This window comes from Apteryx mantelli, chromosome 18, assembly GCF_036417845.1.
Source record: "Apteryx mantelli isolate bAptMan1 chromosome 18, bAptMan1.hap1, whole genome shotgun sequence".
Classification (NCBI taxonomy): Eukaryota; Metazoa; Chordata; class Aves; order Apterygiformes; family Apterygidae; genus Apteryx; species Apteryx mantelli.
In genome coordinates, this window is record NC_089995.1 from 19,568,797 (window position 1) to 19,632,849 (window position 64,053).

At 59.2% G+C, this 64,053-nt stretch overlaps 7 protein-coding genes and 1 long non-coding RNA gene across 15 annotated transcripts; 3 read left to right on the plus strand and 5 right to left on the minus strand.

Moving 5' to 3' along the window:
- Window positions 1–2,556: 2,556 nt before the first annotated feature.
- Window positions 2,557–6,668, minus strand: NEURL2 (neuralized E3 ubiquitin protein ligase 2). Its single transcript, XM_013958570.2, has 2 exons — window positions 5,981–6,668; window positions 2,557–3,016 (listed from the first exon to the last, which is right to left on the minus strand). The coding sequence occupies exons 1-2, from the start codon at window positions 6,666–6,668 to the stop codon at window positions 2,901–2,903; spliced, it is 804 nt and encodes a 267-aa protein (XP_013814024.2). The 3' UTR covers window positions 2,557–2,900.
- CTSA (cathepsin A) lies at window positions 4,379–12,744 on the plus strand. 2 transcript variants are annotated; one of them, XM_013958569.2, is made up of 15 exons: window positions 4,379–4,444; window positions 8,021–8,178; window positions 8,312–8,423; window positions 8,566–8,616; window positions 8,962–9,048; window positions 9,158–9,313; window positions 9,720–9,811; window positions 10,158–10,242; window positions 10,383–10,474; window positions 10,714–10,792; window positions 10,933–11,081; window positions 11,157–11,232; window positions 11,354–11,443; window positions 11,630–11,731; window positions 11,979–12,744. In XM_013958569.2, the coding sequence occupies exons 1-15, from the start codon at window positions 4,424–4,426 to the stop codon at window positions 12,060–12,062; spliced, it is 1,434 nt and encodes a 477-aa protein (XP_013814023.2). In that variant the 5' UTR covers window positions 4,379–4,423; the 3' UTR covers window positions 12,063–12,744. The 2 variants fall into 2 exon arrangements, with proteins under 2 accessions (XP_013814023.2, XP_067163879.1); XM_067307778.1 differs by lacking the exon at window positions 4,379–4,444 and adding an exon at window positions 7,581–7,655.
- A 382-nt stretch (window positions 12,745–13,126) lies between these two features.
- PLTP (phospholipid transfer protein) lies at window positions 13,127–18,087 on the minus strand. The gene is made up of 16 exons (XM_013958568.2): window positions 17,877–18,087; window positions 16,880–16,992; window positions 16,577–16,676; window positions 16,373–16,501; window positions 16,071–16,226; window positions 15,796–15,859; window positions 15,547–15,610; window positions 15,336–15,427; window positions 15,003–15,179; window positions 14,754–14,813; window positions 14,467–14,631; window positions 14,147–14,214; window positions 13,999–14,041; window positions 13,729–13,792; window positions 13,566–13,642; window positions 13,127–13,476 (listed from the first exon to the last, which is right to left on the minus strand). The coding sequence occupies exons 2-16, from the start codon at window positions 16,983–16,985 to the stop codon at window positions 13,336–13,338; spliced, it is 1,506 nt and encodes a 501-aa protein (XP_013814022.1). The 5' UTR covers window positions 16,986–16,992; window positions 17,877–18,087; the 3' UTR covers window positions 13,127–13,335.
- Window positions 18,088–20,967: 2,880 nt separating this feature from the next.
- On the plus strand, window positions 20,968–33,994 carry PCIF1 (phosphorylated CTD interacting factor 1). 2 transcript variants are annotated; one of them, XM_067307910.1, is made up of 17 exons: window positions 20,968–21,068; window positions 21,340–21,448; window positions 24,360–24,498; window positions 24,701–24,825; window positions 25,304–25,441; window positions 25,861–25,991; window positions 26,237–26,391; window positions 26,647–26,794; window positions 26,991–27,074; window positions 27,853–27,952; window positions 28,146–28,308; window positions 29,498–29,670; window positions 30,180–30,266; window positions 30,782–30,966; window positions 31,493–31,586; window positions 31,810–31,985; window positions 32,855–33,994. In XM_067307910.1, exons 3-17 carry the CDS (start codon window positions 24,375–24,377, stop codon window positions 33,108–33,110), a joined length of 2,139 nt encoding a protein of 712 aa, XP_067164011.1. In that variant the 5' UTR covers window positions 20,968–21,068; window positions 21,340–21,448; window positions 24,360–24,374; the 3' UTR covers window positions 33,111–33,994. The 2 variants fall into 2 exon arrangements, with proteins under 2 accessions (XP_067164011.1, XP_067164012.1); XM_067307911.1 differs by lacking the exon at window positions 21,340–21,448 and having other exon boundaries at window positions 20,974–21,068.
- A 1,790-nt stretch (window positions 33,995–35,784) lies between these two features.
- LOC106497574 (E3 ubiquitin-protein ligase RNF182-like) lies at window positions 35,785–39,639 on the plus strand. Its single transcript, XM_067307912.1, has 2 exons — window positions 35,785–37,827; window positions 38,356–39,639. Exons 1-2 carry the CDS (start codon window positions 37,590–37,592, stop codon window positions 39,141–39,143), a joined length of 1,026 nt encoding a protein of 341 aa, XP_067164013.1. The 5' UTR covers window positions 35,785–37,589; the 3' UTR covers window positions 39,144–39,639.
- Window positions 39,640–41,836: 2,197 nt separating this feature from the next.
- LOC136993605 (uncharacterized) lies at window positions 41,837–43,353 on the minus strand. 2 transcript variants are annotated; one of them, XR_010885988.1, is made up of 4 exons: window positions 43,224–43,353; window positions 42,672–42,744; window positions 42,405–42,497; window positions 41,837–42,182 (listed from the first exon to the last, which is right to left on the minus strand). It is a non-coding gene; the product is annotated as an uncharacterized lncRNA (long non-coding RNA). The 2 variants fall into 2 exon arrangements; XR_010885987.1 differs by lacking the exon at window positions 43,224–43,353 and having other exon boundaries at window positions 42,672–43,215.
- Window positions 43,354–45,445: 2,092 nt separating this feature from the next.
- Window positions 45,446–48,204, minus strand: LOC136993597 (microtubule cross-linking factor 1-like). 3 transcript variants are annotated; one of them, XM_067307430.1, is made up of 5 exons: window positions 47,821–47,997; window positions 46,740–46,894; window positions 46,483–46,617; window positions 45,846–45,947; window positions 45,446–45,731 (listed from the first exon to the last, which is right to left on the minus strand). In XM_067307430.1, exons 1-5 carry the CDS (start codon window positions 47,837–47,839, stop codon window positions 45,702–45,704), a joined length of 441 nt encoding a protein of 146 aa, XP_067163531.1. In that variant the 5' UTR covers window positions 47,840–47,997; the 3' UTR covers window positions 45,446–45,701. The 3 variants fall into 3 exon arrangements, 2 of the variants coding, with proteins under 2 accessions (XP_067163531.1, XP_067163530.1); XM_067307429.1 differs by having other exon boundaries at window positions 45,446–45,947; window positions 47,821–47,998; XR_010885966.1 differs by lacking the exon at window positions 47,821–47,997 and adding an exon at window positions 48,106–48,204 and having other exon boundaries at window positions 45,447–45,947.
- Window positions 48,205–49,295: 1,091 nt separating this feature from the next.
- On the minus strand, window positions 49,296–59,690 carry ZNF335 (zinc finger protein 335). 3 transcript variants are annotated; one of them, XM_067307427.1, is made up of 27 exons: window positions 59,376–59,690; window positions 58,707–58,980; window positions 58,158–58,235; window positions 57,467–57,796; window positions 57,169–57,303; window positions 56,932–57,090; window positions 56,572–56,815; window positions 56,273–56,450; window positions 56,072–56,184; window positions 55,857–55,875; window positions 55,534–55,650; window positions 55,368–55,444; window positions 55,087–55,247; window positions 54,708–54,937; window positions 54,518–54,626; window positions 54,342–54,436; window positions 53,892–54,178; window positions 53,643–53,778; window positions 53,180–53,569; window positions 52,944–53,086; window positions 52,423–52,562; window positions 51,813–51,916; window positions 51,598–51,675; window positions 51,302–51,385; window positions 51,069–51,134; window positions 50,776–50,857; window positions 49,296–50,146 (listed from the first exon to the last, which is right to left on the minus strand). In XM_067307427.1, exons 1-27 carry the CDS (start codon window positions 59,574–59,576, stop codon window positions 50,028–50,030), a joined length of 4,149 nt encoding a protein of 1,382 aa, XP_067163528.1. In that variant the 5' UTR covers window positions 59,577–59,690; the 3' UTR covers window positions 49,296–50,027. The 3 variants fall into 3 exon arrangements, with proteins under 3 accessions (XP_067163528.1, XP_067163529.1, XP_067163527.1); XM_067307428.1 differs by having other exon boundaries at window positions 54,518–54,590; window positions 56,557–56,815; XM_067307426.1 differs by having other exon boundaries at window positions 56,557–56,815.
- Window positions 59,691–64,053: the final 4,363 nt, after the last annotated feature.

Genomic DNA, 64,053 nt, shown 5'->3' on the forward strand with positions numbered 1-64,053 from the left:
TGGCCAGGCTGAGGATGCAGATGTTTGGAGGAGAGCCTGGGACCAGCACTCTCTCTTCAATATCGCTGACCTTTAAGGGCACGAGAAAAGCATCTTGTGGGGGAAATTCAAATCCGGCCAGTGAGAAATCTCTACCTGGGGTGCCCAGCTCATGAACATACGGCCCGTTCCTCATCTGGACTGTGGAGTCTCGCTTCAGAGAAGCGTTCAGATATGTGCCGGAGGGGCCGCGAGCTTGGTCTCTTATCTGTTCCTGTAGATAATGCCACAGAGAGCTGTCGGGGAGCATGTGAACGTGCTGGATGTAGTACAGCCCTCGGTAAGGCTCCGACCGGACTCCCCCACATCCCGATCTGCTGTGGATCGGGAGTCTGGGAATCTGCTGGGCACCGTGATGAGCCTGGCTGAGAATCTTCACTGGGAGCAGAGGTGCAGACGCTGCCCAGGCAGGAGCCGGCCTTGCCCGTGCTTTCCTCCGGAGCAGGCCTGAAGCCAGAGCCCCAGCAGAAGCAGCTGTTTCCCCGGACCGAGAGGCGCTCGGGCTGTCCTGTACCCCCCGGAGCTGTGTGCTGGCATCTCCTGCGGGGAGGGAGGGAAGGAGCGACTCGTGAGCGGACGGAGAGCGCCGTGGCCGATCCCTCCCTCGCGCTCGGGGTTCAGGCAGGTCTCACGCGGCCACCCTGCCTGCTGCTGCTTCAGGGGACCCGCTCTGCTTCCTGGCGGCCGTCTGCACTGCCTGGGTGCGATCAGTGGTGCGTTGCACGCAAAGCTGAGTCCGGCGTTATGGAAACCTGCGCTGCCATGTCCGGCGCTGAGTCAGGGCGGGCGTATCGGGGGTCTGTTTGTCTTGCACCGGCCTGGCCCTCTTCCTGAGGCACCCAGTGCTGGTCGCCGTTAGAGGCGAGAGGCCGGAGAGCTGGACCTCTGGCCAGGTCACCGTGACCAACTTTGTGGCCATAGGTATGTGCCTGAGGAATGGTTTCGGCCAGAGCTGATCCCTGGACGCTGGCGTGTTTTACTGTAGCATCCCTCCCTTTCACCTTTCCATTGCAAACACAGGAAATAAGTCATCCCAATTCTCGAAGTAAACATCTTTCCCAAGAGCGAAACTACACAGCTGGGATAAGGGCCCAGCTGTAATTTACATTCCTTTCGCAGCGCTCAGGAGACTTTGCCCCGCCGCGCTCCACCCTGCCCTCGGAGCGCAGAGCAGCGCGGGCTGTGGTCAGAGCTGTGTGCGAGCAGGGCAGGGGAATACCACACTGCAATCCCAGCTTCCTGGGGCTTTTTCCGAGTGCCTTGGGCCTTGTTTGTGCATGCACGCTGCTTGCCAGTCAAGGCAAGACTTGCACTTACTCAAAGTCTGCCCTTTTTCACGCTGCAGGCTCTTTATTTCCAGCTGAGGGAAAGGAATCTGGGCTGAGGCCAGCTTGTCTCACGCCTCGCCTCAGCTTCTTAAGGTGCTGAGAGCTGCTTAAAGCACCAGGAAATGCTACCTGAGCACAGAGCGTGTCAGCGGGGGCATTTCTCAAAGTGCTAAATAGGAAAGGTCCTGAAAACCTGGGTCTTTCCACCACAGGTCACCGTCCCGTGGCTCCGTGCTATCAGGAATGTTATCTTCAGGGGCAGCAGGCCAAGGCGGGCTGAGCTGCCTCCCAGCCGTGCTGACAAGTGGACTGTGCTCAGCTACGCACACTGACCGTGCTGCGACTTGCCCTGCAGCTCAGATAGTCCAAGACGTTATAACTTTGTGCCTGGGCCATGGAGAGGTCTTGAGACAAGACCGGTTTGGTGACGTGGTTATGAGGGACACCACTCTGGCTTCCCTTCCTTACTGGAAGCAGTCCTACTTGCTCCTGAGAGGAGCTGATCTCGTACAGGGGAGTCCCAGCCTCCCTGTGCTCCTAAGCCTCCTAATTGATGGGAAACTTGCCATTTTACTCAAAGGTAATTCCCTGAAGTAGCTTTCTGCAGCTCTTCTGTCTCTGTACAAAATGCCTCTGATGTGGAAGGAAAAGCAGTTACCTTGGCTAGGGACTAAAAACCCTGAAACAGCTTCTTCCTTCCCCAAATGGGACATTGTCCATGCTGGATTCGGGTAGTGCATCAGCTCCTGGTGCTGCACAGCGCTGACGTCGCCTCTTCTAGAACCGTCCCGTCGTCACAGGCCCCCGCTTGACCTCACACTGGATGAACGTCCGCGGTGCCGACCACGGCGCCGGCGGGAGCCCGGCCCAGCCCCCCGAAAGCGGGCGCGATCCTGGCCTGCAGACCGGGGTGGACGAGATCCGCAGATGTGCTGGATCTCTTTGCTACTGTGGTTCTGTAAGTCCCGCTGTGTCTAAAGGACCCGGCTCCCGGCGGCCGGTTCCTTTGGCAACGCCAAAAGCGGGGTGCGCGGAGCCTCCTGCCGCAGGAGCACCAGCGGTCAGCACAGCTCTGACGGCAGCGGGCAAGGGCGAGGGATCGGGCAGCTCATCTCGCTCCCTCGCCTGTGCTCGGTCGTGGATGCCCCAGTACTCCCACAACTTGCTCAGTTTCTGGTTGGAAGCGCTTTATTACTCTCTCTCTTCCATGATACTCTCCTGACCATGCCTGAGCCCTCCCATACCCATTTATACACAGGAAAGTCCCTCTGATGCACTACTCTTAATGTGGGTTGTTCGTGCTTTCAGGCCTCGTCTGTCAAGCAGGGCCTCCTGTGGCACGGGCTGTGGACGTGCAGACGCCCCGGAGAGGAGACGGTGTGGAGGGGAGCGCGTCTGCTCCCGGGGCCTCGCAGGGTGGTGGGTGGAAGGGCTGTCTGGGTGCGCCGGTCCTCACCTGCCAGCCTGCTTGCGATCATCCGTGGGGCGCTCGGGGCGCGGTGCCAGCCCGCGGCAGGAGGTATCCTCACCGCCTCACTCGTATTTGCAGAAATTCTTCAGCAGTGGGGGCAGGTCCAGGCCATCGATGGCCAGGCGATGGACAATGTGCTTCTGGATGACCAGCCGGCAGAGGGTCTGCAAGGAGGGAACTGAAAGAGAACACAAAGAGGAAGCTGAACTTGCTGCCTGAGTCACCAGCGAGGCTGAGCGCAGAGAATGGTGCGAAGCAGATGCGTCCCTGGGACTGAGGCTCCTTGGAGGCACCTTGTTTTCGGACAGCGGTTGGTGAGTTTGCTCTGAGGAAGGAGCAGGAATCACTCCTCCTCCCCTGCTCTACCAGCTGGCTGTGCTGGAGGGCTCTCCTGGTTGAAGAACCCGTGCCAGGGCGCTCCAGCTAGGTGTAAAGCTTGAGTGCTGAACAGTGAAGCTCTTCCCTTTGCCTGGAGGAAGGTTGGGAGAACAGTTATGTGCCTAAATAGTGCATTATCATGGCTGTTTTGCATTCATCTCTCTAGCCTGTCAAGTCCATCCCCTAGAGTCTCACATTCCCACACTGCGTTCTCCCTGCAAGACTTCGTTTTCCCTTCATACCCTGCTCCCTTGGGTGTCCTTCCACCAGCAAATATGCCAAACTGTGTGCTAGACTTCAGCAGACTGGGGCTGTGGTGCCTGGAGAGACAACTCATATGATGCTTTTAAGATAACTATCTGTTATTGTGTTCACTAGAGAGTTTGTTCCTTGCGGCCAGACTAGCTGCAAACTCTGCCCCCGTTTCCTCCTACGATACACGCACCCCTGTCAGATTCCTCTTTCGTGAGATCTTCGTAGCTCTCAGCAGCTAACAGATGTGGAGAAGCTGCAGCTAGCTGTTTTCTCAGATTTTAAATGAGAGCTGACTCGCTGCCTGTGGGTCTTGGTTCATCCGCTGCCACACAAGAGCCAAACAGGACAAGCATGTCCTGGAGTGTCCTACTAGGCCAGAGAGGAGCCGGGTGGGGATCTGCCGTTTCCTTGTTATGTGGCCGAGAAGCTTTCAGAGCTGCAGGGCCGGGGCCTCCCGGGAGCTCGGGCCAGCAGCAGGCAGGAGCAGCGCTCCGCTAAGCGCGAACGCGGGCTCTGCAGAGCCGCCTCCTGACCTCGGGACTGTGTCAGATGGCCGGAGTGGTCATCTTCGCGCTGGAGGCACAGGGCTGCGCGTGCCCCCAGCGCCCCGGGAGAGGAGAGGGGACGGATGCTCTTTGCCTCCGCAGCTTTCTGCCCTCTCCCCCGAGACTCCCTTGCGGAGTGTCACATGTCACTGGCAGCTCAGCTGCTTCCTTCTCGTTTTCACTCTGCTAGCCGGCTCCTGGCCAAAAGACCCGCACTAAAACTGATTTTTAAAGATTAAGGAAGTGTTGCAGAAACAGGAACTACTGAAGTCTTTGTCAAGGGAAGGAAGCCAGATTGTCCCTCTTGCAGCAGGCAGTGTCCGTACCAGCTGAGGACCTTGCGGCGCCTGCCCAGGCCTGTCGCTGCCCCGGGACGTCAGGGCCCTAGGAGGGGCAAGGAGCACTGGATGCAGGTCTTCCACAAACAGGTACGTTCCACCCGGAGCAGCCGTGAAAGGCTGCTGCTCCCTGCGAAGTCCCTCAGTGAACTGTTGAGGTCAGGGCCCTCGGAGGCGGTTTGATAGCTTCCCAGTGGCATGCTCCAAAGTTAGTCATCCTTAAATGCATTCCCAGGGCAGAACAGCCTGCACAGCTGGGCACATTTAATCTCACTGCTTGGATTATCACAGGATGAAACAGCTGGTGGGGAGACTCCCAGATTTCAACTTTGGGGTAGAAACAACTGAACTTCAAACCAGTGAAAGAAGTGGTGGCTTTTCCTGTGTTGAGAAGTCAGTCTGCTCTTTGCTCATGTTTTATTTAGCTCTTTGTGGTCTTGCACCTGTGATGCAGATAGTTAATGACTATTGTAATTAATGGCTATCTGGCTCATGTAAAACAAAGGTAGCATATTAGTGCGACAGATTATGGTCCCAGCCACTGTTGTCCAGGCACTAGCTCTGCTGGTTCATGTCTCATTTAATACGTAGCATCTGATGGTTTTTCCAGTATGGTGCTAATTAGCACCTTTTAGCCTGACTCCTTGCAAGAGCCAGTGACCATCACCGGATGGAGCTGGCTGGTCCCATCCCCACCCTGCCTGGGGACAGCTCCACTGGGTGCCACCAGGAACGTCGCGATATTGCCCAAGCACAGCTGGCATCGCTTGGCAGCTGTGCTTGGCACAGCTCTGCCCAGGGCCACGCAGGCTGGGGCGCGGAGAGGGGGCAAGGCAGGGAGGAGGGAGCCAAGGCAGCGGAGGTTGGGCGCAGAGGCGCGAGCCCCGGGACGGAGGGGCGGAGGGGCAGGATGGCAGGAAGGACGGCGTGCCGGGCTGCTGTGTCAGGCTGCAGCAGGATGTTTTGATGCTAAGGCAGGATGACACTTGGCTCCAAGCTGCCTCGTGCCGGTGGTGCACAGGGGCGAGGCTGGGGCATGGGCAGCGTTTGCTAGGCCCCGAGAACCGGTTCCCTGGGCCTCTGGGGAGCAGCTGGCTTTGAGCTCCGGTTAGGAGCTCTTGTCTGCCTCAGCGTGAGCAAAGTCCTGCTGGGACGCAGCTTCACAGGGACAATCCTGCAGACCCCAGTCTGGAGCAGGCCGCTGGCAGCCCAGAGTACTTGCTCCTAATTGCAGCCCTTGCAAAGGGGAACCCGGGCTGGGCTCTGCCGTGACCACCAGTGCCAGGACCTGTCTGTGAGCACCTGTGTGCGCTTGGTGCTGGGGTAGATGTGCTGGCGCCAGCTCCTGCGTCTCCAGCCCCGGATGCAGCCTGGAGAGGCAGGGCTTTTGGGAGACCCATGCCCAGGGGCCTGCGCAAGTGCTGGTCTGGGGACTCACCTGCGCTCTGCAGGCACCAGCAGCGCTCTCCCATTGCCTCTGCCCCACGTCGAGTGTGCTCTGACGCTCCTGCTGCCAGAGACCATGGGGTTAACCTCACCGGGGCTGACCCACGCACCCCCACCTGCCTCCTGTCCCAGCCTGGGCCGCCTCTGCGGGGCGGCTCCTGGGGAGAAGCAGGTACCTACAGCCATATTCCACCTGGATGACGCAGACGCTCTTGGTGGAAGCAAAGACGTCAACCACAGCATAGAGCGGGCGGGCGGTGGGGAGGCCCCTGGCGCTCGGCCCCATGTCCTCTCCATTGATAACGATGTGCATGTCCGCGGTGCCGTTGGGCTGCGGGGTGTAGAGCACGCCAATCCTGCTCCGCCGGGCGGTCGGGGGCAGCACGTTCATCTTGTACAGGTCGTCCAGGATGTGGCTGTAGCGTCCGGGCCTGCTGCGTCCCACCAGCTTGTCGCGGGGGATCCGCACCTGCTCTATGAGCAGGTAGGGCTCCGAGAGGAAGCCCTGCACGCGGGCCGGCGCCCGCGCCTCCTCCCCATCCAGGGCGACGCGGTTGTGGTTCCTGGTGATGGCGAACACCCAGGTGTCTCCCAGGTTGACCAGGTCCGGGAGCGAGTATTCGGGCACCACCTCCAGGCTCTGCGGGTCGTGGGCCGTCAGCCCGACGCGCAGGTGCCCGCACCAGCCCAGCTCCTTCTCCTCTATCTCCACCAGGAAGATCTGCCCGGGCTCCAGGGGCTCCCGGCTGAAACACAGCCCGTTGGCAAAGCTCTCCACCCGCGTGGCCTGGGTGTGCGAGGGGTCGATGCGGACGTTGGTGCCGTGGACATGGTGGAAGCGCGTGTCGGAGCGGCACCGCGCAGCCATCTCCGGCACGGCTATTTTTAAACAGCCGAGTCCGGCTCCAGGCAGCAGCTGGGGGAGGCGGTGACGCACCCTCCGAATAGGGACAGCCGGGCCCAAGGGTGGCTCTGAGGGGTCCTAGTGCCGCTGGGCCCGTGGGAGGGGTGGGAAGGGCGAAGGTGCCGGCCAGTGTGGGGCGCCCCGTGTCTAATGGGGCCTCGCGTGGCCCTGCTCTGCCCCCCGGCCCAGCCTCTCCCGGCCCGCGGGCGCTCAGCACACGGCTGCCGGCCTGGCTGGCACGGGGGGCTGGGGCCCGGGGCCTACACGGATGGGGCCGAGGGCCTGCTGCTGCCGGAGCGTGAGCACGGCGTGGGGCCAGCCCCCCCCCTGCCCCGGGACGCGGCCGTCTGGCCCGGCTCCTGCACGCCTCCCGTGCCAGCGCCCCGCCGAGCTGGGCTGGTGCCGGCCCCGAGGGCCTCTTCGGGCAGGGCTGGGCACGCGTGGCCACGGCAGGGGCCAGGCACCCGTACGTGCTTCCGTGCCAGGCCCGTGCGTGCTCCCGGGGCTGCGCCGGGCCCGGTGCAGTGCACGGTGTCGGTGCCGGGCCTGGTGCGTGGTGCACAATCCCGGTCCCGGGACTGAGCCGGGCCCAGTTTGCAGTGCTTGGTCCCGGGGCTGCGCCGGACCCGGTGCAGTGCGCGGTGTCGGTCCCGGCGCTTTCCCGGTGCCGGTTCTGGGGCTGTGCCGGGCCCGGCTCGCAGTGCCCGGTGCCGGTGCCGGCGCTGTCCCGGTGCCGGTGCAGCGCCCACGTGCGCGCGCGGCGGGAATGGGCGTGGGGGGCCCGCGCGCCTGCCTGGGGCGCTGATTGGCTCCCGCGAGGAAGCCCCGCCTCCCGCCCGAAGCCCCGCCCCACGACACGTGACCGCTCAGAGGTCATATGGGCGCGAGTCACGTGCGGCTGCTGAGAGCCGCCGCTTGCGGGAGCCGGACCGGGACCGGGACCGGACCGGGGTCAGCAGCGGGGGGCGGGGGCGGGACCGTCGGGGTCGGGGTCAGCGGAGGGCTGAGGTCGGCCGGGACCGGGCCAGAACCGGGGTCAGCAGGGGATGCTGGGACCAGGACCAGGACCAGGACCGGGGTCAGCGGGGGGGAACTGGGCCGGGCCGGATCGGGGCCCGCGCGGGTCTGGGCTGGGACCGGGACCGGGACCGGGGCAGCCAGTGGTGGAGGGGCGGGACGGGCCTGGGGGCAGCCGCGGGGCGTCAGCGGTTTTGGACCAGGGGTTTGGCGGTGCCGGAGCAGGCCGGGCTGCGGCCAGGTCGGGCCAGTACAGCGTCCCCGAGCTCTGGTCCGTCTGTCCATCCATCCCTCTGCAGATGGGGCCGGTGCTGCTGTGCGCGCTGCTACTGGGGCTGAGCCAGGCTGCCCCATCTGGCCACGAGGTCACCTACCTGCCGGGGCTCCCCAAGCAGCCCTCCTTCCGGCACTTCTCTGGCTACCTCTGCGTCGGGCCGGCCAAGCGCCTGCACTACTGGTACGTGGGGCTGCGCTGGGACCGGTGCTGTGCCGGTACCCCAGCGCTGTCCTGGAGTGTGGGGCTGAGCCCGACCCGGGCTGGGCCGGGGCCCGGCAGGGCGCTGGGTGCTCATGGCCCTGCTGCCCTGCAGGTTTGTGGAAGCCCAGAACAACCCGCAGAGCAGCCCTCTGGTGCTGTGGCTGAATGGGGGCCCTGGCTGCAGCTCCATGGAGGGTTTCCTGAAGGAGCACGGTCCCTTCCTGGTAAGCGATTGTGGCTGTCCCTGGCCTGCGGTCCGGGGCGCAGGGCCACCGAGGGCGGCAGGCTCTGCGGTGTGGGCTGTCCTGCCGGAGCTCACCGGGCTTGTGCCTGTTGCCTGTCAGTCACTGTCTTCTCCCTGCCCAGATCCAGCCAGACGGGGTCACTCTGAAGTACAACGACTATGCCTGGAACAAGGTAGGGGCACAGCTGCTGGCCAGGAGCAGCTCCTCCTGCCCAGCCTGTGTGAGCAGGTAGCAGGTCCCTCCACAGGCTGTTGGGGGAGATGGTGGCCCTGGGCCAGATCCTCCTGCCCTTTCGAGGGAGCAGAGCCTCCCACAGGCTTGTCTGCCTGACCTACCATCCTCTCGGGTCTTGTGACTGGCGTGGGAACGTGGCTGTCCAGAGCAGAGCTAGGGCAGGGCCAGGCTCCTACTGGTGCTGCCGTAGGCAATGGTCAGCAGCTCTGTGCCCCGATGGCTCTTGTGACAAGCCTGGAAGCAGGGTCTTCCTTTTCCTCCAGCTCTTTTGCTCTCCCTGCAGATCGCCAACATGCTCTACCTGGAGTCCCCCGCCGGAGTTGGCTTCTCCTACTCTGATGACAAGAAATATGCCACGAACGACACCGAGGTGAGGGACCCAGGCTGCTGGGAGTGACCTGTTCCTTGCCTCCCCTGCTCCTGCGGAGACGTAGGGGGTCCCGCTGTGCTGTCTGACCCCCATCTCCTTTTGCCTGCAGGTTGCTCACAACAACTACTTGGCACTGAAGGAGTTTCTCCGTCTCTTCCCTGAATACTCCAAGAACGAACTCTTCCTCACGGGAGAGAGCTACGGGGGCATCTACATCCCCACGCTGGCAGAGTGGGTGATGCAAGACCCCAGCCTCAACCTGAAGGTGAGCGGCTCAGCTCTGCTACCCGTCTGGCCTGGCCTGGCCTGGGGGCGGAGGGCTCGGCACCCCCTCGCAAACTGGCGCTCTGCGAGCTGTACCGGGGCCAGTGCCTGCGTTGGGACAGGGCCAGGCTGCGCTGGCAGCTGGTCTGCAGGGCCCTCTCCTGGGCACAGGGCAGGTCTGGCCCCTTGGCCTTTCATCTTCGCCTGCAGCGTTGGCAGCGGCTGCTGGTGGATGTGTCCCTGCTGCGTGGGACCAGTGGGAGAGTTCACAGGCACCCACATCCTTTCCTGCTCCCTCCTGTGGAGTAAACAGTGTCGCACCTGCTTCCTGCCTGAAGCCGTTGCCTCTGTGGCTGCCCTGTGGGGAGCGGGGAAGACAACAGAGTTGTTTTCTTGTTGCCTTGCAGGGAATCGCTGTGGGAAATGGCCTCTCCTCCTACGAGATTAACGACAACTCCCTGGTTTACTTTGCCTATTACCACGGCCTGCTGGGAACCCAGTAAGAGCTGTGTTAGCCTGGCTTGGGGGGGGGGCACACTGCTGCTAGATGCGGGTTGGGGGGCACAGCATGGGACAGGGGCATGGCCCCAGAGCAGGGCAGGACAGACCAGCCTTTCGGGGAACCTCCTGGCCCGACTTGGGCCAGCCCCCAGGCTGTGGGGATGGCCCCTGTCCCAGGCAACTCCAATGGATGCGTTTATCCTTGGTTCTTTGCCAGTGCCCAGGGCACCTGGTGCAGCTGCTGGGCAGGAAGCCTACAGAGCAGCTGAGCTGTGGCTGCTGACTTTGTTTTAATGTTACCATCTGGGCACTGCACTTGAAGTCCTGCTGCTCTCTGTCCACAGGCTGTGGAAGGACTTACAGGCCTTTTGCTGCTCCCAAGGGAAGTGCAACTTTCATGACAGCTCCAATCTGAACTGTACTCTCAAGGTGAGGAGAGTCAGGGGTCTCCTAGCACACACCCGGCTTCGGTATCCATGAGCAGCACCCACCTCATCTGGCTCCGGATGGATGACACAGTTCCTCAGGCATCCTGCTGAGTCCCAAACTCTTCTTGCGACTTGTTGCAGATGGAGGAAATGATTCAGATTGTGGAGGAGTCTGGCCTCAACATCTACAACCTCTACGCCCCATGTGCTGGTGGTGTCCCTGGAAACCTAAGGTGAGAGCAGCTCCAAGAGGGTCAGGTCTCTGTGCACTGGCTTGCTATGGTTTGCAGCATGTGGGGTCCCAGCTGGCAGAGGGACCTGGTGACTAGGCAGGAGGTGCCTCTGGGCAAGGCGGACCATGTGCAGCTGCTGTTGGGACACTCCCTTCCCCAGTGAGGGCCCTGGGCTCTTTCCATGAGCCCTCATCCCTCCAGAGCTTTCAGCCTGTCTCATGTGCTTGTTCTGGCTGCAGGTATGAGGACGACTATCTCATCACTCACGACCTTGGCAACTCCTTCATCCGGATGCCAATGAGGTTCTCCTGGCGGCAGGTGAGCCTGGACTCCTGCATCTCCTGCTCTGCCTGGCCTGCAGTGCCATCTGTGGGCAGGAGTGGGGCAGAGAGTAGCTGCTCCAGTGGGGCAGGACAGAGGTGCTGGCTGCTGCAGGGACTCTTCTGACTCTCTCCCAGAACCTGTTCCGGATGCCGGTTGCCCGGAAGAAGGTCCGCATGGACCCGCCCTGCACCAACTCCACAGACCTCAGTATGTATCTGAATTCCCTGGAGGTGAGGAAGGCTCTTCACATCTCTCCCGATGCTCCAGAGTGGCAGGTGTGCAGGTGAGCAGGCTCTGGGCTGGGATGGATGAGCCAGGAGCATGATCAGCCTGCGTGACACGGCCTCTTCCTCCACAGCTTTGATGTGAACCGGGGCTACAAGCGCATATACATGCAGATGAACGACCAGTACCTGAAGCTGCTCGGAGCCATGGTGTGTGTGGGAGGAGTGGGCTCGGCCCTGGGCTGTGCCGGGGGACCATTGCTCCCAAACAGGCCTCCTGCCTGGCCTGGGCTGCGGCCCTGCTCTGTGTGACAGTCCCTGTGCTCTGCAGAAATACCGCATCCTGGTGTACAATGGGGATGTTGACATGGCCTGCAACTTCCTCGGGGACGAGTGGTTTGTGGATTCCCTGTGCCAGAAGGTAAATGGCAGAACAGGGTCTGGGCCGGTCCGGTCACCAGCCCTGAGGGAGCTCCAGGCTGCCCAGGCCAGCTGAGCAGCAGGACAGTTACTGATGAGAGCACTGGGGAGGGGCTGGCTGCAGGGCGCTAGCTGCCTCCCTGGGGTGGCCGGGGCCTGGTACTGAGAGAGCTGGCTCTGGTTCCAGGTGCAGGTGGCTCGCCGGCCTTGGCTCTACACTGAAGGAGGTGAGAACCAGATCGGTGGCTTTGTGAAGGAATTCACCAACATCGCCTTCCTCACTGTCAAGGTAGGGCTGAGGGGAGCTCTGGGGGGCCAGGGCTCGCTGGTTGCAGCGTAGACAGGCATGCTGGTCACTGCTGCTGAGCTGGATCGAGCCCCTGAGGCTGCCCTGAGCCAGGAGCCTGCCAGGAATGCAGAGGGTCACAGTGGGAGCAGCGCTTGCTGTGCTGGGGGGCAGCATAAGGCTGGATGCATACGCAAGGCAGCTGCAGCCCCACGGCTGGCACTGACCTGCCTCCACCTGTTTCCTGCAGGGAGCTGGCCACATGGTGCCCACGGACCGGCCACTTGCTGCCTTCACCATGTTCAGCCGCTTCATTAAGAATGAGCCTTTCTAGGAGCTGGCAAGGCAGTGCTTGGCGACTCCGGCTGTCCCTCACGGACCTGGGCTACCTCCTGCACAGCCAGTCCTCTCACTGCTGTTCAACTGCACCAGGACTCCCCTGTGCCATGAAACAAATCACTCCCTCCTGCAGCTGGTGGGGAACTCCTCCTCCAGCTCCCGGGGGCTCTGCTCAGCCTTGTAGGACAGCACCCATGTGCCCAGGGCACCTGGGGTGAACACGGTGGAGGACTGGGCTTTCTGGGGTGGGGGGTGTGCAGGCTGTGGGAGAGGAGTCCCAAGGGCTCTGTCCTTGCCGGGTGAGAAATCATGCCCCTGCTGCAGTCTTCTCCTCGTTGTGGCTTCCTCTCTCGCCTCCTCCCTGCTGCTGGAGGCAATTACTTCCCTCCTGGGATGGGAACAGTACCCACCACTTCCCTCTGCTCTGCAGCCCCTGCACGTACATAGCACAGGGCAGACTCCAAAGCAACTGCTCTCTGTTAAGCAAGCACTGTTCACCTCATGGCTGCAGGCAGCTAGGCACTGCTCCACCAGGGGCTTTTTGCTCCCCTCAAAACTGTATCCCATACCTGATCTCGGTGAAGGAGATTTAGAATGAAGACAGTACCTCTCTGCCCCACTCAGTGCCTGGAGCACATAGTGCTCTTGGGAACTTGCAATAAACTCTCTGAACAACATGGTTCTGCTCCTCATTAACCAGCTCCTGCACCTTGCACCTGTCTGCTACCCCTGCTTTGCTTTCTCATCCCAGCATCAGGAAGATGTCCTCTGAGGAGCATCCACTACTCACTGAGAAGCCAGCAGAGGCGAGTGCTGATGATCTGTGCCCCCCATTTCTGCAGGGGGGCACTGAGGCTTTCTGGAAATGAGCCACTTCCAAGTGCAGGGAAAAGTGCAGTTGCTCTGAGCCTCTCTGCTGCTCTTCTTGGCTGTGTCTAGCTCCTGGGTACTTACAGGCAGGGAAAGCAGTGCTTCTGCCTTGTTCCCCATCTCTCCTCGAGGGCTGGCAGCCACACAGTCTGGATTGTGCACACCCTCCAAGCAACAAGGCGGTATGGATCGGAGGCGACCGGTTTATTAGTGTAATGACATGGGGTGCAGCAGGGGTTCCCAGAGCAGCTGTCTCCACCTTGCTGCAACCTACCAGGGCACAGACACCCTGCAAGATGTGCTAGTGATACTGGGGAAGCTGTTTCCTACCTACAGTCTATGGGTCCAGCCCAGGTTCTGCCCTCTGTCCAGGGTGGAAGAACAAGGAGAGAGAAGAGCTAGAGCTGGTGGGGGTCCACACTGGGCTCTTCGGGCTGTGGAGTGGGATGGGCTGGGGCTGTAGGGGCTGGGCGGTATTTCTCAATCACTTCCCGCAGTCCCTTTGAGAAGTGGAGATCAGCTCCCACTGTGAGGAATCCCTGCAAAGAGAAAAGTATTAGTGCAGGGCTAGAGGTGGTCCCTGTGCTTGATGGAGGGGCCTGGGGCTGTCCCGATCCTGCTCACGTACCGCATGGTTTGTGACCACCTCCCTGGTGAAGTCCATGCCTTCTGGCAGTGGGATCTGGACCCCCTTTTTTGTCCTCTCTGCAGGGAGGAAGAGATGCAGTGAAACCAGGTCCTGCTACCTCCCTGCCCAAGCCCAGCTGTGGGCAGGCAGCACCCACACCTACCATTAATGATGGGCATGATTGTCAGCTGCAGCAGGGTTTTCAGTGGGGCCTGCAGTGAGAACAGCTGTGGAGAGAGGAGCAAGGGTGAGTGCACAGGCAGCAGGAGCAGAGCTGCCTGCCAGGGCCAGGCTGGGTAGGCCTGTGTTTAGCATGGGGACAGCTAGAAAGGTGTCTTGTGTGCAGCCCCTCCCCAGGCCTGCTCTGCGCTATGGATAGGGTGGCTACAAAGAGAGGCCAGAGCCCCTCTGGGCTGGTGCAGGGTCCACTCACCGCTAGCGACTCCAGCGCAGACTGCTTGGAGTAGATGCGGAACCTGCAGGGGAGAGAGCAGCCCATGAGCAGGAGGGGACCCTCCCTGCAGGCCCAGGCTGGGCCCTTCCCCTGCTGCCCTGCTGCCTGGCCCCAGCAAGGGTGTTACCGTCTCAGGTCCAGCAGCACGCGCAGAGCCTTCCCTTGCAGAAACACCTTGGCACTCAGCTTTGTTTCCTATGGAGAGAGAAGGCCTTGTTGCACCCCGCCACCTGCAAGCAGGCAGCCGCTGGGCCAGGCTGGCTGCTCTTCTTGCTTCACAGGCCCAGCTGCCCCTTGGCTTTGAGACACCAACACAATGAGACACCCACAATGTGGGGGGAAATGCTCTGTGCCAGGGCAATGGGCCAGGGCTGCAGCACAGGGAACCCTAGGCCACGCACGTCCTTTCCCCCCCCAGCTTGGGTCTGGGCCCCCAGCAGCGCTCACCATGGCCATGCTGGAGAGCTGGACGGCAGGCCGGCCCGGGGGCACCAGCGAGATGTTGAGGAAGGCTGAGACGGAGACAGAGGTGCCTGAGGGTTTGATCACGCAGCGGGGGGGAGCTGACACCTGAAGCACCAGTCGCAGGGGAGCATCCACCGCAGCAGGGTTCTGCCGAGAGAGCAGGTGAGCGTGTGGACACAGAGCAGGTTGGGCAGCGCTGTGCTTCAACCCCAGGGGCACTGAGCTGAGTCCTTGCGACAACTCCTGCCCCAGCAGGGTGCTTCTCTCACCAGCATGAAGATGGTTCCAAAGAATGTGGCTCTCAGCAAAACCTCCAGGTCTTTGGGCACCTGCAGGGAGGATGCGCTGTCTGTGGTAATCCAGCAGTGGCTGCTGCTCCTAGACAGCACCTCTCTGCTCTGCAGGCAGAGACCAGCCCCCTCCGGCCTGGCAGCATCCCTCCCTTCCCCACCACCCCCACAGGGCCCCTGCCTGCAGAGAGCTGCCTGTGCAAACCGAGGTGACCTGGTACTGCTTACCTTCTCCCCCTCAAGCTCTATGGCCAGCACACCTGCCTGGAAGTACGAGTGCATGGCCGAGTCGAAGAAGTACTCGGAGAAGGCAACGTAGACCATGCGTTCTGTCTCCTTGATCACCGGCTCCACCGCATGGTTCTCCAGCTCCTGGTTCTCTTTCCCGCGGTAAAAGAACATGCCCTGGGCCGAGAGCATATGGAGACATTTCTGCAGTGGCAGCACAGTTCACCGTGCCCACACTGTGGTGCCCAGCATGCAGGGCTAGTGCAGAGCTGCTCCCAAGCGGACTGTGGGAAGCAAGGCAGGGCAGGACAGGACAGGATCCCCAGTGCTCACCTTGAAGTCTAGGTCGAGGGTGTCCATGGAGACTGTAGGATCCCGCAGGAGGGAGTAGTCAATCCCAATGTGCTCATCCACATAGTTCCTCACTGCCAAAGAAGATGTGCTGTCATGGCAAAGCCTGTAGGACCTTCTGTGGACCCATGCTCTACTCTGCCCTGCCCAAGGGGAGCTGGATCTGCTCCCTTTCCCCTGAGGCAACACTCACCCGGCACTGTGTCCAGGAGAGAGTTCAGCAGCACCAGGCCAGCGTGGTTCAGGGCTGGGCAGATCTGAAAGGGAATGGGCTGGGCTAGGAGCAGGGGATCGCTCACCAGTGAGGTCCTGGTGAGGACCTGATCCCTCCTCCATCGTCCTAGGGATCAACGAGACACCCCTTCTGCTGCTAGGGATAGGGCAGGGTAGGGAGAGGATTCCCATCCGCTGTGTGGCACATGCTCTTCGTTCACAGCTATACCTGCTGGCTGAGGAGGTAGCGCATCCCTGTGATGATGAAAGTGCTCAGGAACTCATAAATCTTCCTGCAGGGACAGAACAAAGACTCTACAGTAGGCTTCCTTGTCCAGTGCAGCTCCAGCCCTGTCCCTCTACCCCAACTCATTTCTTGCAGGGAGACAGCAGAGTCTGGGCCAGAAAGTCCCACGGGCAGCCAAGGGTGGGGCAGGGGGAGCTGGGCATGGGCAGAGCTGGCCCGGGGGAGGGACGCAGCTGCCAAGGTGGGGTCAAGCGTACCTGAGTGTGCCTGAGAAGCCAGCGTGCATTCTGGCGATGGAGGCATTGCAGGTCATGTTAGAGATCTTGAGGCGCCCAGTCTCATCCTTGGACAGCTGCAGCACCGTATGGATGCGAACACCATCAGCAGAGGCATTGATGGAACCGATGTCATAGCTGGAAGCAAGGGGAGCAGGTTAGAGGAGCACACACCTCCCACCCACTCCAAGGGAGGACAGCAAAGCACTCAAGACAAGCAGGGACTATGGCCCAGCCATTGGGGGTAAGGCTGATGCCCTGCAGAGCAGGAGGTGGTAACTCACAAGAACCAGTAGAGCAGCTGTCGCCGGAAGCGCAGGCTGATGGAGGCGTTGTTGATGTTGAAGACAAGGTGTTGCTGAGGCTGGAAGTGCAGGTTGGAAAATGGCAGCTGCAGGTCCAACACCTTGACCCTGCAGGGGACGGGCACGGAGATGGTCAGTCCTGAACGGGGGAGCAGCTGTGCCCAGGGAGGGGGCACCACTCACTGGCTGATGTTGTAGTGGAACTGCCCCTCCTTCCCGTGCAGGTCCGACACAGTGATGTTCTCCAGCTCCTGCTCCACAAAGCGCAGTCCCTCTTGCTTCACTGCAAAGCGAAGTAAATCTGGGCTGACCACAGCCATGCTGTGCCCTGCTCCCGACAGCATCACCCAGCCAGCACCCTGGCTCCTCTAGAGCAGCCCATGTGTGGGCAGTGCGAGTAGGGGTCCCAGACGCAGACCCCAGGATTAGCGTCCCAGCCTGCCTCTTACCCAGGCCCCAGAAGCAGGATTCTGGCCGGCCCCTTACCCAAGTCCAAGCCCTTGGAGGTGATCCGGATCTTGCAGCCAGGAGGGCTGTGCAAGGCTGTGACCAGCCAGGGCAGGAGGAGCAGGAGGAGGCTGCTGGCGGCCATCTCATACCTACAGGCAGAGAGCAGGGTCAGCACAGGCTGGCCCATGGGGGACACCTGGCCGCCTGGGAAGGGATGCAGCTCCTGGCCCAACCTGCTCACAGCACTGTGGCAGCCTAAGCAGGGGATGGCCCCGAGAAACACCTCATGGTCCCACTACACCCCAACCCCCTGGGTTTGGGCAGGTTGGTGTTTCCCCCAAATCCCACCATGCTGCCCATGTCCACATCACCCAAACCCCTGTGCACCAGCAGCCCACAAGTGGCACAGCCCCCCCCCAACCATACCCAGGGTGCTGTGTGCAGAGCCCCCAGCACGGACCCTATGGGACCCAGTGTCTCACATCCCACTGGGAACACGCACACCGATCGGCTCTCACTGGCACCAGCAGCCTCCCACCCTGCCCTGAATGCACCCTGTCCCCAAGCTGCACAGCCTCAAACGAGCCCAGCATGCGCCGTTGCAGTGAGAAACACCAGCTCTGCACAGAGAGGGGAGCCCTCTCCTGTGGGGCAGCCCCACAGCCCTCCCAGCCACTCGGGGCAGCTCCAGACTGGGCCCCCCATGGCGATGTGCTGCCTGCCAAACGGCCCCACAGAGCTTGCTGAACGCGCCAGTTGCTGGGCTGAGACAGGAACTGGAGCCTTCCTGTCCAGCACGAACAGGCTGAGCTACCCCCAGGACTGCAGGGACAGTCCTAGGCTCAGGACCGCAGGGACAGTCCTGGGCTCAGGACCTTCCCCCTCCAGCATTTTCCCCCAGTTCCCTGTAAGGGAGACGACGGACCCCCTCCCCCAGCAGGGTCCAGTGGCGCCATCATTCCCTGAGGGCTGTGCCTGGGCTGGGGAAGGGGGGGAGCTCTCCTACACGATTCTGGTCAGTTTAGATACTTACAGCGTGCTGGGGTGACTTGTCCTTGGCTTTCCTGGTGTGGGGAAGCTGAATCACGTGAAGAGAGGGAGGGAAGGAGAACACCAGTAGCTCCAGGAGTTTCTCTCCAGCTGGCTGAGGTTCCCCTGCCTTTATATATCCCACCAGCTGCCACTCCTTGTGAGCCCACAGCTGGGAGGAGACACAGCGGGACTGGGAGGATGCAGGTCTCAGGCACGCTAGGCCCTGCAGAGCTGATCCCCCCCCGGCTGTCTGCCAGCACAGGCACAAAGACAGCGGGTTGTAGACACCCAGTCTCGGGGCTGAACGCACAACCTTCCTCTCCCACCCACGAACACAATGGCCCAGTGTAAGTGTGCAACATGCCGAGTCCTGCACAGACAGACGCACACCCTGCCCCTCTGCGTCCCGAGACACCGAGGCAGCCCCTGCGCGGGGCAAGCCAAGCAAATGGGGCCTGAGGGATTCATCGTTTGGGGGGCAGCATCCCTTCCGCACTCTGCGTAACGAAGAAGCCAGTGCTGGTGCAAAGCACCCCCAGCTGTACTCTCTGCCAGCTTCAGGCCTGCTGGCCAGGGGATGCTTTAGGGCTGGACCAGAACACAGGTCCCTTAACCTTGGACCAAGGGAGCTGACAGAGGCTGTTTCGTGCCTGTTTTTGATATAAGCTCCAGTTGGAGAAGCTGTCTGAGACTGCCAGATCCTGGGAGCTGCTCTGGCACCTGCTGCCCAGGCTCTTGGCACAAACCTGGCAGCTTAGTGTCTCCTGGGGTCTCTGGGACTTGCCTCTCTGCCCAGACTTGCCTCAGCTTGCTCCAGGCAGCTTTGACATGCGCTGAGGCTCTCAGCATCATGAGGAGCAGTGATGCCCACTCTCCCACTCTCCCATTCTGCCCCTGCCCAGCAAGCGGCAGTCACTAAGGGGAAGGGACACCGTCACTCTGGAAAAGGTCCTTGCGCTGGGGCTTCCTTCAAAGGCTCAGGAGGTCTTTTGCCTGACAGAGCTGCACAGATGCAGCATCACTTGTCCCGAGAGAGGGTGAAGTTCTGCCCCTTACCAGCCCCTTTTGCTGCTTGAGCCTGCTTGCTCCATACAATAAGGCTTTACGCTTTCCATCTGTGAAGCCCTGGACAAACCTGTCTGTGACCCCTCTGTTCCCCCCTGAAGCCTGTGCAAAAAGGAGTTAATCTGAGCCAGCGCTTTGTGCTCTGGGTGATTATCTGTGCTCTAGGGCAGTACAGAGCCGGGCTGCGTGGGGCTTGTGCTCTGAAAGCAGGGAGACTTAGGAGACTTAGTGCTTACACAGCACTTATCCCTTCCAAACTGCTTTGCCAGCATTAACTAAACTGACCCCAGTGCCCTCAGTGCAGAGGGCAGGACTTCTGCAGAGAGTGAGCAGATTGGGTCACTGCCCAGGAAGAAGGAAAGGCCCTCAAAAAAGCTGTGCAGAAAAGGTGTTCAAGAGGCAAAGGGCAAGAAAGGGCCTCTTAAGGTTGGAAGTAACTGCCCCCCATCTGCCGTTGCCCTTTCTCCGCAGAGGCTTGTGAGTCAGTAGTGGCCTTCATCTGCTGAGCCCAGTGGGTCCCGGCTCAGAGCCTTTGGCAGGGCAGAGGGTGGCTGTAGTCACTACAGCTGCACCCCCCCCGTGGAGCACAGTCCATGCCTGTGGGCACGTGCATCATCCACAGTTTGCCTTTGTCTAGTTTGAGAGCGTATCAAAGACTCCTGTAACTCCATCCAAAAACTGGCCCACCTCCAACAGGAGGGCAGAACTGAAATAATTACCCTGAGAATACATCTCCTTTTTCCCATTCTGCATCATCCTTAAGTCTGTGTTGAGCTGGATGCAAACTGCTCCTGTCATGCTGCGAGTACAAAGTTCTCTTGCGCAGTCAGGGCTCCCCTGCGCTGGATGCAGCAGACATTTCTGCCCTGGTGATGGTGCAGCCCAGGGGTCAGGCAGGATGCAACTGGTGGACGGAGATGCACCCGTGTGATGTGTCCCAATGCTTCCCATTGCCAGCTCAGAGCTCCAGCCCGGCTATGGAAGCGTGGCCTGGACACATACCTGCGCTAAGCACCAGTCCCAACAGGCTACGCAGAAAAGCCAGCTCTGAGTTTCCTGCTCCATCTCACTTGCCCGCAGTTCCTGCAGCAGCAACTACTGATACCAAGGAAGGGGAGCAATCCCAAAACAACCTGCAGAAGGAAGCAGACAGCTGTCTCCTTGCTAGCGCCCAACCCCACCTGAAAAAGGCAGCGCCGTGTTTCCACATGCTCACGTGCAGCTAGCACGACTGATGAGGCAGGCAGGCACTTGCACGATTCGGTACATATAGGCATGATTACCTCAGCTACAGTTACCGTACATGACACGGTAACAGCACGCAGAAATTGTAGCCTGGACGCGTGTGGGATGCACAGCACCAGAACTACCTCTGAGCCTCTAAAATCTGACCCGGGGTGCCAAATTAACAAATAAATGAGCGGGTGTATAAGCAGGAGGTGTAAGTGCAGGCTCCTATATATAGGCGCTCCCGTAAATAGGCGCGGGAGGAGAGCGGCGCTGCGGGGGGCCGGGCGGCGGCGCGGGCGGCCGAGGCCCCGCTCCGAGGGCCCCGCCCCGGGCCCGGCCCGCCCCGGCCGCTGCTGCACTTCAAAGGCCCTTTGGTGGCGGCCGCGGCTGCGGCCGCGCCCGGGCCGTGACGGGAACCGCCCGCGGCGGGCTGAGAGGGCGGCGCGGCGCGGCGAGGCAGGCGGGCCGCGGCCGCCGCAATGACAGGCTGCGCGGCCCGAAATAGCGCGGCGCGGCACGGCCCGCCCGGGCCGGCGGCGGCGGCGGCGCGGCCGTGCCCACCACGGGGCGGACCACCGCCGCCGCGCCGCACCAAAGATGGCGCGGGGGCAAGGGGGGCCGCGGCGCCTGCGCCCGCCGGCCCGCCAAAGCGCGGGCCGCGCTCCCGCGCATGCGCGCTGCCGCCTGGCCGAGGCGCGGCGGGCAGCGCGCCTGCGCCGGGCGATGGCCGGGCGGCGGCACCTGCGCAGTGCCGAGGGCGGGGCGGTGCAGCGCCTGCGCACTGGCGGCCCGCGGTCCGGGCGCAAGATGGCGGCGGTGGGGCGGGCGAGGCGGAGGTGGGGCGGCGGCGGGAAGCGCAGCGGTGCCCGGTGCCTACAGCCCCCGACCTCACGCCCAGGTAAGCGGCGCTCCCGCGCGGCCGGGGGCCCGCCCCGGCGGAGGGGGGCGCGGCAGCGGGCCGGCGGGCGGCCGCTCTTCCTGAGGAGAGGCGGCGCGGGCCTGCGGCCGCCATCTTAGAGCGTGGCCGCCGCCGCCGCGCCCGGGCCGGCCCAGTCCGGCCGGGCCCGGGCCGGCTCCGGTCCGCGGGGCGTGGGGCCGCCGCCGCGCCTGCGCGCTCCCGGCGGGCTCCTCCCCCGGCCGTGCGCCGTAACGGCCTCCTGTCTCCGCAGCGGCCCCGGCGGGCCAGGCGCGGGACGCCCCGCTATGAGGATGCGGCCCCGGCGCGCCAGCGGCGAGCACGGAGCGACGGCCACGCGTCCCGCCAGGCAGCCCGCCACCGTAAGTACTCGCCTGCCCGGGCGCGGGGCCGCCCCGGCCTCCGCGCCGCCTGGGCCGTGCCCCCGGCCTCCTCCCGTCCAGCCTGCAGAGGTGCCGCCGGGCTGGGGACCGCCGCCGCCGCCTCCGCTCCGCACTCGCTCGGCCCCGGCGCCCGTGGCTGCCCGCCGGTGCCGGCCTGCCGCGCCTAGGAGCTCCGTCCCGCCGCCGCCTTCGGGAGGGCAGGCGCGGGAGCTGCCGCCGCGCTGCCCGGCAGCATGTTTTCCCTCGGCTGACACGGCCCCCGGGTCCCCGCCGCGCTCTCCGCACGTGTGCGCGCCGCCTCGGGAGCCCTGCGCTCCGCGGAGCCCTGGGCTCGCCTAGCCGGGCGCAGAGACTGGCCCTCAGGAAAGGGAGACGCGCTGATGGCATGAGGCACTGGTCTGTTTTCCAGCCTAACGAAGCAGCCTTGGCTCTGGAATGAGGGGGAACCGTGCCGTGTCCCACGGGGCTGTCACTGCTTTCTTTTGTCTGCATCTGCTGTTGTCTCATGTAAAATCCTACTTTGACAAAATGGAAACACATAATGATCCTGTTTGCTGTACTTCTTTACTTTGTGTCTTTTCCACCTGGCTGTGGTCTCTCTGGTTGTCTGCTGCTCCTAGGTTGTAAGCTCTCTGGGCAGGGACAGTGCTCTACTATGTCTGTTAAGTACTGTATGCATCACCGTGGTGTATAAAAACAATACCATAATTACCATAAAATGCTTACTCTCAATCCCTTTCACTGTCTTAAGTCCCAATACTGGTGACATACAAGTAGAGTTGCTTCTATCAGAAGTTCCTGTTAGTTAGCTTTTTTCTTTTCCCAGAGTTTATGAATACCTGGATTTAATGTTCATCAACACTGATAATGTGATAAAGTTTCTCACTTCTTCCACTTTAGTTTATCCACAAATGGGAGAAAGCAAAAATACCCACCCTATTTCACAGTTGTTCTGAGCTATCAGTGGTGAAAAACACTGGCAAGTTATTGCACACAGTGTGCCCTACCCAGTCTAGGAAGTTCCTGATACCCGGCACTACCTGTAACTTCCTGAAATGCATACTTGGTTCACTTTGGGAGGTATGGTCCCCTGAGTGTATACCAATTCATTATATAATGTCTGTATAACCTATGAGACACGTAAGCAACTGCACGTGTAAATATGTGTTTTTAAGGAGGAAGGATGAAACACTTAAACAGTTACTGTCTTAGGAAATACATAATGAAGTTCATGACTAGGACCTCTTGGACTCGTGGTTTCTCGCACTGAATGACCATAAAGTGAGTCTGACCTGCTGCCTTGTTTCTTCAAGGTGGCTGGGCTAACTTTGCTACCTCTGTGGCAGCTAGCTAAAATGATTATAGAGGTCACAGTGGGGTTAGAGTTCAGGAGAAAGTATGAGTAAACGTATGTTACGCAACATTCTCAGCTGCTGAGGTGATTAAATGTACATGATTGCATTAGTATGGTCTTTGTAGCAGATGCTTTCACCTGTGGGCTTAAATACTGTCATCTGCCTCGTTCTGAACAGAGGCTGTAACTCCAGGTTTCTGCAGTGTTCCACACCTTCCCTTGCTTACCCCTGGGAGAAGGATGGAAAGCAGGCCTCTGAAACATCTTCTGAAATGTTAGAAGGACCAAGTGTTCCCCAGTCCTGGCCCACATCACACTAATTTCACAATCGATATTATTGATAACTTAGCTAGTGCCTGCTAATTCTTGAGCTAACATCTAATTCTTGATTTAACATCTCCTACCGTTCTGCTCTTTTGAAATGGCCAGTGATGTTTCTTATGGACAGGGAGGGGAGCAAGAATGAATAAACCCAAATTAATTTAGTATGCAATCCAAACCAGAGTTTTAACTTAAGAAATGAAGTGCAAGGGAGCCTACTGTTAGGGCTATTATGTTATTCAACCACATTAAAAAACTTAAAGACAAGATTGTGCTTCTGCTGCCGAACTTTGTTGTGTAGGGTGCTTCCAAAGGCTTGAATAGAGTTAAGTAACTGAAATAGATAGTAATTCTTCAAAAAGCCTTGTTTTCCCCCCCAGTTCATTGCCAGTGCATTTAGGGCTGTCAGAGAGGAGCAATCTGTAGCGCTTGACTCAGCAGTGGTGTTTCAGTAACTTCCCTGGGGGGAAGAAGGGTGACTAAGAGAGGAAAAGCCTGTCTGTTTTTCTCCAGCTGGCAACAGTTAATGATGATTAAATAGAGCTTTACTGTTTCAACTGACTTTCTTTTGCATAACTGTTGTTATGCTGATGAAAAAGTACTAAGAGCTCAAATAATCTGGCTGAGACATTACAGTTGGCCTGGGACAGACAGAGGAATAAAATCCAGGATTTCCTGACTCCTAGCCTGTGGTTCTCTGAACCACAGAAATTATTATTAGAGGGGCACTGGAGCTATTTTATATAGCAGAATTTTTTTAATAAATGCCTTTTGATTCGATTATGTGAAGTTATGTGTCTGTAAATATTGGTGTAAACCACCTCTAAGAATAACAGATGCAGCTAATATTATGAATGTGGTAGAGGGCGGTACATGTTCAGAGTGTATTCTGAGAATTGCATTATTTATGCTCTCAGTCTGGATGTATGGGATCAAACACTGCTCTCTTAGGAGCGGTCTAGCTAAAAACTGTGTATTTTGAGCGCTGGCAAACTGATCTCCCTGGTTTGTGCTGTTTAAAGCTCAGCATTCCTCTTAGCTAGTTTGTATCTAGGTTAGCAAACAGGTATTTTCAGGACTCAGGTGCTGTTTTGTATGTACTGGTTCAAGTCCTATTTTATTGTCAGAATGAACTTTTACTGTTATAGCCGAGTGGGCCAACTGGATCTGGAATTTTTCCTGTTGTAACACAGATTTTATGTGTGTTTTCTCTAGTGCAGTTGCTGAGAAATGGCCAATGAGAATCACGGAAGCCCTGCGGAGGAAGCATCTCTAATGAGTCACTCACCTGGCACCTCCAACCAGAACCAGCCCAGCTCCCCTAAACCGATGCGATTGGTGCAGGATCTCCCAGGTACCGGTTCTGCTTTTGAGAAGGCCCAGTATGGAGTTCTGAAGGACTCGGGTAGCAGGGCGAAGGTGGTGAAACGGGGGGCCACCAAGCAAATTTAGGAATAACGCATAATTCGGAGTGTGCTGTGATAATAATGGGGACATGAAAAGCAGGGCTGTTATTCAGGACCAGTCTTGTCCTGACTGTCTTACTGTCTTCTCAGATGAGCTGGTGCAGGCTGGCTGGGAGAAGTGCTGGAGCAAGCGGGAGAATCGCCCTTACTACTTCAATCGCTTCACTAACCAGTCTTTGTGGGAAATGCCTGTTCTGGGACAGCACGATGTCATTGTAAGTAAGCAGCTATCACAAGGGGCTATGCTACTGCTGGGATAATCTGCAGGGGCTGATGCTGCGCTCTTGTAGATTTGAGATTATGCATGTGGGGGGGGTCTTCTGTACTTTCAAACTCCTCTCTGAATCCAGAGGCTGACTTGGTTCTGATGAAACATTCCTTATGCAGATGCACACCCAGGTAGCAGTGTTCCAGATGTAGTGCTGCACTGCTCAAAGAATACTCAACCTGGGGGAGTTTGTTGCATTTGTTTTGCATCTAAGTTTTTTTTTAAAAAACAAAACAAACCTACAGGCAGACGTCTATAAGAGAATTCTGTAACTTTCCACAGTTGTCAACATTAATGTCCTTATTTACATCTACTTAGGAGCCTGGGGCAGTGAAATGGAAAGATAAGAAGGCTTATTGCCTTCATTTGGGACTCTGCAGTGGGAGTTGATGAGCTAATGAGTACCGTGTTTTGGACCCTCTTAGTCAGACCCTCTGGGATTGAATGCGGCTCCTATGCCACTGGAAGGTGGAATGATGGAGACCTCTGTGGAGAGCAAGCAAAGGAAGAGGAGATTCTCTGAGGAGGTTCCACCCAGTGGCAACAGTACAAAAAAGCCTAAGGTGGGTCTGGTTTTATGAAACTAATAAGATTAAGGGCATTGTTCAAACAAACCTAGAGGGCTTGGAGCTTGGACCTATTTTTTTGAACTGTGCAAGGTCAGGCCATCCTAGCATTACTCAGACTGTGACAACTGACATTCAGAAAATAGAAGAGCAGAATCAGACTCAGCTCCTGCCAAGTTACCATTTCTCTCTTACAGCCTGAGGTGGAGTATGAGAGTTGCTAGAGAACAGATTATGACTGAGAAATGTGGTAGCTTGCATGTCCACATTAACTTATTCTGCTAGCAGGCAAAACATACTCTAGCAATTCATTGGGTATACTGAGCAATGTGCTGCTAAAGGATTATTAGGCATGCTGGGCTTGCTTCATGTTTACCTTTCTTTGTGATGTAGTAATTCATATTTTTCACTCTCAGGTGGATGTTCCAGGGAACCCAGCTGCTCAGTCAGTCCCCAGCTCTCCCAGTATTCCAGGAACCTCTGTTCTGAAGGCATGGTGTGTTTCACCTGAAGATAAACAGCAGGCAGCTCTTTTACGACCAACAGAGTGAGTTGTCTCTGTTTGTCTTCTGTTCTTTTCTTGGTAGTAGATTGGAGACAGCTGGTTTTTCAAATGTCTTTGAAGAAGAACTTGAAGGATATAACACCTCCCCTACTGTCTTTGCAGGGAGGGTGGAGTCCTGATAGTTCAATCTCCTGGCTTATAAACAGCTCAAGGAGATATCTTCAAAAGTGACATTTGATAATTAGCTAATGATCTGGCCATTCTGATGACATTTACTTCTGCCTTAGAGTATACTGGGACCTGGATATTCAGACAAATGCAGTGATTAAGCAGAGGGCACCATCTGAAGTGCTGTCTCCACACCCTGAGGTGGAGCTGCTTCGGTCCCAACTTATTCTCAAGCTGCGGCAGCATTATCGTGAGCTCTGCCAACAGCGAGAAGGTAAATTTTTGCTGGTCTCCCCTTATTTGTCTTCTCAACTCTGCAGCACTGTGATGCTCTTCCTTCTGGTTTATGTCTGTCTCTTTTCCCTGTGATCACCTGTTTTTGTCATGGTTGTGGTTATACTCTCTGTGACATTGTTTTAGGGTTGTAAATTCATTAAGCAGACTTCTGGTGTGATGATCCTTATCAGAGCTTCTGGGCATCACTTTAATGCTACCATATTAATTAGACCCTTTTTCTGTGCTTTTCCAGGAATTGACCCCCCAAGGGAGTCCTTTAATCGCTGGATGTTGGAGCGGAAGGTCGTTGACAAAGGGACAGATCCTCTGTTACCAAGTGACTGTGAGCCAGTAGTTTCTCCCTCCATGTTTAGAGAAATCATGAATGACATTCCTATCAGGTATGGTTCACAGAAGGCACCTTCCTGTGCTTTTTGTCTTGGACCAATCCAGTGATTTATCTGACATTCCGTGCTTTTGTGTCTTACTTGATAAAGTGGTAGGGTGCTATTGATGTAAAATGTGGGAGCTGGACTGGGCCTCCATGCCTTTATGGCAACTGTGAAATTGATGCCTATGAATTTATACTTATTTCAGGTTATCCAGAATCAAGTTCCGTGAGGAAGCCAAGAGACTGCTCTTCAAGTATGCTGAGGCTGCAAAACGGCTTATTGAATCCAGGTAAGAGTTTTACAGTTCTATCACTTTTAAAAAACAGAAGAAGTTTACAGGAATTTTTAGAAGGGGCTGCTGTATCCCACCTTATTCAGCATTGGTCATCTTCTTAGTGAGTTAATAAAAGGCTAGGAACATACTGAAGAAAAACAGCAATGCTGGAGGCATCTTTTGGTAATGATTTTACAGTAAGATCAAACATTGGGAAGCTGAATGTTTAGGCAGACAAGTAAGAATCTGTGAAATACTGAACATGGAATGCTGCCTTATGTTTTTTGTCCCTGACATATTACAAGGGTGGTTGGACAGTCAGTGCTATTAAAGGGCAACCAATTTAAAGTGGTATTTTATTATACCATGTATAATTTTTCTCAAGAGTTCTGCCACAGGAATGAATTGAGGAAGATAGCCTTGTTTAAACAATACAAAGCTTGTTAACAGGGTAGCTTTCTCACAGTCACAAATTCCTAACGGTGGCTGCATTTGAAAAAGAGAGGCAAGAGCAAAATGGACCATTTCCCTGTTAGATAAATCCTTTATCCGCCTCTCCTGTTGCAGAAAGGACAGCAGCCAGCTACACTGTGTTTCGGAGAGAACATGGCAGTCCCTAGTCACACAAATGTCTGGGAACACTTTCCACAGGAGGCCTGGATGGGAGTGACAGGGTAGGGCCTTGAGGAAGTGTTGGCAGCTGTTTTCCCCCACTAATAGAAAAGTGTTGTGGTGGGATAGAATACATTGCCACACAGCTGTGGGTAAAATTTCACTTCTCCATTGCGTGCAGGAGTGCATCACCAGACAGCAGAAAAGTGGTGAAATGGAATGTAGAGGACACCTTCAGCTGGCTGCGACGGGACCACTCTGCCTCTAAGGAGGACTACATGGTCTGTATCCCTGTTTTTGTGCAGCTGAGGACAGTGAGCCTAGGAAAGGATGGGGGGCATTTAGGGCCAGGAAAAGGTCCTTCTTGAGAAGGCTGTGATTGCTTTTCTTTGATCTGTGAAATGGAAGTGAAGGCTCTGCATACCTCAAGGGAATCTGGTTGTGGGTTGTGTAAGGGATTTTCTGATTCTGCAGGACCGCCTGGAGCACTTGCGCAAACAGTGTGGGCCCCATGTGTCTGCTGCAGCAAAGGACTCTGTTGAAGGCATCTGCAGTAAGATTTACTACATATCCCTCGAATACGTCAAGCGAATCCGGGAGAAGCATCTTGCCATCCTCAAAGAGAACAATATATCTGGTACGCAGTAAACTCTGAAAAGTCATAGGAGTACAGCGTGTGACACCACTGTAAAGGCAATGCACTCTGGCCTGCCCCCTTTCAAACAGAATTATCTGTTGGGAGGGCTGCTCTGAATCCACAGGGTTGCATTTAATTGAGTCAGAAATACCCAGTCTGGCATGGTTCTCAGCTGGCAGACTCACACAGTGCGTTTGCAGTGGGAAGGCCATTTTCCATCAGGTACCATTATCAGCTGTAATATCAAATATCTTAAATGTATACTTTGTCAGGATTAAGTAGCTTCCTAGGGGCTGAACACACTGAACAGGGCATTAGTTCATTTCCCTGCACTACACTGTCTTGCTCTGCTTCTTTAGGAATTCCTGGGGATAGCACCACTCCCTTTCCTAATGCCAAGCACTCTGTCCTCCCTATACTCTCCTCTGCCACGTTTCTTGGTCTCTGAGCACCTTCTGCACTCCTGTGCATCCCAGTGGATCGCTATGCACTCTTTTTCCTCTCCTTGCAGAGGATTCATGTTCCTTGAACTTTTCTGTGTGTTCATTCTTCCCAGTTTATATCCATACTTCTGCCTCCACCATTCTTTAGTCCTTTTCTCTTTTGGATCCTTGCTTTTGTCAGACAGCTCCCTCCAGATCCTTGTGTCTGCCTTTTGCTGCTTGCTTTTGCTGCCTATCTTCCCACCCATGTCCAAGATTCCTTCCTACTGATCTTTCCTGTGAGCTCTCTTGTTTCTGCTGAAGTTGAGGCTAAGCTACTATCTGAGATGGGTAACCACAAGGTGGCAGAAAGATTCCTTTTCCTCCTGCACTTTGCTACCTGGGAATGTTTATTGTTCTCTGAATTTGGGGCAAACTGAAACAACAGCTACCACGAAAGCAATTTACCCATGTGGAACATGGCTCAAGATGCTGAAATGGTGCCGTTTACAGGCCTGCTGTATTACAGATAGAGAAATACTGTGAAATGAATCCCTTCTGTGCTCTGGTAGCGGGTCATGGAATTAATTTGGGAAATCGGCTCTGAACTTAGGTAGCTGCCTACACAATGTATGAAGAGACCACCACTGTGTTTTTGCAGGAACCACTCCGCTTTTCAGCCTTAGCCCTATCACTGCATGTTTTGAGATGAAAGGGGGATCTTGCTCATATTGTAATGGGCTGCATTTTTTTTTTATTATCCGTAGCTGAGATAGAAGCTCCTGAAGTCCAGGACAGGCTTGTTTATTGTTACCCAGTGAGACTGGCCATCCCCTCTCCACCACTCCCCAGTGTGGAAATGCACATGGAAAACAATGTGGCGTGTGTGCGGTACAAGGGGGAAATGGTGAAAGTGAGCCGGAATTACTTCAGCAAGCTGGTAAGGGCTGACTGCCAGTCCTGCATGACTGCATTGTCACAAATTGCTCTTCGATAAGGGGTTTTGTTTCTCCTTTTCCTTTGAGAGAAGGGACGGTGGAGTGGGATGGAGTGCTGACCTGGTGGAGGCTGTTAGATACTGCCCTAATAGCAGCAGAAATCAGGACTTCCACCTGAGTCACAGGAAGGCTTCTGCTGGGAATACTTGAGAGGTGTCGTGTGTATACTTTGATGCATACTGTGCTGCAAGAATGGTCATATCCACAGCAAGGCAGGCCTTGCTGAGAGCCATGCTGAGGTGTTACATACCTTCATGCTGGTAAATAGCTTGCAGTTTGCCCACACAGTAAAAGCAGATGTGCTAGAAAGCCTTCATGCAGAGCTCTGCCTTCTCCTTTTGTTCATCAGTGTCTCTCCCCATGTCATAATGTGTTTGCATACTGACTGGGCAATGTCGGTCTTATCTTTGTTGGTTTTCTTCATTTTTAATGGCTGGGCTTTCTATTCCAGTGGCTTCTCTATCGGTACAGTTGCATTGACGACTCTGGCTTTGAAAAGTTTCTGCCCAGGGTTTGGTGCCTTCTCCGTCGATATCAGGTACTGGTCTCATCATGGTTGTTATGTATCAGGAAGCTCTAGTAATATTGAGAAACTGAACTTACTGTCAGTGCTCTGAGAGACCCATGATTCTGGGAGCCTGATGCAAAATAGGGCTTAAACAAGGTCCATTGTCTGCTGCTGGTGTTTTGAGATGGGATTCCAGTCTGGGGAGCAATTGTGGTCTTGACAGAAGACCTCAGTGGGGATAAAGATAAACTTTTCTGAAAGAAACCTTCCATAGTTTGGATTTGTGTTGTTCTGCGGCCGAACCGAAGGTTCATGGGGAGGTATATGTGAAAGTTGGCAGTTGGTTTGTGGGGCCTGATTTGGATGAAGTATCTAAAGAGCATTCTTGGGTACATGCAGGGGACCTACATGAATTTGAGAAAGGAAGAGGGGGCCCTGCATACCTAGAGGAGTGGGTGCATGGACGTGTGGCCCTGGGTCCGTGTTCAGTGAAGGGAGCAGCAGGAACACAGCAGGCATCGCTCACCAGGGTTTGCTCTCCTCAGATGATGTTCGGTGTTGGTCTGTATGAAGGAACTGGCCTGCAGGGGGCACTTCCCGTGCATGTCTTCGAGGCCCTCCACAAGCTCTTTGGAGTGAGTTTTGAATGCTTTGCCTCGCCCCTGAATTGCTATTTTAAACAGTACTGTTCGGCCTTCTTGGATACAGACGGGTATTTTGGATCCAGGGGGTGAGTCTTACGTTACGGTGTCCTTGCCATGTATCTGTGTGGGTGCATGTGTGTGTGTGCAATGTAAATGGCTCAAGATAGGCTGACGTGTCTGTGAGTTCAGAGGTGGTAGCTGGTAGTGTGATATCCACTCAAAAGGATGCATGCTTTAAGCCTGCTTGAAAGCAGTGAGTGGACATAGATTGTCTATGAAACAATCAGGAGTGTGCCATTAGTCTAGGTAGAGGGGATCTGATCTTTGATGTGATGCGATTTATAGGTCTGTCAGTGTTTGCCCTTGTTCTCAAGAAAGGGAGAACTGGGCCCTCAAGCATTCAGCTTGAGTCAGCAGTCAGCCTTCAGTGACTACAGATGGAGTATGTCCCTGGTGACCAATTGTGCTGTTGGGAAATGGCAGGCCCCGTACTGCTGGGAATTCAGGCTTTCTGGGAGTACGACTGTCTCTTCTAAGGATGTGGATGCTTTTTAAGATGTTACTATTAGAATCCTAGCTTCTCTGATTGGAATCTTTGCCTTTTTCTTCCAGCCCGTGCCTGGATTTCTTCCCTATAAGTGGCTCTTTTGAGGCAAATCCTCCATTCTGTGAGGAGCTGATGGATGCCATGGTATCTCATTTTGAGGTATGTTCACTCACCTGTGTTGTTGTTCTGGATAAAGCTGTGCAATCATTCCCCTTCTCTCCACTGCTCCTACATCCTCACAGTAGGGTTGTAATTCAGTAGGCAAAAGACTGTGATTGCTGCTGTGCTGTTCTGGAAGCAGAAATGTGTCGTTTTCATAGAACTCATTAGGCATGTCACTGCTCAGCCCAGGCTAAGATAGTTCATTTTCTTGTTGGCTTAGAAACTGCTGGAGAGTTCCAGTGAGCCCCTCTCCTTTATTGTCTTCATCCCTGAGTGGAGGGACCCTCCTACACCAGCCCTGACCCGCATGGAACAGAGCAAGTTCAAGCGGCACCAGCTCATCCTGCCAGCCTTTGATCACGAATACCGCAGCGGGTCTCAGCACATCTGCAAAAAGTAGGCCTTTCTCTTGAGTTCTGAGCATAATGGTCCTTCTAGGAATGTGCTTTTGATGAGCTGCACCTTAAAAAGCCATATGACAGGAATATCCTATGCCAAGTTAAAATCAATGGGAAGTATAGAACAGACAAGGAAAAATGTTGTCCGTAATCATCCTGTTCGTAATCAATCCTTTTAAGACAAGCCTATAGTGTGTTGTGGATTTCTATATTTGTTTAATGACTACTGAGTATTTCACTAATTAAAAAGCTTGTGAGTGGTGTATTCCTTGGGTACAAGTCCGGTTTGAACTGTTTATACCATGTGGTGCTGTGGTTGTCATCTGTGTTCCTCTGTCAACTCTAATCTGGTGAGCCACTGCCAATAACAGTTGTTTCCTGGGCTGCCAAATGCCACAGTGCCTCACCGGTTCTGTATCACTTAAGAGGAAGTAGAAGCAAGGGGCAGTCAGGGCCTTTGTCCTCTGTAGGGCAAGCTGGCCGTTGGTCTGCTGAGAGCAACAAGTACTTAAATACCAAGTTCTCTGTACCTGCTTCCCATTGGCCTGAAATGCATTACCTTACTGACTCGCCTCGTTTGGAGACAGCAGTGTCCCTGGTGCACGTGCTGGGGGAGAGCTGCGTGGCTAGGCAGCATCAGTGCTCCTTCTGTAAAACTTAGCAAGCCTCTGTTTTTACTGAGAAATGCCTGACACTCTGCCCTTTCCCTCATAATTATGAGGAAAAGGGACAAAGAATACTTTTCCTAAAAACTACGCACAGGAAGAGATGGGGGAGGTAATAGGAAGTGTATGTGTGGGTAGTTGTGTGGATCCTTGGCAGGTGGGGCACGGGGAGATGCTGAGTGCCTGTCGTCTTCCCTTGCAGAGAGGAGATGTACTACAAGGCCGTGCACAACACTGCCGTCCTCTTCCTGCAGAACAGTGCAGGTTTTTCCAAGTGGGAGCCTACACCAGAACGGCTGCAGGAGCTTGTTGCAGCCTACAAGCATTCAGGCCGGACCCTTAGTTCCTCGAGTTCCTCATCATCATCCTCGTCCTCATCTTCCTCCTCCTCCACAGCAGACAAAGAGCGGGAGCTGGGCCGAGAGCAAAGCAGCAGTCGGGAGACTAATCCCAACTAATGTGCAGAGGTGAGAGATAGCAGGGACATGCCGGCGGCCCTGGAGGAGGCTTGCCGCGGCAGGCGGAGAGACTGCTGGCTTCGAAGCAGCGGCCTGGGGGACTCTTGCAAAGCAGCTCCGCAGCACCTGCTTTCCTCTGCAAACTTGCACGCCGCCCCCGCGCAGCGGTGCCGGGGAGCGCCCAGCCGCCGGCCGGGAGAGGAGGCCTGGCTGCTGCCCTCGCCGGAGGGCAGAGAAACCGAATGTAGCGTGGCAGGAGGAGCAGGCGGCCCCTCCGCCACTAGAGCGCGGAGGGAGGGCAGCCGGAGCTGGGACGCGTGCATGGGTGGAAGGACGGACCGATGGACGGACGGACGGACAGAGACGGCTGGCTGGCTGGCTGGACGGATGTCAAGCGTGACGGAGTGGCGCGTAGCGCCGTGGCCAGAGGGGTCCCGGCAGCCGGCCGAAGGCTTGCGTTGGCAGGAGAAGAGCGGGCAGAGCCCGGGGGCTCCTCCGGCCGGACTGGCACCAGCACAGCTCCGTGTCCATAGTGTAAATAGTTCTGTCCATGGCGACTGTGCTCCTTGCAGGGTTTGTTTCCATAGCATCCGTGTTTCTTTTCCACATGTACGAGTCCCGTGTTCGCCGACGCTGTTTACCGTATGGGAGAGGAGTGGAGAAGAGGAGTTTCTTTGGTGTGTAAAGACGTCTTTGCAGCTGTTTTGTAGTTGTCGTGGTTTTTATGCGGAGCCTCTGGGCTTTATTTAACCTCCTTGGGTTTTGTTTTGTAAGGATTAATTTAACACCGCTAACCATTTTATTACTTTTATCAAGAAGAGCAAAGTCTATTTTTGATTTACGTTTCCTAGTTCTTAGGAACATTAAAAACCAGCATACAGCTCTGCCTAGTGTCACTGCCTTTCCTTTGCTGCCCAGCCAAGGGCCTGTGGTCTCACCTTGAGCTCTCCTCTGTCTCATTCTGGGTGAATGGTAGAAAATGGTCATTTTGCAGAACTTGTACTTTGAATATATCTGGCATATTGCTTGAATTACAGAAAACTACAAAATGATAGACTGAGTTAGGATGTTTAATATTTTATCCGTAACATTAAGAGTTAAAAGGTAGAATGACAAAGACAAAGATGCTGGTAATGGAAATATGGATAGCTTTTCCAGGATGTTTAAAAAAGGTAATAAAAAAAGTGTCCGCAAGGGAATGATTATTATTACCAATTTGACTGGTTAGAGAATTTTACTAGGCTTTCCTGCATTCAGTTCCTAACACCTGCCTGAGTAGAGCCATTGTGACATTCTGTCTTGATAAAAGCTGCAAGTACTATAGAACCTACCATTTGCCTAGATAAATTGTTCTAGCAATTAATTCACTTTTCTCTTGATATGCAGACTTTCCCCAGTTGAATTTGTCTTGGTTCAGCTTCCAGCCATTGATCTAATTCTGTCTCTGGCTGTTGACTTTAAGAATCATTTACTACCACGCATCTCTTACATACATAGGTGCTGTAATGAGGTGAGGATGGTTCTGGGAGTTCAAATCTCCTGCAGTTCTAAGATGTGGCTTTTCTGGGCTTTGGGAATTTCCTGACTTAAACCGTAGAGCTCCTCTCTGCCTTTGAACGGGTTGACAGGTTTTGTAAAAGTCACTCCTCCCAGTGTGGGTCTTGCAGTCCAAAGGAAAGCCATTCCTGTGCGAGTTAGCTTTACCTGGAAGTTATATCGTCTTGCAACCTTGTGAGACTGAATTCTGTCTGTATAGGTCTTAGCATAGGTCAAACGGATTGCAAAGTTTATTAGTTAAAAAATGGAAGGTAAGGAAGCACCTTGAATCCTGGCTCAACATTGTGCACATGGTTTCTCAAAGTCTCTCCAGACAGTATCACTGATGCTTAATCCCATTGCTTCCCTGCAGTAACCCAAAACAGGCCAGGCCTAGCCCCACACTTTGGCTATTCAGCTGGTCCCAATATTTTTGCAGCTCTCTAGGGATACTTTCACAAGAGACCTTGAGATCATTGACCTCCTTTAATTACATTCTCAGAACAGTCGGTAACTCCAGCAGCAAAAGAAGCTGTTTTAAAAGTGTTTTTTCCCCTTTATTCATTATAATCTTGAGCCAAGGTAGGTGTTCTTGAAGTGCAGGTGACCAGAGATGCACACTAATGCTGGAAAGTGTCAACAAACTTGCTCCTTGGTTTGTCTGTCACTGAAGAATGAGGACTGCTTTGTTTTGCTCCCTTAGATGATGGGTAATTACCTTGTTAAGTTTATAATTGCCACATAAATGATGTCATGACCAAGTAACGCCACACTGCTTGGCTGGCTCTCTGGAAGTACCTCATTTATCCAGACACAGCAAAAAATGCATTTAGAAATTGAGTGTCAGGGTTGACCCCTGCTGGTTTTACAGGTGCTATAACCATGCGATCTCCAGCTCCTCCCTTTAAGTTCCTCAGAGTCACCTGTGAGGCCTTTTCTCCACACCTCTGATATCTCTTGCAGCTCTTTCTTGAATAGAGCAAGACTTGGAAAAGGGCAGATGAGCCCTTTGAAGACCTGGCAGAACAGGTCTGGTCTTGCAATGAAAGGAATGTGCAGGACCCACCCCAGGGGCCTGAGCCCTAGGCAGTGGAGGTAAATAGGTTTCTAGCTCTGGAGGAGCAAAGGGTATAAAACAACTGCTTGTAGAGGGGCTGGTTTTGGGTGGAGGGGGCCAAGGGGGCTGTTGAATGGCCTAGACATCAAGCAGGTTTTTGGTTGCAGGACTGAACTACGCTGTTTCGTGAGCCAACAGGCAGTGAGACCAGCTGACAGTGAACTGTTTCAATTCCTGGACACCCTTTATCGTCGCTGAGGCAGAGATTGGACGTGACGCTCCCCACCAAGACACTCGGCCAACGAAGTTCCTGAAATGCCTGCAACTGCACATTGCCAAGATAAGCCTGTAGATAAGGGTAAAGCAAAGAGCACATGACTGTGAGAGGCTGGGCAGAGGAAAGGCTGTGCAGGCAGCTAGCAAAGTGTTGGTGTGATGGAGGAAGGCCCCAGCTGGGAATGGTCAAGAGGAGGTATGAGCAAGACCGGGGAGGACAAGATGTAACCCCTGGGTCACACTGGTAGTTGGACATTGCCTGCTCCCCAGCCCTTTCTATTGCAAAGCCCTGGGGTAAGTTCTTAAAAACTCTTGCCCAACTTTGAGCTCTTGAACTAAAATTATCCTCGCTAAGCGCTGCCTCTGACTCTCACAGAATGTTTCAGCCCAAATGGTTTGCTCTTGTGAAGACCAAAGCTGAAAATAGCATTGTCTTGCCACTGAAAAGCTTGTCAGGAATTAGTAATTCTCTGAGCAGTTCAGGATGCATGATACATAAGGCAGAGCCCTGCGTGGAGAAAAGCTTGTTTTCTTGTTAACCAGCATGGATAATGAGGGGGGCAGCGAGGGGGCCATGAGCAACCGAGATGTGACCGTGTCACTGAAGGCAGAGGCTGGAAACCCCTGGCAGGGTCTGGACTTGGTTGGTGAACTCGAGCTTGCTCCTGGGACTCCCTTTGCTGTATGGTGTCCAGACTGTTTTCCCAGCAAGCGCTGCTGTACGTGATGGGTGGTCACGGCCTCTCTCCTGTTCGGTGGTGCAGCGGTAGGAGTGTTTGCCCTGCCCTTGTGGAGGGAGAAATTGGTGCTGCCAGCCTTTCTTCAGCCCTGGAAAGCTCGGGGGTTACTGAACTGCTGCTGCTGCCCTTCTGGGCTGCCAGAACCACCCTTGCGAGGTCTGTGCGCCGGCGGGGGCTGATTTGGCACGGCTGGGCAGAGCACCAGCCGTGGGGAGGGGTGTGTGACGGGAGGGCTCTGCGGTGGCCGGTGTTCGGTGCTGTGGCTGCTCAGGGGGGCGCGGGGGGCGGGAGCGGCGGCCAGGCTGGTGCAAGCCGGCAGAGCTTGGCTTCTTTGTGCTGCTTCGTGCCCCAGGAATCCCAGATGCTGGGGGTGAAGCCGCTGAGGCTCCAGGGTGGGTGTGCAGACCCCGTCCGGCCTGGGCGTTTCACCCCTGGAGCCGCTTCCCTTCTCTGGCGCCGTGCAGGAGCCGTCTCTTCCCAGGGCAGGGCTGAGCGTGTCTGCCCAGGGAAGGGGAGAGGGGCTGCCTGTGCTGCGAGGGCCCTGTGGAGCCCAGCTCTGCTGCAGCCCCCTCCCATGGGCCCAGAGGGTTGCAGGGCCCCAGGACCACCGACTGCAGATGCCCGGGCAGGGAAGGGAAGGGGCATCCTCGGGGGCTGCTCGGAGCAGAGGAGCAGCTGGGCTGCAAGGGAACCGCACCTACCTGCCTCCGCGTCCTCCTGCCGCAGCCCCGGGGACCCCGCTGTCCCCGTGCTGTGCCCCATGGGCCCGGGCGGGCCTGGCCCTGCGCCTGCAGCCCTGCCCAGGCTGGGCTCCGCCGGAGCCCAAGCATCCGCCTCCTCCTTCCCGTTGCCAGGCCAACGCCGCGTCGGATGCTTGCAGCCTCAGTGCGTCTGGGCTGGCTCTGCAGCGTCGCCGGGCAGCGTGCCCCGCACCTCTCCGTGGGGCGCGCGCAACCACCGGCGCCCCGGCTGCCTCCAGCATCTGCCAAACGCCTACGGCCCCGCGGGCTGGGGCACGGCCCAACCCGCCGGGGCTGCACGGCTGGGGACCAGCCGCCCGCCCGCCTGCCTGTAGCATCCCACCGAGGAGCCCCGGCGTGGACAGCAGGTACGGGCGGGCGTGGGCATGGGGCGGTGGGTCGCGAGCCTCCTCGCCCCGGGGGTGTGGGGAGGGAGGGGTGGCCGAAGGGCAGGGTCCCCCCACTCCCTCCATCAGCAGTGCGCGGTGTCCGGAGCCGGGCCCTGTCCTGGGGACGCTGGGGCAGGCAGGAGGCTGCGGCACCACCCTGGGCCCCTCCCCTGCGGCCCGCGGTGCAGAGCGGAGCGGCCCCCGCATGCGAGCCGGCCCCCAGCCCCGCAGAGACGGGGGCAGTGCCAGCCCGGGACCCTGCTGGGAAAGGCCTTTCCCTCTTGCCCGGACTGGCCGGCTGCAGAGGGCGGCGCGTCCCAGTGCCGGCGGCACCAGCCCCATGGTCGGAGGGGGCTCTGCCTGCGCCCGGCTGCCCCCGGCCCCTCTCTGCCGCGGAGCCAAAGGGGCCCGGCCGCGGTCCCTGCTGGGGGGCAGCGGCACCGGCAGGGCCCCAGGGACCTGCGTGTGGAGCCGCCACTCACGAGGGCTTCCCTGTCCCCATCCCAGCCCGGCCTCCTTGGACAGGCCCCCGTGCCGCGAGCCCCGCGCAGACCATGACCCACAAGGATGGCGAGCTGGAGAGTTCTCAGCCGCTGGTGTTCACAGCCCATGAGCTGGAGTGCAAGATCTGCTACCACCGCTACGATGCCCGAGCCCGCAAGCCCAAGCTGCTCAGCTGCGGCCACCGCGTCTGTGCCAAGTGCCTGCGCAGGATGGTGGCGCTGGGGGACGCGTCGCCCCGCCGGCTCAGCTGCCCCTTCTGCCGCCGGGAGACGCCGGTGCCCGGCGAGGACGTGCAGCGGCTGCAGGACGACAGCAAGGTGCTGGCCGTGCTGACGTACCACGAGCGGGCCAAGAAGCGGGGCGCGTCCCTGTCCCCGGAGGTCATCCTCTGCCCCAGCGTGCTGGAGCCCTTCGCGGAGCCCTCGCCCAGCTCCGACTGCCTCGTCATCACCATCCTGGAGGTGCCCGAGGACTTGGCCCCGCCGGAGGGGCTGGGCGTGCTGGACATGATCCGGCTGTACCGCCCCGCCAGCCTGGGCGCGCTGCCCTGCCACGGGCCCATGCGCAAGTGCCGCTCCTGGACGTGGCAAGCCGTGCCCCACTTCATCCTGGGCATGCTCTGCCTCATCTACTTCAGCTCCCTGCCCTTCGGCATCTACCTCCTGCTCATCGAGCACCACAGCCTGGGCATCGTGCTCGTCAGCCTCGTGCCCTCCACCCTCCTCCTCTGCATCTTCTACAGCTGCTGCCAGTGTCTGTGCCGCGAGGTCTTCGCCTTCCCCTCCCCGTGAGCCCGTGTGGCCGAGCCCTGTGCCCGCCGCGGGGGGGCCGGGTCCCCGTGGGTGCCCCCCGCCCCGCGGTGGCCAGGTGCTGCGCGGAGCGGGACGTGCGCCCGGCTGGTGGGAGATGCTGTGCACCCGTCAGCTGCCCGCGCAGAGAGGAGACGTACGACGGCAGGGCCGTGCCGGCGGCCCTGGAGGAGGCTTGCCACGGCAGGCGGAGAGACTGCTGGCTTCGAAGCAGCGGCCTGGGGGACTCTTGCAAAGCAGCTCCGCAGCACCTGCTTTCCTCTGCAAACTTGCACGCCGCCCCCGCGCAGCGGTGCCGGGGAGCGCCCAGCCGCCAGCCGGGAGAGGAGGCCTGGCTGCTGCCCTCGCCGGAGGGCAGAGAAACCGAATGTAGCGTGGCAGGAGGAGCAGGCGGCCCCTCCGCCACTAGAGCACGGAGGGAGGGCAGCCGGAGCTGGGATGCGTGCATGGGTGGAAGGACGGACCGATGGACGGACGGACGGAGACGGCTGGCTGGCTGGCTGGACGGATGTCAAGCGTGACGGAGTGGCGCGTAGCGCCGTGGCCAGAGGGGTCCCGGCAGCCGGCCGAAGGCTTGCGTTGGCAGGAGAAGAGCGGGCAGAGCCCGGGGGCTCCTCCGGCCGGACTGGCACCAGCACAGCTCCGTGTCCATAGTGTAAATAGTTCTGTCCATGGCGACTGTGCTCCTTGCAGGGTTTGTTTCCATAGCATCCGTGTTTCTTTTCCACATGTACGAGTCCCGTGTTCGCCGACGCTGTTTACCGTATGGGAGAGGAGCAAAGAGGAGTTTCTTTGGTGTGTAAAGACGTCTTTGCAGCTGTTTTGTAGTTGTCGTGGTTTTTATGCGGAGCCTCTGGGCTTTATTTAACCTCCTTGGGTTTTGTTTTGTAAGGATTAATTTAACACCGCTAACCATTTTATTACTTTTATCAAGAAGAGCAAAGTCTATTTTTGATTTCTGTTTCCTAGTTCTTAGGAACATTAAAAACCAGCATACAGCTCTGCCTGGTGTCACTGCCTTTCCTTCGCTGCCCAGCCAAGGGCCTGTGGTTCCCCTGCACCCACCAGCACCCAGCCTGGGAACGTGGGTCACTGTCGGGGAGGGAGCACGGGAGGGTCCCGCTGCGGGATGTCGCCACGGGGTCTCGGGGCGGCCGGAGCGGGCAGCATCGGCCCTGCGCCCCCCGAGCGGCGTGCCCCAGCATCCCCCCCCGGACACGCATGCACACGGAGGCTGGAGATATGCAACCACGTTTATTAGCCCCCGCATCCCCCCTTCCCGCGGGGGCCAGTGCAGCACCCGGCCCTGCTCTGCCCACCCCACGCAGGGCCAGGGGCTGCCCCGCACCGTGCCCCCTACTCCGGCCCCCGGGGGGCCGACAGCCCTGGGGGGCATCCGTGTGCAGCGGGGGGTGATGCCACCATCTCTGCCAGGCTCCAGATCTTGGGCTCCCGCGGTTGCTTGCCCTGCCCAGGACCTGGGGTGCCGGGGGTGCCGCGCTCGCCGCCGTCCTGCCCGGAGCCGGTGCCGGGGGGGCTGCCCGGCGGGGGCCCCTCGCCCTCGCTGTCCTCGCCCTCGGAGGCGCCGCGCGACGCCCAGCTCGCCTTGTTCTCCTTCCTGAGGCGCCGGCGGGCGTTGGCGAACCAGGTGGAGACCTGGGTGAGGCTCATGCGGCTGAGCATGGCCAGCATCACCTTCTCGCCCTTGCTGGGGTAGGGGTTCCTGGGGTGCCGCGCCAGCCAGGCCTTCAGCGCCCCGGTGCTCTCCCACCCGGCACCGGCTCTCGCCGGCCGCCGGCAGCACGGCGGGCACGGTCCGGCGCCGGGCAGCAGCACCGGTGGCAGGTCACAGGCAGCAGAGACCTGCGGGGCACGGAGAGGGCTGGGGGGCGCCGGGGCAGGACGGTGCCTGGCCGGGGCGCGCGGCTGCTGCCGGGCACCGTGGCGGCACCGCAGAGGACTGTTCGTACCCCAGCCGGGCTGTGCCCAGCATGGAGCAGCCTGCAGTGCCACGGCCAGTGCGACGGGGCGCTGAGCTCCTCCGTGGGCTCCCAGCCGCAGCCCAACCCACTGCCCAGCCCCAGCTCCGGAGGGAGCCCCGGCGCCCTGCTGTGCCCCGGCACCCTCACCACTTACCGAGTGCGCCAGGAGGCTCAGCGGGGGCGGCAGCAGGTTGTAGCCGGCCAGCACGGGGCAGGGGCAGGGGCAGGGCAGCAGGGCTCGGGGGGGCCCCCGCAGGGGCCCCCACGGCCCCACGCAGCCCCCCAGCTCGCGGCCTGGGCACCCCTCACCCTGCGGCGCTGCCATGCTGCTGCGAGAGGAGCCGGGCAGCTGCTCCCGGGCTTTTATAGCTGTTTTGGGGGGGGGGGGGGTCTGGGGTGATTGACAGCTGATTATGGGTATTAACACCCTGGCAGAGCAGTTAATGCAGCAGCACTGACTCCCTGGGGCAGGGACCCCCCCGCCCCCCCCCCCCCCCGGGGTCTGTTTTTGGGTAGGGACTGGCAGGGTGCATCCTCTCCCCACACTCCCCTGCCCGGACGCCCCCAGAGCCGTGGCACTGGAGCCAGGCAGAGCTGCAGGGCACCGGGGGACCCCCGGCCCCACGAGCACCCACACAGGGACACATTGCACCTGGGGACACAGCACGCACGGAGAGACAGTGCACAGGGGGATGCAGTGCACAAGGGTTTTATTGCAGTGCCAAGAGCCATCAGTGCTGCCCCACAGCGCCCAGCTGTGCTCCCTGCCCTGGCACCCAGCCCTGGCCCAGGGCTGCCCTGGAGCCAGTGCCGGGCAAGGGCAGGGTCCTGGGCAGGGTGCGGGGAGCCGAGGGTCAGCGGGAGAACTTGCGCACGGGCCGGTAGGCCATGGGCGGTGCGAGGTGCTGCGCCGGAGCCCGATCCTCCTCCGGGCCAGCAAGGTCCTCGGCCGAGCCCCAGCGCCGCCGAGCCTGGCCGCCAGCCTTGGGCAGCAGCAGGCAGGCCAGCCGCCGGCTCCTGCCCCGTGCAGCTGGTGCCTCTGGTGGGGGCCTGTTAGCACCGGGCATTGGGGGGGGGGGGGGGCCTGCTGCTGGCAGCCCCACCACCCCGCTCCCCAAACGCTCCCCGCATTGCCCTATGCGACAGCGGGTCCCGTTCCCTCCCCACCCCCCCCCCCCCCCAAACGTCCCAGCTGCCCCCAACCCAAACGCCTCCCCCTTGCCCCGTGCTGCCGGCTCCCCGCGGGTGGACGGGCTCTTACGGGGGGTCTCGGTGGCCCCATCCTGCGCGGCCGTGGCGCTCAGGTAGTGCGCAGGCAGGCGCCCGCTGTAATCCCGCAGGTCCTGCTTGGCCCCTGCCGGGAGAGTGTCCTGAGCCGCAGGGCAGCAGCAGGGAGACACCCCCCCCCCCCCCAGCCTCCCCCCCCCCCGCTGCAGGGACCCTCCGGCCCTGGGGCGGCCGAGAGCCCCCAGGCAGGGACGGGGCTGGGCTCCGCCGTGCAGTGGGGCCAGGGCTGGCGGGGCCTCACCGAAGCGCTCGACGAGCAGGTCCACGATCTGGCGGTGCCCATGGAGCGCCGCGATGTGCAGCGGGGTGTAGCCCTGGGGCACCGGGTGTCAGGAGGGGACGGGGCTGGGCCGCGGCCCCCAGCACCATCCCCTGCCCAGGTGACCAGGACGGCCCCAGGCACAAACACTCCCCATCCCCATCCCCCAAACCATCCTCCCGGGGACATCCCATTCCCAAAACCATCTTCCAGGGACACCCAATATCCAAAACTATCATCCCGGAGCTGCCCCATCCTCAAAAATCACCGTCCCAAGGGATATCCCATCCCCAAAACCATCGTCCCAGGGACACTCCATCCCTGATACCCTTGTCCCAGGGGCACCCCATCCTGAAACCATCATCCCATGGGACATCCCATCCCCAAAACCATCATCCCAAAGGATGCCCCAGCCCCAAAAATCATCGTCCCAGGGATGCCTCATCCCCTTCCCAGGGCATCCCCCCCATCCTGGGCCAGTGCTGCGTCTGCAATGCGGGCAGTGCGTCCGTCCATCTGTCCATGCATACTCACGCCCTGCGTGGGAGGGAGCACTGGGTCAGCCCGAGCTGGGCACCGCGTGCCCCTCCGGCAGTCGCAGGCAGGGGATGCGCAGGGCCAAGCACCCCCAGTCTGCACCCAGCCCCGCGCAGGCACCCAGCGTCCCAGGCTCGTACTCACGTGCTGGATCCGGGCGCAGCCGTGGGCAGGGAAAGGAGAAAAGCAGTTAGCATCGGGGCTGCTCGCGCCCCTCGGCAGGCCCCAAGCTCGCGCCGCGCGCCCTGCTCACAGCTCTCGTGTTGACGTCGGCCCCGGCGGCCGCGAGCAGCGTGGCCATGTCCTCCTTGCCGTGCTTGGCGGCCCAGTGCAGCGCCGTCTGCGGGGCGGTGGGGCGCTGGTGGCAGGACAGGGAGCAGGGGGGCAGGGGCAGCGCGGTGGGGGGCAGCAGGAATGGGGTGGTGCAAGAGGGGACACGGGGCAGCGGGCATAGGGCAGTGCCAGGGGCACGTGAGGGGCAGCAGGAACGGGGCAGTGCAGTGGGGACATGGGGGACATGAGGGGCAGTGCAATGGGGGGCACGGGGCAGTGCAATGAGGGGCATGGGGCAGTGCAGTGGGGGCACGGGGGACATGAGGGGCAGTGCGATGGGGGGCACAGGGCAATGGGAACAGGGCAGTGTGATGGGGGCACAGGGCAGTGCAATGGGGGGCATGGGGCAGTGGGAACGGGGCAGTGTGACAGGGGGCAGCGGGAATGGGGCAGTGTTGGGGGGCACAGGAGGCAGTGGGCATGGGGCAGTGCAATGGGGGACACGGGGGGGGGCACAGGGCAGTGCAATGGGGGGCACGGGGCAGCAGGATGGGGGGCATGGGGTGGGTGAGTGTGGGGCACCCCGATCTCCTCCCAGCCCCCCCTGGTCCCAGGGTCTCCAGCCAGCCCCATCTGCCCCCTGGGCTGAAGGCGGGATGGGGGGGGGCAGGGTTGAGCACTGCGGGGACGGGGGTGTCGGGCACCGTGCAGCACGAGAGCCTGTGTGCAGGGGGCTCTGCGCAGTGTCGGGGGGAGGTCTGTGCGGTGTGTGGGGCTGTGCAGTGCAGGGGGCTCTATGCAGTGTGTGGGTGTCTGTGCAGCACGGGGGGGGGGGGCAATGCAGTGCAGGGGGGGGGTCTGTGTGGTGCAGGGGGTTTGTGCAGTGCAGGAGGGTCTGTGCAGCACGGGAGAGGTCTGTGCAGTGCAAGGGGGGGGTCTGCACAGCGCAGGGGGGTCTGTGCAGCGTGGGACAGCCTGTGCAGCATGGGGGGGGGTCTGTGCAGCATGGGGGGGGGTCTGTGCAGTGCAGGGGGGGGTCTGCGCAGCGCAGGGGGGTCTGTGCAGCATGGGACAGCCTGTGCAGCATGGGGGGGGGTCTGTGCAGCATGGGGGGGGGTCTGTGCAGTGCAAGGGGGGGTCTGCGTGGCGCAGGGGGGCAGTGCAGCGCAGGGGGGGGTCTGTGCAGCGCAGCCCCCCAGCAGCAGGCGGGCCAGCCCTCCGCCGGGCAGTCGTCGCCGCAGTGCCGGGCCGGTGCTGGGGCTCCCACCGAGCTGCGCCAGCCCCGGGGACCGGTGCCGCCTGTGTCGGCCCCGCAGGGCCCCGATGCCCAGGCCGGCAGAGGGGGGGTGGTGGTGCCCTGGTGGGGGGGGGGGGGGGGCAGATATCTGGGGCTGGGAAGGGCCGGACTTACAAACTGCGCCGCGGCAGGGCAGCAGCCGCAGGGGACGGGGCAGCGGTGGCAGAGGGACGTCGGCTGAAGCCTTTGCAGGAAACAACACCCCCCCCCCCCGGGGCCCTTCTCTGGGCCCCCCCCCGGCCCCTGGCCCCCTCATGGCCCCACAGCCTCCCCCCGGCCCCATCCCCTCCCCATGGCCCTGTCACCTCCTGTGACCTCCATCCCCCCATGGCCCTATCCCCCCCCATGGCCCTGTTTCCCCCCCCCCGCCCCCCCATGGCCCTGTCCCCTCCCCATAGCCCTCCCCCCCACATGGCCCTATTGACCCCGGCCCCCCCACGGTCCCTCCCCCCCCCCAAGAGCCCCCATCTCCCCCATAGCCCCTTTCTCCCCAGTAACCTCCATCCCTCCCCTTGGCCCCATCCTGCCCCATAGCCCCATTCTGCCCCATAGCCCCTGTGCCTCCCCCCATAGCCCCAGCCCCCCCCCGCCCATTTGTGCCCCCCAGCTCCCCAGGAGCCCCCACACCCCAACTCACCCCCTGAGCACCATCGGCAGCACCAGCGCGGCCCAGCGGGTCCCCGTGCGGGAGAGGAAGAGGTCAGAGCCCGGCTGGGGCAGGACGGGGCGCGGGAGGGGGCAGGAGGGGGCAGGATGGGGAGCGAACGGGGCAGGACAGGGTGCGGATGCAGGCAGAGGCGATGCTGTGCACCGCAGTCATCCCCATCCCCGGCAGCCCCGGGCTCAGCAGGGTTCCCGGAGGTGAAAGCCCCCTGGACCCCAGTGCCTGCGTGGGGCCACGGTGCTCAGGGCCCCGCACTCACCGAGGTGAAGTCCTGCGGAGACGGGGGCGCGGAGGGAAGGACGCGCAGGTCAGCGCCGGGCACGGAGCCGATGGCCCGGCTGCACCCTGCCGGAGCGGGCGCCCCGTCCCCCCGGCCCCCGCTCACCTTCTTGGTGGCCAGGGAGGGCTCCTGCTGGAGCAGCTGGCTCAGGACCGGCAGGTCCCCGCTGGCTGCTCCCTGCAGCCATTCCTTCTCCACGGGGTCCAGCTGTAGGGAGAGGCCCCGTGAGACCCGGCACCCACGAGACCCAGCACCCCTGAGACCTAGCACCCCTGAGACCCAGCACCCCCGAGACCCAGCACCACGAGACCCGGCACCCATGAAACCCAGCACCTCACGAGACCCAGCACCATGAGACCCAGCATCCACCCCCCGGCACCTGGCCCCCCCATGAGACCTGGTCTCCCATAAGAGCCAGCCCCATGAGACCTGGCCCAATGAAGCCCAGCAGCAGCCCCCTATAACACCCAGTTTCCCATGAGACCCAGCATCTGCCCCCCGGCACCCACGAGACCCAGCACCCCATGAGACCCAGCCCAGTGAGACCCAGCATCCTCCCCTTGGCACCTAGCCCCCGTGAGACCTGGTCCCCCGTGAGACCTGACCCCATAAGACCCCAACCCACGAGACCTGGTCCAAAGAAGGCCAGCAGCGGACCCCAGGACACTGGCCCCCCCAGCCCCGCCGAGCCCAGCCCCGCTCCAATCCCGGCCCCCCGCCCACGCGGCGCAGCGTCACGCACAGCCACGGGGCTGGAGCCCACGCTGCTGCTCCCGTCCTCGGGGGCCTCCTTGGCGACCTGCTCGCCATCCTCCTCGCCCGGCTCCGCTGCCTCTTGCTGCGTCCCCCCCGGTGCCAGGGGCCCCTCGAGGCAGCTCTGCCCCACGCGCAAGGGGAGACACGCGGCCGTGCACCGTGAGCGGGTCCGTCCCCCAGCTAGGGGACAGGGGACCCCCCAGCCCTGCACACCGGGGGCCCCCAGGCATTGCCCTCGCTCACCGCCGCGCTGAAGTCGGTCACCAGGATCTGGGGGGGGGCCGGTGCAGGGGGCTCGGCCCCCCCGGGGGGGCCCCGGCGCAGCGCCACGGCGCTGGGGGGCCGGGCCCCACTGTGACGCGGTCGGTCGTGGGGCGCCCTGTCCCGCAGCGCCGGGCCTGGGGGCAGAGGCGGGCGGTGAGGGCAGCCCTGCTCCCACCAGCTCCCGCAGTCCAGGCAGGCCGGCACCACGTGGGGTGCCGCGACCGGTGCTCGGGGGAAGCGGGAGCCCCGGGGGAAGCGGGAGCCGGAGATGCCCTTGGCCTCCGCCCGGCCCACAGGATCCGGCACCCAGGGGGCACGAGGGCCCCCGCACCAGTGGCCCCTCTCCCACAGCTGCACTGGGACCCAGACGGGGGGGCCTGGGGGACCGGTCCGAGCCCTGGGGCTCAGCCCGCAGAGCTGCAGCAGGACTGGCTCGGCAGGCGCCCAGGCTGCTGCACCCTGCTCCAGCCGGGTGTCACTCACTATCGCCCAGGGTTTCCACGTGCCGTGGCCTTCCCTGCTCCCCTCTCCGGGCAGAACCACGGCAGTTCTGGGCCAGGAAACAGTTAATGCGTCCCTCCCTTGGCCATTGTGCAAGAGGATGCGAAGTTGCAGCCCTGGCAGGAGGCCACAGCCGGATTCCTGTCGGCAGGGGAGGGGGTGCGGGAACAAAGGGGCCAGCCCGGCTCCGGGACGCCCAGGACGCCCGGGACCCCCATCCGCGCGGGGCCCAGCACCACTGCCAGCCCCAGCCCACCAGCCCAGAGGAGCGGAGCCTTCCCTGCCTCCCCAGAGCGGCCAGGGGGGGCCGAGGCCGGGCAGCTGTGCGCAGCTGTGCCCGGCAGCCAGGAGGGCCCGGCCCCCCGCGGCCGCCCCGCTCGTGCCTGCTGCGTCTCCCCGCTCAGACCAGGATTATCCCACAGGTTGTATCCGTAATTAAATACCGACTAATAACGCTCTCAGGATATTAAATATGTAACAAACCCGCTTAGCTCTGGGCCGGGGACGGGAAGGGGAAGGTCACTGGGGCTAAGGAGCCCAGCAGCATCCTGGGGCTCACCACAGGCCTCCGGGGACATCCGTCAGTGCAGGCACGCGGGATGCTGTGGCAGGGCTGTGCCCGGAGACCCTCGGGCACTCCTGGGGCTCCTCAGGCCAGCGCCAGGCAGAGGGGTCCGGGATGCCCCTGCCAGCCCGGCCCGAGCCCCTACGGCCCCACTGCGCCCCACGGCCAGAGCCCCGGCAGCACCCAGTGCCCAGGGCTTGGTGCGCGCAGGCTGGCAGCCCCCTACTCCCCTCTGCCCCATCCCAGCCCCCCCCCCCCCGCTCCCAGACCCATCCCCACCTCGGGCTGGTCCCGTGCTCTCCGGCAGCCCCAGGCACGGAAGCCGCGGGGCAGCCCAGAACGCCTGCGCCGCCCAGCCGGGATGGGACGGCCGGGCCGGACAGCCGGGGCCCAGCCCTCGCCCCCGCCCGCCGACCACGGCCCCGCCGGCACAGCTGTGCCCTAACCTTGTCCCCACAGGACTCTGCCGGCCCTAATCAGCGCCGTGCGCGGTCGCACCACCGAATCTGCTTTATTAGATAATGGGGCCGTAATCTAGGAAAGCGCCTATGGATTGCTGCAGCGTTAACCCTGCGCGGCACAGCTGGACAGGGACAGGGCCACAGCCAGGGCTAAGCACAGACACAGCTGGGCACGGACCGAGCCATGGCTGGACACCCAGCCAGCCACGGCTGGGCACAGACAGGGCTGGACAGGGTCGTCCCCGCCCGCAGCCCCAACCAGGCCAAGGCAGGGGATGAGGAGGCGGCTCCCCGGGAACCTTGCTCTGCCCCGCAGCCAACAGGCTGCAGGGCTCGCACTGCTTGCCGGCTGCTCCCAGCACAAGTCCCAGTGCCATACCCCTCTGCTGCCAGGAGCCTGGTTCAGAGCACAGGAATCGCAGCAGGTCAGGCTGGCAGCAGTGGCAGCACTGAGCTCGGGCCTTGCAGAAGCTCTTGCTGAAGTTGGGTGGTTCCAGGCCTTTTTCCCCCTCTGCAGATAATCAGTTTAATGCAAATGCACAGAACTAAAACTCTGAGATTAGCTGTTATAATCACATGTAAATACTTCCAGACAATCCGCTCAGGGAGGGGTAGCATGTGTAGTTTGGGACAGAGTTACATGGGATTTAGGCTGTTTACCACTCAATTAATTTCATGACTACAGCCCCAAAATCACCATTTTACCAGATGCACAGCTCACTTCCCCAAGAGTCAAGGTCACTCCAGCAGGAGGAAGCTGATAGGTCTTTGCTGGCAGATGCAGCAGCCCTGTGCTATGCCATTTCTCCCTACGCCATTCTCCCACACAGCCCCAGTTAACAGTGTCCAGGATCCTTCTGCCCCAGCACACAAAGCGACGGGCCACAGTACAGCAGCAGCGAAGGTGTTTTTTCCCTTCCCTGCTGGCCTGGGTACTCAAGAGGATGCTGGTGTAGGATCACAGACCCTCCAGGCAGGGGTAGCAGCCACCACCCTTTTCCACACATGCAGGTTTCAATCCCTTTTTATTCATAAGCATATTCAAAGCTTGAGAATGTCAGAATCGAACCCCTCCCATAACCACCTACAAACCAACTCTGCAGCAGAGTCCATCCCTCTTCAGAAGAAAAATAGAACATCTTCCACCTATGCCTCTTCCTATTTTGGGTTCCTCCAGTCCAAAGCCCCACTGATGCCTGCCTGCAGGCCGGAAAAGCCAAGAGAAGGAAGGCTGCCTTCACGCCAGGACCACACACCCCACAGCTGAGGAGTGGGGAGCACACGGCTGAGGCTGAACACGCCCCACATATCACACCGTACCACGTGGCTGTGCTCAGCCCCATGGCTCTCACCAGGATCCTCACATGCCAGGCAGACGCTGGTTCGAGTTTGGCCCACACAGACATGATTCAGGAAAAGGGATTTCAGACCATCAAGTGCATCAGGCACAGAGACCAGCCACATCAGAGTGCTGCCACTGCTCAGCCTGTCTCAGCGCCTTGGCTGGTGAGCAGTCCCCGCTCAAGAGACAGCTGCCTGTGCCAGGGGAGGATGCGCAGGACCCCTCGCTGTGCACGGCAGAGCAGCAGCACACCCCCAGCGGTGGGTACTCAGCCACGTCCCTTGTAGCCCCAAAGCAATAAGGCAACTGCTGGCTGTGGAGGCTTCTGCACGGTGCAGCTGCCTTGCTGCAGCACCGATGGCCCAGAACGTCAATGTCAGCCAGGCCTGTCCCCACTGCTAATCTGCCAGTGTGATGACATCGTAGTGGATCCCCTGCTGCAGCTGCTGGATCTGCTCGGCCGTCGCCTCTGCGGTGAACATGCCCTGGGCCTGGGCCATCGCGGCATCAGCCACTGCTGCAGAGGAGGAGGGGGGTGGGTCAGTACTCCCTTGCTCCTGTGTCTGAGGGCAGAGCAAAGCAGATTGCTTCCCGGGGCCCCTCTCCATGTTCACTGCCTGCTTTCAGGTGAAGGTACCACAAAAGGACACCATGCTTCGGAAGGGCTCTAGGGCCACCGTGGGGAACATGCCTCTGGTTAACTCTGCAACTACACGTCAGGGTGATTCCACCCTGGGAAGCTGGGCCTCTCAGTGCAGCTGCCTGTCTCCAGAACAGGGGAGCCAGTACTGTTCCAGAACTGACACTTTCAGAGATCGGCACAAGTTCCCCCCACAGAGACCATGGCTGGCCATTTCCCAGAGTTACAGGACACAGGCACCAAGATGGCAACCTAGCCCACCCTACCCTATCCCTGCTCGGCCAAGGATCAGTGCAAGCCAGCCAGCACATAGCTGCACTGACAAACCCCACTAGCTACAGCGAATGAGCAGCTCTGCAAGCAGAGCTGGACCGAGACCATGATGGCATCTCAGCAGCTGATAGGAGGCATCACCAACTCCTGTGCAGGACTGGCAACCCGAGAACAGGAGGGAGACGAGACTGTCAGAGCCAAGTCACAGATTAGCCCTGTGGCCCTGGCCCTACCTGTGACTGCCGAGTGTGCAGCTGCTTCCAGCTGTGCCTGAGTGACAAGCTGCTGCTCGGGTGAGACAGGCATGTACTGGATCTGCAGGGAAGAGAGAACAAAAGGAGGAAAGTCTGGGACTGGCAGGGCCCCTCTTGGAGTGCTGCTCTGGCCACAGCTGCTGCAGTGAGTCACTAATCCACCCGCACTTCCATCTCACACCCCTTCCTCTCCAGCTCTGCGCACAGAGCTCACCCCTCTACAGCCCTATCTGCAACACCACCAGCTCCAGCAACCACGCCTGTCCCTTTACCTGCGGCTCCTGGAGGAACTGGCTGCCCTGTTCATACTGGATGTGGGTGATCTGGCCATCCTGTACCTGAAGACAAGAGCTGCAGTAAGACTGTGTTAGGGCTAGTGGTGTTCCCTGCCTCCTGTGACTTAAATGGAGCAAGCTGTAGGGAACATAAGGAGGCCCTGCCCGGCACACGGCACCCTTGTGGGCCCCATCCACTGCGCAAAGGGAGCAGCCAGTCTGATGCTTACCTGGATGTGATGTCCCTCTGGGACAACAACATACTCATGGGGAAGCAAGTGCTGTACGCCATCCTGGGCAATGATGTACTGTACCTGCAAACACAGCGATTCAGACCAAAAAGACAGGTCACCACTGCCCTCTCCAAACCACACCAGAGCTGGTTCTTGTCTGGCTTCTGTGCCTTTTCCATCCCACCTCTCCCCACTGCCCCCAAGTCTCCCTGCTGCCCCTGCTCCAGCTGTGCAGTATCTTCCAGTTCCCCAAGTCCTGGGACAGGCCTCACACGCACAGCCCTCTCCCTCACCTGGTTGTCAGATGTCACTAAGTGCTGTACTGTCTGTCCATCGGCAGTTGTGATCTCCTGGATGTATGTAGCCTCCTCCTGCAAGACAGCAAGAGGCCAGCACTGTCAGTGTCAGCTATGTCTGACTGCAAGCCCTCTGAGATGAGGGGACCAGCACAGCAGCGTGGGGAAAGGCAGCACAGGGCAGGAGGACAAGACGGACCAGTGTGACTCACCTGGCTTGTGATGCTCTGCTCCTGAGCTACGATGATGTGTTCCTGTCCCAGAGCCTGCTGCAGCCGCTCGGGAGCGAGCACTGCCTGGCCAGACTGCAGAGCCGCTGGAATGCGGAGAAAGCCAGTGCAGACACCGTCAGAGCTGCCAGCCAGCCCCACTCCCAAGAGCGGCCCTTGCCAGATGTCCACCCCACTGAGGAGCACAGGACATTCTCTTAACTCTGCTCACAGAGGGCAAGAAGCTAAAACAAACTCTACCAAGATGAAGCAACTAGAGGACACTGTGGGTAAAACCCAACATCCACATCAAACAGCGTGAATTCCACTTCCTATTTCAACCACAAGCTGTTCACATCACTGCTGCTCCCTGAATGCACTGAGCTATTAGGACCTGCTTGGAGAAAACACTGCACCTGTAGTTCTGCACACAGAACCACAATGGTTGTCGCTGCACTCATTGGGTCCTGCTGCCACCAGCAACCCTAACCTTCTCCTGGCCCAGACCTGTCTCAACCCTGCTCAGCTCGCGAGCTGGGTGAATCAACACTGGGGGCTCTGGCCACAGGAAAGCTGGAGGTACACTCCTGGGCAGGGCAGGCACACATCTTACTCTGCAGGGTGGCTAGCGTGTCCTCGTCGCTGTTCAGTATGATGGTCTGCTGGGCAGCAGCTGCAGGTGCCCCAGGCCTCTTCCCCTCCGAGCTGTGCAAACGCTGCATGTGGAACTTGAGGTGCCCATTACGGTTGAACCTTCAGGAAGAATGAGAGTGAAGAATGAGACTGAGGTGGACTTTGCCATGGGCAGCACAGGGCCTCTGTGCTGTCTGCAGAGAACCAGGCCACGAGTACCACAAACATGTCCTAGGACACGGCCCGCCCCAGGCCCTGAAATGTTGTTCCCACCAGCTCCTAAGTACCAAACCTCCCTGTGCAGAAGCTCTTTGGAGACTAAGCTGGGTCCACTTAAAGCAGGAACTGTTCCTTAAGGGCAGAGTCCCTTATAATAGGGGATTGCTCCTGGAAGTAGGGTCCGGGCAGCCAGCTCTTTGCTAATACCCTATCTCCTCTTGAATTCTTAGAGAGCTCTGTAGGGTCTTTAGAAGCAGCAACAACCTAGCAGACTTCACTCACCTCTGCCCACAGATCTGGCAGGCAAAGGGCTTCTCGTTGGTGTGTGTTAGCATATGCCTGCGCAGATCCTTTTTGTTCTTGGAGGCGAAGCTGCAATGGGTGCACTTGTGTGGCCGAAGGTTGGCATGCTGAACCATGTGGCTCTGGGGACAGGAGGGTAAAGCGAAGTCAGAAAGCCACTGTCCCCAATTTACCCAAACCTCTTATTCCCAGGGCTATGTACCAGGGAAACTTACCCGAACCTCTGGCCAGAGGGCTGCAGTGAATGGACAGTCAGGACACTTGAAGGTGCTGGGCCCAATGTGGGCTCTCTTGTGACTCTCCATTTCTGCTCTCCCTGTAAACATGGCTGTGCAAATCTTGCATGAAAACTTTTTGGCTGTGGAAATCTTGCACGAGAGCTTCTTGGCTGTGGAAACCTTGCATGAGAGCTTCTTGGACATGCCTTGCAGTGCAGGCCACTTGACCTTTGGGGATGAGATTTCCTGCCCTTCGGAGGCTGGGGACAAAGATGAGTCCTTCTGGAGCTGCCTGGTGACACACTGCACCAAAGGCCACTTGACACTGGCGGGCTGTGCCTCCTGGCCCTCCGCTGGCGAGGGAAAGGCAGTGTCCCCGCTGAGGGGCTAAGAGAGAAAAACCCAGTCACGCCTGCTCACACTGATGCCAGGAAATGGAGAGAAACACCAGTCTCCTTACCTCGATGTGATGGAACTGATTCCCTGGGACACTGGATGACATGATATAGTGATTGTTATGGTCCTTCAGAGCTTCAGTCATCACAGCTTCGCTCACCACGACTGCGTGAGAGGTCTCTGCAGGGCTTTCCTCCTCACTGTGGGCAGGAGACAGGGTCAGAGAGGATCTGTCTCATACCATTCCCACTAAAGACCCCCTCATTTGATGTCAGAGGTGCATCAGTCTCCCCACTTCTCCCACAAGGCTAACCTGTATAGTGTGCCTGGAGCCTGGACCTCCTCACTGATGGGTGTGATGATGCTGTACTCTGTTGTCCCACCAAAGGGAATAGTGATCTGCTGCAGCTCTGAGCCACCCAAGGTTGCCTCCTCATAAGCCTCCTGCACCAATGTCTCCCCAGGCTCTGCCATGTGCAGTGTCACCACCTTCTGCTGCTGCTGCTCCGAAGGATCCATCTCTGCCCCCTCTTCTTCCTGTGTCTGCGACTCACCTGGGGCCTGCACTTCTCCCGAGTCATCCGGCTTCACCACTGCCACCTGCATGGGGGAGAGCAGCAGGTCAGCTGGAGGAATGCAAGGCTCTGCAGGACACCCCCCTCAAGCAAAACAGGGCTGGGCACTGTGAAGAGATGGCTGGAGGGCTGGTAAGCCTATCCCTGCCACCCCACAGCAGGCATGGCCCTCCCTCAGCCCTCCTCACCTGCAGGGAGCCTGTGGCCAGCTCTCGCTGAGTGCTCATGTTCAGCAGGAGATCCAGCGCGGTCTGCGTGGCTAGCTCTGCTGATCCAGCCACACCTGGCAGGGTCAGAAAGAGGGGGTTAGAAACAGCGCTCACCGACATTCTCCCCATCCCCTCCACCTTCCCTTGGAGCTCACCTTGTTCGTAAATGATGGTGGCCCCTCCCAGGGAATCCTGAGAAAGGATGGGGGGCTCTGCTCCTGGGAGTGTCTGGACCGTGTGGTAGGACACAGGGCCAAGAGGGACCTGCGTGAGAGAAAGAACTGAGAGCACGGCCAGGGCAGATGAAGAGCAGGGAGGAGCGGGGGCGCGGGCGATGGCACTCACCGGGGGGCCGGGCTCTGGCTCAGCAGGGGCCTGCACCTGGCTATGCTGCTGCTTCAGCTCCTCGATCTGCTGCAGGGTGAAGAAGGGGCGGCGGCGGCAGGGCGGCTCCTCAGGATGCCGCTGTGCCCACTCCTCAAAGCAGTCAGCGTGCCGGCAGTGCACGTGCAGGCGCAAGTTCTTCTTGTGCTTTGTGGTGAAGTGACAGAACTCACAAGCAAATGGCTTCCCTCCTGCAGGACATGTGAGGCAGGAGTCAAGCAGGGGTCTCCAAGGGTGGCAGGGAGAGCAGACATGCTCTTGCCCGTGTCCTGGAGAAGCAGGAGATCTAGAAGGGCACAGGCATGTCAGGGAGCGGGGCCAGGCAGGCACCTTCTCTCACCCGTGTGCTTGACAGCCATGTGCGAGACCAAGAAGTCCTCCCGGAAGGTGGAATACTTGCAGAAGCTGCACTTGTAGGGCTTGTCGTTCATGTGTGACAGCTGGTGGTTCAGCAGGATCTTTTTGTCCTCGCAGACGTACTCGCAGAACTCACACTTGAACCTGCCAGGACAAGACCATCTGTCACACAGGCAACAGGGACCTTCTGCCTTCTCCCTGTGAGAGGGAGCCTGGGACACTGGCTCTATCAGGACATGCGGCAGACTGTCGTCTGGCTCTTACCTGCGGTTAGCAATGGCCTGGATGTGCGTCAGCAAGTGCATTTTGAAGGTGTAGCGCTTCTTAAAGGACTTCCCACACTGCAGAAAAACAAAGCAAAGCAACGCTCACCTCCTGTCCAGACCCGCTTGCTGCCAACCCCTCTCCAGGCTACTCCCCACCCTCTCACCTTGTCACACATGTGCGGCTTCTCCGTGCTGTGGGTTTTCATGTGCTGAGTAAGTCTCTTCTGCATGGGGTAGATACGATTGCATACAGGACACGGGAAGGAGTTCAGCTTTGGGGGCTGGAGGGAGAACACAAAGATGAGTTCATCTGGGAGAGGATTAACAGCCCTCTTACTCTCCCCATCACAAGCTCTGGGCTGCCTTTTCTCTGTTGATCCAAAAACATTGCCATCAATTAGGCACCAGCAACTTGTGGAAGCCCAAGACATGCCTCTCTGTAGAGTAACATTGCTGAGCTTCAAGCCATCAGGGTACTCAGACTCACCGGATCAGCCCTCTTCTTCCTGAAAAAGAAAGAAAATCCCTGTCAACCAAACCCCAAATCTGAGCTCCCTTGTACCTCAGACACCAAAACTGCCCATTTTGGAAAGGGCCAGAGATCAGGTGCAGAGGCAGCCATGGCTGCACTCCCAGGGCAGGGGGAACAATATTGGTGCTGTTGAGCCAGGCTGCAAGACAGTCTTTGGGACTCTCACTTACCTGTCCCGACTGTGTACTGTGGAGTGTCGGATGACATCCTTCTTGTACACACTGGTGTAATTACACTCTTCACACTTGTACGGCTTGCTGCCCACGTGGTTGAACATGTGTTCCTGCAAGGAGCAGAGAGGGAGCCGTGAGACCTAGGGCTACCAGCCACCCTCAGTGGGATAGCCTGGGAGCAAGATGGGCAGCAATCACCTTGAGGGAGGACCAGCGGCGGGAGCGGTAGCTGCACTGAAGACACTTGAAGAGCTGTGGGTCATTGGCCTCGTGTGAGTTGACGTGGAAGCGCAGATCATCATGTGTGAGAAAACGTGAGCCACAGATCCGACACAGATACGGCCTCATCAGGGGCTTGGGTGACTTATAGTAGTACCTGCAGAAACAGAACTGGGGCTCAGAGCTATGGTGGCAAAGAGGGGCTGGACCGGCCCTGGTCACAGGCCAGACGGCCCAGCGATGGCTTAACACACACCCCTCACCTGCGCCCCATGTACTTGCGGTATTTCTTGCCCAGGAAACGGCGAGAGGGCCGGCCTCGCCTCCTGGGGATGACATCTGCCTCCTCGGGGCCAGTGTTGGAAGAAGGATCCTTATTCTCAGAGTCAGACTGGCTAATGCTGGGCTCTGCCAGGCTCTCACTGGTCCCGTTCTCCAGTCCAGAGGAACTAGCTGCTTCCGAGTTCTGTAGGTCACAGCTCTGCGTGCTTTGGGATGTCACTAAGGGCTCCACCTCCCCTCCTGTTTGACAGCAACACAGCACCACTGCATCAGACATCCTCGCTGTGGGCTCCCAGGAGCTTGCGTTTTGCTCCCCCTCCAACTCAGCAAGTGGCTGCTGCCTCCCACTTCTTTACCTTCAGGCATGTCCTGAGGCATGTCTTCCAAACGAGGAAACTTGCGGGGTCTCCCTGGGCGTCGCCGTGGCCTCTCCTCACTGGATGTGGGGACAGTGCGGCTGTACTTGGGCTGTCGTCCACGAGGCTCATCCTCAGCTGGGTTATAGTCACTGTCCTCTGGAGGTAAATGTGCCAAAACGTTAGAGATAAGGGAAAAGATTAGGCTACATCAGATGTGGGGAGAATGAATCCTACCTTCAGGGTCGTCAATAGCACCAGCATCCATGATATCATCATCTTCTTCTTCCTCTGGGACCTCCTCCTCTGCAGGCTTTGGAGCGGGACCCCCTTTCCGCGGACGCCCCTTCTTCAAAGCCAAAGCTGAAGCCACTACCACAGAAAACAGAATGAAAACTCTTTACCAGACTGCATTACAGAGCAGGTTTCTACACTCTTACTCCTCCTCTTATTTTTTCCACAGAGCGAGCAGTGAGCCCATCTGCAGTAAGAAAATTTTTTTCTCAGTCCTTACTAGTGGCAGCACCCTGTATACCTGGCTGGAAGTGCCGCTCTTTCATGTGGTTGATCAGCGTTTTTTTAGAGACGCTCTTGTACTGACACATCTTGCACTTGAATTGCTGCACCACCACCACCTCCATCATCTCTTCCAGGGTCTCCATGTCTGGCTGATCCAGCTCCTCCCCACCATCTGCCTCTCGGGCCTGATCTGGCTGTGTGGGCAGCTCCAGTACTTCAGACTGCTCAGAAGGGTCAGAAGGGCCCGGCTGGTCAAGGCATGTGGAGGTTGGTCCATCAGCAACAGCTTCTATCGCCAAGCTATTGGCCAGAGCAGACGTGGCCATTTGGGACACCATGGGGGCACCTGAAACACCAAAAACGGCTCAGCCAAGGAGCATAACCTCACCTGTATACAGGCCATATGTACCCCTTGAGCACAGGGCTGAACACTAGCTCGGTAACCGCAAGTTCCCAACAGTCAGCACAGCCATGGTAACTCTGGTACACAGGCTGGGTTGATGTAGTTGGGATATCATCTCCATGGTTCCACTCTTGTCCTTTATCCTGCTGGGGGGAGGGAGGGGGAGCTGGGAGCTTCTCCCCTGCAGCGTATGCTTTCTTACAAACTGCCACAGTGGGTTTTGTTCTCCACTATTAAGGGCAGAGTATGGAAACAGGAAAAGGCTCAGAGGCAGAGAAAGCTGCTACTGGAGGTGCATCCTTACCGTCATCAGGTCCTTGCAAAATGAGGTACTGAGTAGTCTCTGCACCACCATCCTCAGCACTTGTCACAGCGATGCAGCCTGGGGAGGAGAAGAAAAGCAAAAGAATGATAACTGCCAGATGTGGGGGTTGTACAGTCAACAGGGCGAGTGTTGCTCTCAAGTTCAGCCATAAGTGGGAGGGGGTTAGAAAGGTTCAGCTCTAGGGATTTAGCCTGCTCTGAACTGCTGCCACCTTGGCTGAAGGAACACTGAGGCAGAGGAGGAGCAGTCCAGCAGCCCCTTGCAACAGCCAGGAGCTCCATGGCAAACCCTCCAGCCATCGAGGCGAGGCAGGAAGAAAACCCCCCACTAAATGAGATACGTATGTATGCATACAGAGATTTCCACCCCATCTCCCAACCAAATCTGTTTTTCCAAGGTCTGGCATAGTAGCAGCTTCCCTCCCAAGCCCTGCTGCACATGACACTAAAGCATTTGGAGCATGCAGAGCTCCAAGGGAGCAGCAAACAGATCTGCCAGGAGCACAAGCAGCTGGGAGAATACACTCACTCTGGATGATGTCAGGCCCAATCGTGGACTCGATGATTTTGTCTATAGCAGAACCCAGGTCTGAGGAAGTGGATGCAGTGGAGTCTGACACCATTGTGGCTCCATCCGTGATGACACTGGAGTGAACCAAGACCTGTGGGGACTCTGACACCATGATGGATTGGCTCACTGTGGAGACACTGGAGACCAGGGTGGACTGGGCAATGGAGGAAGAATCTGGCAGGTAAATCCGGGGAATTGCATCTGTGCTGGAGCTGCTCTCGGACACCTCTTCCTAGGTGGAAAAAAGAGGCCAGAGGAGCTCAGCTAAGAGGCCTTTGCTAGGCCAGCCCCTTGGGGGAGCCAGTGTCTGCAAACACGGCCAGCATTTTGCTTTGCAGAATTGCAAGGAAAGGTATCAGAGCAGTTTCTTTGGCTACTGTCAAGGACTCCTGACCTCCAGTGCTGCTCTTGCTCTCCTCCTCAGACTGGCAAGCACATACCTATCAGGGAGTGTAACAGCCTTCTAAGGCTGCTGAGCAACACGACCGACTCCTGAAATTCCCTTTGCCTATACCATGTCAGAAACACGTAGATAAATCAAAAGCTTCTGGCTGTTAGGAGCCAAAACTACTGTCCCTCTCCCTTCCCCCAAACGACCGCCACCCCGTCTTCAGAGCTGCTTCCTACCAAGGAGACCCCACTGCTGTCCGAGCTCTGACCCACGCCGGAGTCATCCGCTTGCGTGAGGGGGCCGGGCGCCGAGGCGGCGTCGCTGCTGTCCGCGGACACGGCCTCCGACGTCCCCACGCCGAGGCCGCTCTCCGAGGGCTCCTCGCGCCCCGCGTGGGGGGCCGCGTCGCTGCTGCTCTCCACCTCATTCTCCTCCATGCCCGACTCGCCCGGGGCTGCCTAGGCACGACCTGGGGGGGGGACGGGACGGGACGACACACCTCCGCCGTCAGACCGCTCCCCGCCGCGACACCGCGCCCTGTCGCGACACGGCAGGGGGCGGGGGCGGCGCCGCGGCCCGCTCACACGGCGCCGGGGGCCCGGGGCCGCCCCTGGGAGCCCCCCGCCCGCAGCGCCGGCCCCCCGCCACGACCCGGCGCGGCGCGGGGGGCCCCGCCGCGTCCCGGGCGCCCGCCGAGGGGCCCCGCGGGCGGCGGCCCCAGCGCCATGGCGGCAGCGAGCCGCCGGCGGCGCCCCCTCCCCTCCCGCCGCCGCCGCCGCTCCCGGCGCCCCCGTCCCGTCATGCCCCGCGGCGCCGCCCGGCCCCGGCCGCCATCTTGCCGCGGGGTCCCCCCCGCCGCCTCCGCGCGCGCGCACACGGTGGGGCCGCCCCGCAGCGCCGGCAAGGGCGGCCCCGCCGCGCCGAGCCGCGCCGCGCCGCCGCGCCCGCCCGCCCGCTCGCCCCGCGCTCTCACCCGGCCCGCCGCGCGCCCGCCGCGCCTCCGCCAGAGCCGGCATCACGGCGGCCGCCATGCACCCCCCCGGCCTCGCCGCGCAGGGACACGGCTCGCGCGGACCCCGCGCCGGGACTACTTGCCGCCGCCGGCACCGCCCCGCTCGCGGCGCTTGCTGCCGCGGGCCGCGCTCCTCGCCTCGGCGGCCGCCGCCGCCCCTCGAGATCGAGCGGCGCCGCCCGCCGGCTCCGGGGGGCGGGAGGCCTCGCGCCCCCCGCGGGGGACTATTTTCTCCGCGGAGGGGTCATGGCAGCGCGCTGCGTCAGGGGCGGGGCCGAGCGTGCCCGGGCCCTGCGCGTCGCGGGGTCGCGCCGGGGTTACGCCGGTCACGTGACGGCGGAAGCAGAAGCGGCGCCGGGCCCGGCGCGCCCGCGGCCTCCGCTGGGCCGCGCCTGTCGCGACAGTGGCGCCGCGACCCGCCGGCGACACCGCCCGGGCCCGGGGGCTTCGCGGCTCCCCCGCTGCCGGCGCCCGCCCTGGCGGCAAGGTACGGCCCGGCGCCGCCGCCGCCCCCGGCCCAGCTCGGGCAGCCGGAGCCGCCCCCCCGGCCGCCCCTGGCGCCGGTGCCGGTGCTGGGCCCCCTTCCGGGGCTCGCGGGCTCTGGCCCTGCCTGGCGCGGGGGGTGCCCAGCCCCGGCCCCAGCCCTGTCACCACCTGCAGCTGCTCCACGTCCCTCCATGCGGGGACGTGGCCGGGGCACCTGTGGCCTCGCGGGGTTTCGCAGCGGCCGCGTTGGCCTGTGCTGGCTGCGGGTCTGCGGCCGAGCACAGAGGAAAACAGCTGCGTGTCTTCATGCTCTCGCCGCTCAGGACTAGCGGTTATAATCCGAGTTTGTTTTGCACCTCAAGGCTGCTGATCGCACGCGCCAGATTTGGCGTGTTGGGGCAGGCGGGCTGCGCTGGCTGCTGGCAGCATCCCCAGCGCCCGCACGGGCGCCCTGTGCTGCGAGCGCATGGTGCCCGTAAGCTGGGCCTAGGTCCGGGCAGGCTGGGGGGGTTCAGCTCCCGCCGGGCGGTGGGGCTTTTCCTGCCGCCTTCTGATCCTAATGCAGCAATGTGCTTGGCACCGCAATGCTGCCCCTGCGCTCTGGCGATGCCTTCGAGCGCTTTGGCAGACCTCCTGCCCCAGCTCAGTTCTGCTGGGCGGGGAGCCGGGGCTGAGCCTCTTCGGGCTGACGCCCCAGACCCAGCCGGTCCCTGCTCCTTGCTGCGGTCCTGAAGTTTTTAATGAACACTTGGTTCGGGTGGCTCCTTGCTCTCATCAGCATCTCCGTTTTCTGATGCCTCAGTACTCTATTGAGAATGTCACTCTCCCATTTCTATCCCATTTCTAGCTGGGTTTTTCTGGTGGAAAGGCATCCTTCTTTTTCCTGTGCTCTTCCACAATGTGGGTCACATTTGGGCTGGAACCTGGCTGCTCTGTCCCCGTGGAAGGGACATTGTGCTCGCTGAGTGCAGGGATTAAAGCTCTGCGCACCAGCTGAGGCCCTGATTCCAGGACCATTAAGACTGACTCACCCAGCAGTACAACTTCATCTAGACCAGGTGTGGGCGTGCAATTGCATTTGTCTCACTGGCCAGAACGCCTGGTACAAAGCTGATGCTGACTTTATGCCAGCTGCAGAAGGACAGACAGTATCTCATCTGGCACCGGTCTGCAAGTTTGGAGTTAGCCTGCCATAAATCTGAACGAATAGGTAGCAGCTGAGAGGGTGTACGCTGGGTCAGCACTTTGTGGCTCTTGGCTGTGGCATTTCTGACCCAAGATGAGGATCCCAGAAGCGGGATTTATCCTATCCTTGAACCTGGTGCTCCTCACTGGGGCAGTAGGACAGATCCCTTGATGTCCTGCGCCTCCTGCCCTGCGGAGCAGTCGGGCGAGACTTCCTGGCAGGCGCCGCGTGTCTATGTTCGGTAGGGGCAGCAGAGGAGCTCCTGCTGTGCCATCAGCCCAGTGTGCTTGCATGTCTTCCGGCCCTTTTTCAAGCTAATTAAATACATCCTTGAAAGGTTTATGCCCTCATCTATCACTGGGCAACCGCATCGCTGAAACTCATCCCTGGGCTGGAGCGAGGCATGAGATAAGGGGCTGGCTGCAGAAGCGCTCTCGCTACAGTGATGCTGCCTGTGGGTGAATCTGCTGTACGCAGCCTGGTGCTGAGCTCACCATCCTTGCCAGAAGCTGAGAGACAGCAAAGTTGTCTTTTTCTCCCCCCCCCCCCCCATTTCTCTTCCATAAAGCAAGCCTGCATAGCTCTGCAGTTGCTGTGGGGGAGGCAGCCTCTAGCACGAGGAGTCAGGAGCGATGTGGGGGGCTCCTGCAACCAACAGCCTCTCTCTGTAATAAGCATGCCTTTGCTTCAGCTCAGAGGAGCCAGGTGCTGTGTTCCTGAGCAGCCTTGAGCCAGGCCTGTGTGTAGATCTGGAGTGTCCCTGTGCATCCTCTTTGACAAAAGCTTGGCACTTCTGTCAGAAGGTGGGTGGGTCGGAGGGACTCCTGTCGGAAGTTGCCTCCCAGGTAGAGGAAACAGGATGAATTTATGTCAGGTTAGCATATCCCCTCTCTTTTGCCCTCAGTCAGCTGCGTTTTGAGATGAATGGGGAATTTTCCTGATGAATGGTGGTTCCAGGACAGGAAGAGTGGTAGCAAAGCAGTCAGAGCTCTGGGAACCCTAAGGGGTAGTGCAGATCCTCTGATACTGGTTGTGCTAATGGAAAGTTGCTTAAAGCTTCCCTGTTACTCTGTGAAGATAACCCCTGTTCTCTGGCTCAAAGGCTTGTATTAGGGAGAACTTCTCTGAGATGGATGTTCTGGCTCCTTTTAAAAATGCAGTACGCTCACAAAAAAACAGTGAGCAAAGAATTTCCACACCAGGCGTAGCGTAATTCCTGTGCTCTGCTCTGAAAACATAGCTCCTTTCTGATAATGCTCTGCAATTCTAGCCCCCATGCCTGAAATGATTTGAGGGCCAAGGAAAATGCCTCACAGTGAGAGGCTTACAGAATCCAAAAATGGATGTGACTGGGCGTGTGTGTCCAAATACCTTAGAAGAGGGAATACCAGGTTAAAGGCCTTTGGGGAACAAGCTGAGAAGGCAATACAAACACTTGTGCCTCGAGAGTGAAGCCTTGCAGGCTCAAATGGGCTATGAAGCTCGTTTTTAACAGGATAGGTGATAAACTGCTTTGACAGGCTGTCCCAGGAGGTGAGGATTTCCCAGCTCAGTGTCTTCCAGCCTGGATACTCTTGGAAGGAGCTACTGCCAAACAAGCTACCCAGACTGAGTGCGCTGCTGTGTCTGAGCTAATCTAATCGGTGATCTTGCTCTCACTTTCAACTCTCAGCTTTGCTGATGTGCCCTGTCGCTGAGCAGTGGTTTGCTGGCTGTGCTGACCCACATCGTGGGTTTGCAGTGCTACCACAATAGCTTCTCCCTGACCTAATCACTTCAGTCAGTGTCCCAGAATAGGTGGTGGCTTGTGCTGAGCTCTGTGCCCAGGGCAGTGCCTTTCCAACCTCCTGCAACCCGAGCCTCTGGGCTTTCATAGTCAGTGATTTTGTAGCCAGTGCTGTTTGTTCCTCTTATGTTCTTTTTTTTTTCTTTCTTTCTTTTTAAAGAAAACATTGCTAGAGATGTTTGTGTAGCTGTAGGGTATTAATCCACATCAACCAGTCTTGTATTTATAACCCACCTGGGGAGGGCAGTTGCATCAGCATATTTTGTAAAACGTTGAGCAAAACATCCCTTGCTGCAGGAAATGGTTTTTTCTTCACACCAGATTGCTTCACCACTCAGCTCCTTCCCATCAACAGTGTCTCTTGAAGAACGTGCCTGGGCACACTCCCAGGGGATTGCTCCATTGCTCCTTTCTGGGTGGGGGCAAGCTGTGCCTGCCTCATCC

Coding starts and splice junctions, on each gene's coding strand:
- LOC106497574 (XM_067307912.1), top strand. CDS start 37,590: ATGCTTGCAGCCTCAGTGCGTCTGGGCTGGCTCTGCAGCGTCGCCGGG. Junction 37,828..38,355: donor AGCCCCGGCGTGGACAGCAG/GTACGGGCGGGC, acceptor TCCCCATCCCAG/CCCGGCCTCCTTGGACAGGC.
- NEURL2 (XM_013958570.2), bottom strand. CDS start 6,668: ATGGCTGCGCGGTGCCGCTCCGACACGCGCTTCCACCATGTCCACGGC. Junction 3,017..5,980: donor CATCCAGGTGGAATATGGCT/GTAGGTACCTGC, acceptor GTTCTCTTTCAG/TTCCCTCCTTGCAGACCCTC.
- LOC136993597 (XM_067307429.1), bottom strand. Junction 46,618..46,739: donor TGACCGACTTCAGCGCGGCG/GTGAGCGAGGGC, acceptor CGCGTGGGGCAG/AGCTGCCTCGAGGGGCCCCT. Junction 45,948..46,482: donor TGGGCTCCAGCCCCGTGGCT/GTGCGTGACGCT, acceptor CTCTCCCTACAG/CTGGACCCCGTGGAGAAGGA.
- PLTP (XM_013958568.2), bottom strand. CDS start 16,985: ATGGCCGCCAGCAGCCTCCTCCTGCTCCTCCTGCCCTGGCTGGTCACA. Junction 14,215..14,466: donor AGCTCTCCAGCATGGCCATG/GTGAGCGCTGCT, acceptor CTCTCTCCATAG/GAAACAAAGCTGAGTGCCAA. Junction 14,042..14,146: donor GTGCTGCTGGACCTGAGACG/GTAACACCCTTG, acceptor TCTCCCCTGCAG/GTTCCGCATCTACTCCAAGC.
- ZNF335 (XM_067307426.1), bottom strand. CDS start 59,576: ATGGAGGAGAATGAGGTGGAGAGCAGCAGCGACGCGGCCCCCCACGCG. Junction 57,797..58,157: donor TTTGCAAGGACCTGATGACG/GTAAGGATGCAC, acceptor TTGGTGTTTCAG/GTGCCCCCATGGTGTCCCAA. Junction 50,858..51,068: donor AGTTCCTCCAGGAGCCGCAG/GTAAAGGGACAG, acceptor TCTTCCCTGCAG/ATCCAGTACATGCCTGTCTC.
- PCIF1 (XM_067307910.1), top strand. CDS start 24,375: ATGGCCAATGAGAATCACGGAAGCCCTGCGGAGGAAGCATCTCTAATG. Junction 26,392..26,646: donor GCTCTGCCAACAGCGAGAAG/GTAAATTTTTGC, acceptor GTGCTTTTCCAG/GAATTGACCCCCCAAGGGAG. Junction 27,953..28,145: donor CCTCTAAGGAGGACTACATG/GTCTGTATCCCT, acceptor CTGATTCTGCAG/GACCGCCTGGAGCACTTGCG.
- CTSA (XM_013958569.2), top strand. CDS start 4,424: ATGCAGGTCTTCCACAAACAG. Junction 9,049..9,157: donor ATGCCACGAACGACACCGAG/GTGAGGGACCCA, acceptor TTTTGCCTGCAG/GTTGCTCACAACAACTACTT. Junction 10,243..10,382: donor ATCTGAACTGTACTCTCAAG/GTGAGGAGAGTC, acceptor GACTTGTTGCAG/ATGGAGGAAATGATTCAGAT.